General features: G+C 39.0%; 3 protein-coding genes across 7 annotated transcripts; 2 read left to right on the top strand and 1 right to left on the bottom strand.

Annotated features, from left to right (window-relative positions):
* Positions 1-3528: 3528 nt before the first annotated feature.
* Positions 3529-17412, top strand: NFE2 (nuclear factor, erythroid 2). Of its 2 annotated transcripts, XM_072406301.1 has the most exons (3): positions 3529-4087; positions 14525-14699; positions 15928-17412. In XM_072406301.1, exons 1-3 carry the CDS (start codon positions 4026-4028, stop codon positions 16966-16968), a joined length of 1278 nt encoding a protein of 425 aa, XP_072262402.1. In that variant the 5' UTR covers positions 3529-4025; the 3' UTR covers positions 16969-17412. The 2 variants fall into 2 exon arrangements, with proteins under 2 accessions (XP_072262402.1, XP_072262412.1); XM_072406311.1 differs by lacking the exon at positions 14525-14699.
* Positions 17413-21281: 3869 nt separating this feature from the next.
* On the bottom strand, positions 21282-28997 carry HNRNPA1 (heterogeneous nuclear ribonucleoprotein A1). Of its 2 annotated transcripts, XM_072406251.1 has the most exons (12): positions 28840-28997; positions 27681-27797; positions 26917-27063; positions 26616-26826; positions 26437-26529; positions 26233-26325; positions 25913-26146; positions 25696-25833; positions 24809-24880; positions 23119-24688; positions 22013-22078; positions 21282-21451 (listed from the first exon to the last, which is right to left on the bottom strand). In XM_072406251.1, the coding sequence occupies exons 1-9, from the start codon at positions 28852-28854 to the stop codon at positions 24819-24821; spliced, it is 1110 nt and encodes a 369-aa protein (XP_072262352.1). In that variant the 5' UTR covers positions 28855-28997; the 3' UTR covers positions 21282-21451; positions 22013-22078; positions 23119-24688; positions 24809-24818. The 2 variants fall into 2 exon arrangements, with proteins under 2 accessions (XP_072262352.1, XP_072262358.1); XM_072406257.1 differs by lacking the exon at positions 23119-24688.
* A 180-nt stretch (positions 28998-29177) lies between these two features.
* On the top strand, positions 29178-54170 carry CBX5 (chromobox 5). 3 transcript variants are annotated; one of them, XM_072406269.1, is made up of 7 exons: positions 29303-29439; positions 38984-39032; positions 42826-42939; positions 46186-46348; positions 47653-47818; positions 49411-49508; positions 50386-54170. In XM_072406269.1, the coding sequence occupies exons 3-7, from the start codon at positions 42867-42869 to the stop codon at positions 50534-50536; spliced, it is 651 nt and encodes a 216-aa protein (XP_072262370.1). In that variant the 5' UTR covers positions 29303-29439; positions 38984-39032; positions 42826-42866; the 3' UTR covers positions 50537-54170. The 3 variants fall into 3 exon arrangements, with proteins under 3 accessions (XP_072262388.1, XP_072262378.1, XP_072262370.1); XM_072406287.1 differs by lacking the exons at positions 29303-29439; positions 42826-42939 and adding an exon at positions 29178-29214; XM_072406277.1 differs by lacking the exon at positions 42826-42939 and having other exon boundaries at positions 29286-29439.
* Positions 54171-63774: the final 9604 nt, after the last annotated feature.

The raw sequence follows: 63774 nt of genomic DNA, 5'->3' as shown, positions 1-63774 counted from the left end.
CCGCGGTAATCCGCGATCGATGGCCGCGCGTACGTTCGCGCTTCCAGCGAGCGCGGATTTCATTGATGAATCAGGGGCACTGTCTCTTCCAAGATCTTCATCTCAGAAAAACACAGTGCTGAGCAAGGTATAGTAAGTCAGTAATTAAGAAAAGATTAGCTGCAGGGAGACCATCGGCAACAATGGCTGTAAGCCTTTTGTCCTATGCCAGCCTTTTAGGGCACTGCTTCCGGAGATAATTTTTTTTTTATAGCTGAACTAAACTGAAAAAAAAAAATCAAACCTTTAAATTCTCAGATCCCTTGATCTAGAGATGTCCGCAAGTGGGTCCTGCGTCGTCCTGGAAACCTCCTTTTTCCCAGTGCGGCAGAAACGGCAGGCAATGCCATCATCGTCCATCTTCTTCTTGTTCTTGCTACATCACCTGATCTCATCACCTGTGAGATTGGCATTTCCTCCTCTAAATATAGGAACATGCCCCTTCTGCACATGTTGAAATGTTGGGCATTTGCAGAAGAGGCAGCCAGGAGCCCAGGAGCTGATGTAAGTATCACTTACTTTTTTTTTTTTTTTTAAAGGTGTTGAAGGAAAAAAAAAAAAAGTAAAAGGGTTGTCTAAATTTTGGTGATAGGTAAGCTTTAATGAGCACGCCCCCTTTTTTTAATTTACTTTCATATTTGCAAATCTTGGTTTCTTGGACCAGACACATTATAGGCCAATATAAGATTTATGTTTTCCTACTCCTTAAACTTAAACTGCATACACACATGCAATAATAGTCGTTGGAAATAGTCTTTCATGATCCTTTCCAATGACTAGCACTGCACGATGCATGAACGAGTGCTGTACATACAGCACCCTTCTGCTCTATGCAGAGAGGAGGGGGAGAACGGCGGAGCGGCACCCTATTGTGCTCTCTCTCCCTTCACTTTTATTAGGATCGTTAGTCATCCATCGTCCTTGGATCCGGCAGGACGGTTGTTCGGAGGATGGACGACTGGCACTGCACACATGCTAGATTCTTGCCCGATATCGGCCCTGAGCTGACTATCAGGCGAGAACTGTTGGACCTGTATACGTAGCTTTTGGTGAGCTGCTAGGCAGCAAGGCACAAAATCATTTTTGCAGCTTTAGAGGAAATTTAACTTTAATCCTTTGATGCAAACACTTGTAAACAATGGCAATAACAACGACCAGCAGATGACTAAGAACTTGGCCATACAAAGCACAAGCACATCAAGCTACTGTCAGATGTACGGTAAACCCTAGTTTGCTATGCACCCGGAAGCGGCCAACATTTTCAGCCAATGACATGTGAATTAATATATTAAAGTAGCTCATAGGTAATCCTAACAGAAGTATAAAATTGGTAGTGACAATGACAGACTACCAACATTACAATTCATGGAAAACATAAATGTATATGCTGTAATTGTAACATAACAAATTCAAAGAGGAGTAAAGACCTGCAAATTCTCAGCCTGGTCCAGATAGTTTTACTCAGAGCAAGTCCTTACTATGCTGATAACAGAGCTTTATCTCTGACACACAGGGAGACATTTCGCTCTACAGCTAGCTGTTAATTTGTGAACATGGCTACAGCCTTATACACTGATACTCTATTACTACTAAGTAGCATTAAGAATTTTCTAGAAAGTTAGTCTTGAATTGCATTATATAGCACAACGCTGGTTTGTTGAACATCGGTTAACAAGCTGGATGTCTTTGTAGACCTTCATTTGTACTAAGTTCTACATATGCCAATGTGGCATTGATATCATAGTTGTTTTTTACAATAGCAAATTGGTGTCCTAGTGGTATAGTATAGCTGCTCAGCTCAGATGGATTTCTTTGGCTGGCTATTATTGTTTCCCCGAGGTGTGAGATGCCTACTAAAACCACACAGAATTCACATAGTTGCTCTTTGGCTGGTTGGTCAGCATCTTATTGCTAAGCTACCAGTTTCCCTAGTAAGCTCTCTACCATTCCTGTAGCCCGTTCTTCTTGTGTTCAGGTGTAAAGCTACTAAAGCTGTAAAGATATTCATCCTGCAGAAATATACATATGTGTATATGTATTGCTCAGAGGAAAGCTGTCCATGTCACCACTACTTTGGGTGCATGGATCCCTCTCCACACAAGGACATGATTTGATGAATCTGAGGTTCTAGTGAACCTATACTCAAAAACAATATATAGCAAAGTTAATTTTGCCTATAAAAATTTACATTGTGCCGTTGCTTCCACCTATAAAAAGGCATTTCCGCCGGGGCACTCATATCCTGTAGCCTGATAGCTGTATATCTGCAGTTTGAGACCGTCTATGATTTTGTGATGCCATTACTATTTTGCTCACTGTTCTGCTTGGAGAGCTTTACCAGAAATGAATCTGTAGCTTAAGGCCTGCCATGCAACCATCTCCACTCAATTTATTTTGTATATTTGCTCTGTCGTTGCCTTCTCTTTTTTTCATCCATATCCCACTAGTTATTTGGGGGTGGATCTTACATCAAGAAGCAAAAGCTTTCCAAAATGGCTAAATCTATACAGAGGGACAGCACCAAACAAGGCACGTTAAACTAGTAATGGGGAGAAGATCAGCTGTTAGGAGCCCACTGACAATGCTGATAACTAGGCCTTTTCCCTCGTCTTCCCTTGTTTGGGCATCACTGCCAGAGCAAAGTGCCCACTAAATTGCCAACTTTTCTTTTTCTGATATCTGGGAGAAATACACTTGTTCTGATATTGCAACCAATTTTTTTTCCTTTTTTGTGCCTAACTGTCTGACCACTAATCTAACTTTTTTAATACAACATTTGCCTAACTATTACTCCCTTGGCTCTACCTGACAATGCGCTACTTTCCACAATGATACTGCACAAGCTATTCTGGACAGTTCAGCTAACAGTCACATTGTTCAAATATACCCGGGGGCACCAGAGTAGGACACAAGCAAATAACCCTTCCCTAAAAGATGACTGGTGCTAAAAAGTGAATGAAAATGAAGTGGCAGCCATCATAAAGTATAAACAGACACCAACCCTCAACAAAAGTATATCTGGGGCAAAAGTCATTCTGGAATCAGTATCAGTGTGATTGTCAAACTGACATTTGATGACTCTGGATGTCTTTACAGTAACAATTTTGGTAAAACTGCAGAGTGAAAACTTGACAAATACACTTTGAGCATTTATAAATTAGATCTGTCCACTATAATAATTTTTTTATTGACTCTTTAAATTTTCTGTTTAAACCTTAGAATAAAACTAAAGAAATAATTGGTTAGTAGACTTTTCCTCAAAATACTATAGCAGTATGAGTGACTAGCAAATACAGTATCTACTGCATTAAAACTTTCCTGTACTGACACCAAAACCAACGCTAATATGTAAAGAAATGTGTTCAGTTTTATCTCTCCTAAACAACTGTCCCTAATCTTTACTTATGGACCTCAGTGCCTACAGAGGAGGGAGCTGCAATCAAGAGGGTGGGGAGAACTGAGGGTGGGGAGAGGATGCTCCTGTCTTAAGTTTGTGGTTTTACATCCTAATACAACCAGCAAGAACTGATATAGAACTTTGTGCTGGCAACACTTGATCTAATATGTCCGTAACTCCAAAATGATGGGCACAGAAAGGTAAGGAGAGCAAAGACCTTTACAGGTCAATGGAGGGTCATACTACAGACTGAACTATAAAAGTAACATTTCTGAAAGAAACGACAGAAAAGCTGATTGCAGTCAGAAAGTCCAATTATTTTAATAAGACAAGAAAAAGAAGAATGTAACAGGGACCAAAGTAGAGCAACCCAGTGGAGTTTGGTGAAGGGTAACAGTGGATGGCAAAAGATGGTAAAAATTAAGTAATACAGATAGTTACACAAAAGGAGCTGCGGACACTGAACTTTGCAGGTGGCATTAACATGATAACAAATATACATGGCAATTTTACAGAGGAAACCCAGTACAGTCTGTAAGCAGATTTCAACCAGGACAGAAGACCAACATGCAAAGAAGGATACATTTCAATGTGCATAATTCTGGATTCCTTATCTTTGGAAAAACTACAATTGACCATTGAAGCACTTAGGTAAGATTATTCTTTAAAGCCACATAATGTGTACCTTTAAGATGGAGGTTTGGATGTGTTGATAATAATTTTTTATATGTTGTATTGACATGCTGAAGTCAGCCTAGCATTGGAATCCCGCACAGGCAGGCACCATTTTTATAAATATTGTGCTAGGATAAACTTGTGCTGTGAAAGTTACATTTTATACATGTTTAACAGGATAATGTCAGTTCTGTGCACTTTCCATTGGGAATGGGTTGGACAGCATCAGAGACAACAGTACATATCTAAAGATGGTCATAGACTAATGTTTTGACATGAATGATATGCCCATCCCTGAATGGGCACACTTTGCTAGGGCTTGCTTTTAACTTATTTCAATTCAACCAATAAATGAATGCAGTAAATGAGTGACAATCTGTACCCAGAAATCACTACAATAAAAAATGCTTCATAAGGTTTTTGTTTCATTTCAGCTAGCCTAGTCCTTATCATTTCATCCAAAGTCATCTTGATTTGGGTGCACCATTTACAAAAATTAGGCAATGTGTGTCATCAGTCATTTACTCAATGTTTGTGTTTGCATACACTGTCCATCCCACACTGATTAGAAACTGTATTAGTTGTATATTTATTGTATTACTTTACTATTGTATTATTATGGTATATATTTAAGCTGTTCTGAAATTGGTTTGGTAGGCAGCTTACTACCCTATACGCATCATCAATTTCTTTTTCTAGACTGAAAGAAATGTACTTGAAACTACAGACTGAAATCACCTAAAAAGTGCATAAGAACTATTGAAAAACTTTATTGGACTGTACTTGCTAAGAATTATCAAGAAAATATGTTAAGATGAAATTTATTGATACATTGAAGCATCTACGAATCCAAAGCTCCAAAGCTGCTTTGACAGTGCTGAAGTCAGAAATAACCAAACAATTGACATATTTGGAAGATACCTCCATGTTTCTTTCAGTACAAATGTCCAATAATTCTAGGATTTTTATTATAATAATAATAAAATCCTAGAAATATTGGAAATTGTACGTCATTGATTCTATTTACTATCTAAAAAAAGTGAAGTGAAGCTTTCAATAAAGTTCACCTTTAGTATAATCCATTGGACATGTCTACAGTGCCAAATCAAACTATTACAGTCCAAAAGAAGAGTTTTTCATAGCTTCCAGATTTGGCTACCAATCTTTATTGAATATATTGAAGAATGAATACATCGCATCAGCTACAAAAGTGTTAGGAAGGCTTATTTTTCTTTGAATACAATTATAATAGTGTACTAAGGTAGCTACAACTCCCCAGCACTACCAAGCTCGTACGTTTCTCTATCATTTCATTTTTTTAGGACAGTGTACAAATATGTTACCATATGCCAAGTTCTCTGTGTCACAACTTTCTTTGCCAGTTATGCAATAACTGAAAAACCTGCATTGCCACTACCGAACACATCTGTTAATAATGTAATGAATCGAGCAGTGTTGTGCAGTAACTCAAAAGAGTGAAAGAAAAATTAATTCTTACCATCATAAAATACTAGACTGCTGATAACTGGTTGATTCATATTACTGCACGTGAATAAACCAATGCACATGGTCTATGCAAGTAATAAACAACATTAAACATTTATACATACATTACACATATAAAGTTTATCATGCCCCCCAATAAAATGTATTATTTTGTAAACTATTAGTGCTTAGATATAGTGGTTACATTAGTTTTCTTCTTTTTCAGGCATTTTACTAATAATTTTACATGGTAATCCTGGCAAGATCCTGACCTGTGCTTTTCCACCCACTGTCTTTGGAGGAGCAGAATTGTTACTCTAGACCAGGGGTCAGCAACCTTTACTATCAAAAGAGCCATTTTGCCTTCATTAGAACACCGAATAGGGAATCCCCCTCCTCCGCAGTGTCTTGGGAGGAAGGGGATCCCCCATCAGAGATCTCCCCGCGGCAGCCGAAGGGAGCCACAACAAGGAGGCTGAAGAGCCGCATGCAGCTCCGGAGCCACAGGTTGCAGACCCCTGCTCTAGACTGTTTGCTCCTGATTTTAACTACATAGCATCCATTCCCACCCTACCCTCGGCCACCTTCATCTTCATTACTAGTGTTGCTGTTAGGATTCAGATGAAGTCAATTTTGACCAGAATAGTGGATATTTGGTTAGGTTTACCAAGAACAGAAAAAAAACCTTAATATTCTATTATGTTGCAGCTGAGATTTAAGATTTTAGGGGATAAAAAAAGCTTTTTTCTACTGTTGTGGGAACTTTAGGATCTAAGGATTGTTGTACATGTAGGACATTTTGAATTTATTGCAGGCAGGCTCTGTGTCACACAAATAAAACTCCGCAGACTGTAAAGTATAAGTATGTAGAGATGCATTGTCATTATCACCATTTGTTTTTGTTGTCACTGGGATGCTTTGTGCAATAATATTTGCAGCATATATTGCAATGCAGCATATATTATAACAAGCATTGACTGCTGCTGATGGTTTGTACATTATACAGCCAACTATAATTTTAGCTATACTGCTGTCAATAGGAAGCTTTCAAATGGCAAAAATTAACATAATGTTCCGCAGATTTTAGGTGGTCTGTGCCATTTTGCTGAATTTGACTGCTGTAGTCACTCTCAAGAGACTAGAATAAACCTTTTTACTATTGACCTAATTGGTGTTTAGATTTGTGACATGGAGAATCCAGAACTTTTGGACCAGATGACTAATCTAAAGCAATTTTGAGCAACACAATCAAAACTTGGGGAAGTTTCAGTAGTCCAAAAGGAGAATTGGGCAGTTCTGATTATATTGAACATAATAAATGGGAGCAAATTGTTAATGCTTGCATATACTTGAAGATATTGCTTGTTGAGAATGATTTTCAGGCCAGCATACATCTTACTAACATGTGTTCCTATCACTTTTTAGCCATCGGTATGAGATCTAGCATGATCCAGGCTGCACTTTAAGTAGGGTTCACTTTATTGCACTTCTCTATTTTCTTTCAGATGTTATATATTTCAGATCTGGTGAAATTTTTGAAAGAACAGTAAGTTTTAATATTTCCACATGCTTCTTTGTGGTAAACGGACAACTCAGAAGCACATGGGATTGACAATACATGCAGTGATGTGGTAACTTGGCCTCACTAACAGCTTACAGGCTTAAAGCCAAAAAAGCTTGAAGCCAAGAAGTCTACATATTATACTAGCCAGATAAATATATATATATATATATATATATATATGTATATGTATATATATATGTAGCTTGACTTCATCTCATATGGAAATGATTATGTTGTTGGAGTAGTTCAACTATCCAGCTAATATTGTGTCATAGCTATCAAAAGATTGCTGGAGGAGACTGGAATAGTTGGAAACATTTGGCTTAAGAAACACTTGGGTAAGCCTGAGAAATATTATTGCCATAATCATACTCAGAAACCTACAAGGGAAGCTATGTAGATGGCCAAATCCAAGAGAAGCATATCAGCTCCGCTGAAGTAGAAAGAGAGTTCAACGGGCTGCTGCCTGCGGCTCTGGCAGGTGTCCCGCCGAGCAGGGTTAGAAGGACCCCACAGGGGGGCCCCATCGGCCATGTCCCCTATACAAATCAACAACTAAGGCTCAGATCTGTGATGGGACAGTGGGCAGGTTATGCCATCATGACGTCACGTTCAGTGGCGTCATTATGGCATAACCTCGCCCACTCTCCCATCGGCCCGGCCCAATGTCAAATTTTATATCAGATTGTGGCCCCTGATTGAAAAAGTTTGCCCACCCCTGCCCTAGGACCTCTATGGTGCACAAATAGAGGTTGAAGGATTACACAAATAAAGGTTGTGACACCAGAGGATGCCAATGTGAATGTCTGGTCCTTGCCAGAGCTCTTGGTGGTCGAAATGTATAGCTAACACTTCCACATTATGGACCCTATAACTGAACTGGGCCAAGCCATGAAAAACAACACCAGCAAACTAGGACTGGTATGAAGCACTGTATGACACAAAATAAAATGAAACATTTATGATGAAGAACCTGAGGAAGAGACACTAAAGGGTATATTTATAAAGCAATGATTCTGATATTCACTAAAACATTCCCTAGTGGAGAATCAATTACTGCCATTGAAACACAAGGACCTGGAAGATTCTCCACGAAAGAATATTTCAGTGAATGTTAGATTCACCACTTTGTAAATAGAGCTAAGCGTTAATACCAAATATTGGAAAACAGCTGATGTTCTAAAGCACCGACTTTAGAGAGCAAATTCAGTAAACTGAGGATAGGAGAGGGTAAAACGATAAGAGCAGACACCACAGCCGGCCAGACTGGGAACAAGATAAAGACAGAAGCCAAAAGCTTCTGTAGTATGAACCAGGAAGACGCAAGGCAGTACCTATACTCAGCACACAAGATTAAAAGTGTCAAGTGTCATGATTTTTTATAGAAAATACCGTACATTCCATCCTATAACTACATAATGACTTAAGACAACTATATTGTATAAAAGGATATTGGAAAAATATTATCTGTATGACATTCTGTAGATTAAAAGTCTCAGGTACAAAAATGACAAGCCATTTTCATCTTTATTTTAAACCCACAGACATCATCACAGTATAATCATGGCTGTGGGATGGCCAAGGGTGCTATACCTAACTTTCCTAAAACTGGAAGCTGTAATAATGCCAACATATAATGTTTAGCCAGTAAGTAAAAAATACATGGCAAAGGCATCAAGCCTGGGGAGCAGAGGGCTAGATGATGCTGGATGTCCATCAGTCAGAAATGAGGCAGACCCCATCAAACTTTCTGTTGTTTCCAGTGAATATCATGAAAAGCTGACAGTGTGCAGTAAAATTAGTAAATTATTTCAGCACAGGAGAGAAACTTTTATAACTGCGCATGACTGAATCATAAGAAACGGGAGGTAAGAGAATAAGGAAAGTAAAAATGGCAGAGGACCAGGACCCCTATCCTTTTCTAACCTTTTATTAATATAAACTGCTTATACATTATTGTTTTAACTTTCATATAGCACAGACATGTTATGCAGCACTTTACAAAGTCCATAGTCATGTCACTAGCTGTCCCTCAAAGGGGCTCACAATCTAATGGCCCTACCAAAGTCTTATCTCATTAATAAAGTCTAAAGCCTGTTTTTAGGGGAAGCCAATTACCTAACTGCATGTTTTTGGAATGTGGGAAAAAACAGAATGCCCACGCAAACACAGAGAGAACTTGCAAACTCCTTTTAGATAGTGTCCTGGCTGAGGTTCGAACCTGGAACCTAGCGCTGCAAAAGCCAGAGTGTTAACCACTGAACCTCCGTGCTGCCCACCTACATAAAAACATTATGTGTGTTTTTGTTTTGCCTGCCTCCATGCTGACCATAAACCTGGCACATTTAAAGCCCATTTGTTTTACAAGTGTTGCACAAGATGTTCATAATAACTAGCTAGTACAAAAAAACTATAAACTATATGAACTATAAAATTATGCATGATCAGTTGGAGAAACAATATGATAACTTATTTCTGTTGATTAAGAGTACAATAATTTCTCCTGACAGAAATTCTAATTTCTAATAATTCCTATTATACAAATAGAAATGTATAATTCCTTTTGGAAAATTGATAAAAAAGTAGTATGTTTCATTGCTGTTTTGGATGGTATATAATCAGATAAACACATCATAATATATTACATTTACCATGTTGCTGCTGAGGGCTTGGTGGTACCACAGGAACCTTACCGTCCTAACATCTAAAGGTAAAAGCTAGTTGTTCTCCCTTTTGATATATGGTAAAAGGGACATACACAGGTATACAAGCATGCATGCAGTAACCACGACACATTTCACGTGAAGTGCTTAATTCTAAAGACACAATAAAGTCTTTTTTATGAAAAATGTGTAAAGATGTACAGTAAGATGAGCAAGATTGGCTTTGAGGGTTCTTCTTTTTCCATGTATACTTTACACACTTAGTAATTACTATCACTTTAGATCAGTTTTCTTCGTGGTGGATCATATGACTTCTTATATTCTCTTTAGCAAGAATTCTCATGTTTCTGCGGAAGTTTCTAATGCATGCCACTGCTTGTATTTTATATCATTTCAAATATTACTGTATATGCCTTGGTATTTATTGAACTGGTCAGTCTGAAACTAAAATAGGAAATGTGGCAATTAACCACAAAATTGTAGTGTCTATTGCAAAACAGTAGTAAAATGAAGTACAAACAATTCAAAAACACAAGAAAGGTCATTTTTGAAACCGCAGACATTCAGATTTGTTCAAAAAGGCAGAGCCAAGTACAATTACATTGTTTAAAGTGCCATAACATGCACTATCCACCAATCTAATTTGCTTTATAATCAGTGATCAGGAACAAGCAAGTAGCCAGTAGAGTCTAAAAGCTTTTATCCTGCATATATGTGTCAGGCCAGTGACTCTCTAGACCAGAGGTAGACAAACTCCGGCCTTTAGACCGCAAAGCACGTGCACATGTACAGAGACTACACCGTGGATTAACGGAAGACTGAGGCCTTGGACGAGAGCTGTGATATGAAACACACTGCACAGCTGGCCATCTTTATGCGTGGCGTCACACAGGATCTGGAGGTAGTTGAGGAGTTTCTCAGCCTCATCCTGATGAATGGACTGACAACTGGCCAAGATATCCTCAAGGCCCTCCTACTTGCTTTGAGTGGTTTCGACCTGTCGAAGCTCGTCTCGGTATCTACTGACGGTGCACCTGCCAAGGTTGGATCTACCAAGGGACTTTGCAGCTGCTTATCGACCACTGCTGCTCTTTGGGCTGTGCACAGGAGATACGTAAGGTGCACTGCATCTTCCACCATTGGACAATGGACCATTGGACCATTGGAGTCGTTGTGTGCCAAAGCAGTTGGCATGAAGGACATTATGTTTGTTGTGGTGAAGTTAGTGAACGCAGTGCTTGCTTGTCCTCTCAACCACCGCTTCTTCAAGCACATGTGCGAAGCTGCAGAAGCTGATTACGGCGATCTGCTTTACCACACTGAAGTATGCTGGCTCAGTCATTACAGTCATTTCATTCGTCAGTGAGGAGGGCCTCAAGGGCTTTCAAAAGTTCTCTGATGAGGTTTGGCTCTGTCAATTCGGCTTCCTCACTGATATCAGCTTTCACCTTAACGAACTTAACCTGAAGCTTCAAGGACGTGACGTGCTCATCAGGAACATGGAAGCCCACTTTCGAAGCAAAGCTGATTATATGGGAGAAAAAGCTGTATAAGGGCGAATATGTGTATGTCCATTTCCCACACCTCGCCCAGTGTGATGCAGCCCTCATTGACACCGAAGAATGCATCAGTGTGCTGTCTACCCTGTGACATAAATTCTCTTCACGCTTCACTGATGTGGGTTCTTAGTCGCAGGAGACGCCCCGTGATGTGCAATTGGAGTTCATTGAGCTGCAGGCTTCGGATGTTCCCTTGTCCAAGTTTACTTCTTGCACTACTCTCAATGACTTCTATCGTCAGCTGCCACATGCTCAGTTTCCAATGTTAGCCCGTGCCGAGCGTGTGATCGCAAAGTTTGGCAGCACTTATTCGTGCGAGCAGCTGTTCTCCAAGATGAAGTTTTGGAAGAACAAGCTGCGCTTTCAGTTTACTGACAACCACCTCAATGACATTCTGTTGCTGAACTCAAAGTTAGAACCTATCTGTCTCTAAGAACATGCAACATCATGTTTCCTATTGATCATACTGTATTTTTAAATAAAAAACCATTCCTTGGACACCTTGTTACTGTGTGCCTTCTTGGCCTCCTGAAATGGCCTAGTAGTCCAAAAAGTTTACCGACCCCTGCTCTAGACGTTGAAGACAGGATGGGGATAACATTTCCTCAGATTGCACCATAACCCCTTCCTGCGCCCCATTGTAAATTCACTTTCTACTGTCAAGTTCTTATGCTAGAAGGATGTTAATAAAGTCTCTTTATGCAGCATTTTGTAGAGGTTTTATTAATTCTAGGATTTATATAGCATGGACTTCTTTCTCATGGTCATTTCACTGTCTCATACACAACGTCCCAATCTAATATCACTACCATAGATATATGTCATTTACATAGAATAAAGTCAACTTTGGGGGAAACCATCAGAGTTTTTTGGGGGATTTGAGAGAAAAAGAGAGTCCCCAATAGAAACACACACCAACACTGGGAGAACATACAAACTCCATGAAAAGAGTGTCCTGGCCAAAATCCTACAATGACGTGTCACTACACTAACCTCTAGAAGTTCTCAGCTCTAAACACCTTTGAGGTTTTACTGAGGGGCTCCTATAACTCAGGGATATAATAGGGGCATTGGGGGATATATTAGATTTTTGATACCATCGTAAAAAGGCTTGTCACTATTGTCACATAGGCATAGGGAGGCTTATTTGTGAGAGTAATGTCCTGTCTTTTAAAAAGGTTGTACATAGGACAGGAAGTGAGGAGAAATCTAATATCAAATGAAGACCTTAAAGTGGTACAAAACCCAAAACGACAAAAAAAATACACTTACCTTCAATCCCACAGGGAAGTCCAATCGCTCCGGGGGTGTCTTGCGTTCGCTCCGGAGCCGGCGCTCCGGGCGCCGCCATCTTCCCTTCTTGTTCCTGTTCTTCATCCTACGTCACCCGACCCAGGAGCAAGATCGGGTGACATAGGATAAAAAATAAAATTTGCTGATCCCACTGCACATGCGTGAGATTGGCAAATTTTTCTTTTTGTGCAAAAAGGCAATCGAGAAAAGGGTTGTCTACCCTTTTATGTAAATTAAAAATTGTGAGTTTAGGTACGCTTTAAGTAGCAGAAACACCAGATGGGTTGTACGCTTTCCCCAATGTTTGCAAAAGAAACAAAAACAAAGAAAGTATAGATACATTTAAACAAACAGCATTTTATCCATTATCAAATTATACAAATATATATTCAGGATGTATTAACAAAAAAACAAACTATTAAATAAAGGCTTTGTATGTGTAAAACCCAACATAGTATCTGTCAGTGTTTTGTTGATTTTTGTCCATTGTTATATGTTGTTTCATATTTCAGTAACATAGAAATACTCCTGTCACTTCTTATGATCTTGCTCACGATAATTATATAAAGATATATAGATGTATGGTAAATTCTCTGTAAAAAAAAGCACTTTAAACAATAGTACATAAAAGTACATAAACACAACAACTAGAGAAGTGAATGTCTTCTGATAATTTGTTATCTACTTAGTGCAGCACATACAAAGGAAGGGAGGGAAACAGCTATGGCTGTAGAAGGAAAACTATGGACAGTAATGGTATTTCCGAATATAATACAACAGTAAAGAAGCTCAGAGTATATTACAACAGTAAATATATATTTTTTTGCTATTCCCCCAACATCTAAGTTTTAATATGGGATTTACAGATATTTAATATGTATTTACTGTATCCTCAACTGCTACCTGTAACATTTGGTAATTGTCCAGCTTTGCGACAATCTGTCTTCTATACACTCTTCTTGTTGCCTGTGTCACTGATCTCTGTTGCAACAGACCACTGACCAGGGACCTTCAGAATCTAACATTTGCAGGACTGGCAATTATCTGCTCTTTTGCTGAACTCAGAGGTTCATTTTGTAAGTTCTTTTGTAAGTTACCACTGCGTCTTGTAATGGCATGAATAGGGGTGGATTAAAGAAACCAGAGTACAGCTTTTCTGAGAAGGCTTTCCACAAAATTTTGTTAGTGTTTCTGTAGACATTCATGTCTGTTCACCCAATGTGAATAGCCAGTGGGTTGTGATGTTCTTTGTGAAGGCTTGGTCCACAGTTGACATTTCAGTTAATCCCAGAGGTGTTGTAGGTTTAAAGTCAAGGCTCTCTGCAGGTAACTAAAGATCCTCCATATTAAACTGGTACAACCATGTCTTTGTGGAGCTACCTGCATATTATCAAACGTTATACTTTTTTTCCTGTACTAATTCTCATCTTTGTTTGTTTTTGATGATGTAACATTTTAGAGCAGCCTTTCTTGACCTTTTCAGCATGGAGGAACCTTTGAGGAAACTTTCAGGTCTTATGGAACTCCTACTATAACAACTATATCCACAACACACAGTACATTAGCTAGTGTTCAGTAGGAAGAATGCCTCTTACATTGCTGGCCAGTGGGAAGAATGTTACCATTACAGATTCACCAATAATCATTTTGGCTAAGTGAAACTGACCTGGGTGGCACAAACTGATCAAAAGTCAAGGGGCTCTGGTTAAAAAACACTGTTTTAAAGAGTAAGTAAAAAGTTAGGATTTTTTGGCACATGCACAGTCTATAGAAAAAATATATATTGTGCCTTTTATTGTATTTTTAGCACAAAAAATATTAATTTTATATTAATTTCTTTCCTTTAAAGGCACAGGAGACTGAAAAAATATTGTAAGCGTTCCTGGTTGGATGATTTTACTATGCTCAGTGCCCTCTACAGAAGATCCCAATCTGGAACAGTTTTGCCATATATGGGAGAACAGTGCACTCAAGGAGAGATGGATCTTACCTGGCAGGAGATCATGTCTATTACAGAACTACAGGTATGTGGAAAGGATTAGTCTAATAAAAAAGGATATTTAAGTTTTGGGTAGAAAATTGCAGACTGGAAAAAGAATCTTCTTGGTACCCTCTTTGACTACATCACAAAAGATTCATGAAGGCTCAAAACAAAATAGACGGTACAAACCATTAGTGTTCCACCGGAGGTAAACCAAGCCCTTCAATAAAAAAATGTTGTACATTGACCATGCTAAATAACTGCCTTTTTGTAATTATTTAACTAAACTTCTCACTCCATCGATCAATAAGTAACGTATTTACTATATTTTTTTCAATTTTGAGATTTAATTCTACTTTGCATTTTTTATATCCACAGTTTATTTCTTTTTAAAGGATTTTTTGCTTTATTCTGGGTCAACCATTATTATTTATTTCTCAACAGAAGATACAAGTTTTACATACATATATACCTTTTGGTTGAACTTCATGGACTATATAACTGTTAACTTTTAAAACAGGCTTTTACTATGCTGCTTCAGCAAGCAGTGTCCTGAGGTGGTACTGAGCTTTTAAATGAGTTTTTAAGCATTTAAAAGACAATCTAAACCAAGATATATGTACATACACCATCAAGAAAACATTTTAGTGTTGATTGGTCCATTGGAATAAATTACATTTCAAACCTGGGAGTTTAAACATTCAGTTTAAATGCTGGGGAAACAGTCCATGTAGAATTGGACTAAAACATCTTATATAACATAAGTAATCCTGTCTTCTATGATATTGATAGATTAGGGATCATTTGGTTTCTTTTAAATTCACAATACGGTCAAAAACCTCTAGGCAGTAAGAAAATAGAAAATCAAATATTTAATGATTATTGTGTTTAGCCAAAACCAAATTGTGGAAAAGTTTTGAAACTCAGGATCAGGTTTTTTTTTAATGTTGTGTCCCTTTGATTGTTAGACCCCTTTGATTCCCATTTTGGTAATAACTTAACTCGTGACAATGACATACAGAATAATCAGAGATGTAGAAGATAGCAATTAAAGGATTGCACTCTATCCATGACTGCATAAAAACTGTGTTGTCTCTAGCTTTATTTTTATTTATAGTTATTTATTTATAGTTATTGAGTTATTTAGGTCTTCAATTTATGTTAACATTTTGAGAATAGTCCAGTTGATCTTGACTTCATACAACATATTGATTGGCGTTACTCAAGTGCTTCATAGACAAATAATCATTATTCTTTCTTGTTTCATTTAGGGGCTGGATATGGACCAAGATTCTGCTTATAATACTGAATATGGATGTCATCCACCCACAGTGCCATATTTTGGATGCAGTCTTGGCAATAACCCAAGAGATAGTTTAGTACCAAATGTAAACCAGGGCATGCCAAACTTTGATCGACATTATGTGGACCCCATTTCTCCTCAGGCTCAGCAAGTGCCCACTTTTTCTTTGGCTTCTGAATATTGCCCAACATCCTACACAGGAATGTTGATGTCAAATGTCTCTCAGATGGGTGCCATAAATCACTATACTTCAAAACAGGCGCATACGAATGGGATGAGTGCCCCAGACCACATTGCTATGCAAGAGGCTTGTCTGAATGATGTCAATAACCTACACCAGCCCTGTAAAAGCCAAGATGATTTTGAATCAGATTCTGGCTTATCTTTGAACTTCAGTGATGGTGAATCCATTGAAATAGAGAACATTGATACACAGAGGCTGCAGTCAGACTTTATGGAAATAATTCCTCCACATGTTTATCAAAACCAGTATATAGCTACAAACCTCACACAGTCTTTTATGGAACACAACCCATGTGAAACCCAATCCTACATTACATCGCAAACTCAAGAACTGGTCTGCAGTAGGGATGAGCGAAGGGCAGTCGCTATGCAAATTCCATTTGCTATAGAAAGAATCATCAATCTACCAGTGGAAGACTTTAATGAACTTCTGTCACGCTACTCATTAACAGAGACACAGCTGGCATTGGTCAGGGACATTCGCAGACGGGGGAAGAATAAAGTAGCTGCTCAAAATTGCCGTAAGCGCAAGATGGAGAACATTGCCATCTTGGAAAAGGAAATAGAGCAGTTGAGGACAGAGAGGGAAGGACTGCACAAGGAACGAAAAGAGGTGAAAAGGATTATGGAGGAACTGAAGAGCAATTTAAAAGTGCTTCAGCAGGACTTATACAGCATTTTAAAAAATAAGGGCAGTGAGTTCTATCAAGAGGATCCCTTGTTTAAACAGACAACAGAAGCCAGCATTCCCTTTCCTGCAAATTAGAAATTGTTCTGAATATAATGCATATTGATGTAAATCAAATGATGGAGTGGTGCTGAAAACAAGCTCTCTTTAAGATGCTGCGTTAACACTCTTGCAGATAATCTATGTTAGCAAAAAAAAAAAAACACTTGTTCTCCTTTTGTATTGTGAATTTTAAATAACATAACCTGTAGCTTTTAAATCATTTGCAATATGAGTTAAACTAATGAGCAATTGTTTCATTCTTGTCCCATAATTGCCTTAAAAGGGTTTATTTTTATTTTGTTTGTGTGTAAGAATGTAACATTAGCACAATTTTATAGAAGACTGATCACAAAAAATATACTTATATTAAGGAATCATCATGGGTCTGTCAATTGACTTCTTAAAGTATTAAATAAATTTCTAAATCACTGAAGTTTAAGGGGTATAAGTCCTATCAATAAATTTCTTATTTGGTTTCTATACCCTTGTCCTAACCTTTTTGTCCTTGTCTGACAAATTTGTAAAAAAAAAAAAAAAATGTATAAGTATGCTTCTGTTTGTCTGTTACCCAAAAATTAAACTTGTGTAAATAGCTTCTTCTTTTGCTTTAAAAATGTAGTTGTCCATATACAAGATAGCTTGTATTATATTCAATAAGAAATGTCAACATGCATGGCCATCTTTACAGTCCTAATACAAAGTCTCAACTCACACCACCTGGTGATTGCAGGGACTCTGCTGTTCTCACCCTGTAGGTTAAGCCTGCTTAAACTACAATTGCAGGGGTGTCAAACGCAGTGGGACAAAATTTAAAACTTAGACCAAGTCGCGACCAACCTTAAAATGTATTTAAAAAATTAAGGATTTTTTTTCCTTCTCATTAGATATTAAACCTTTTCATATGGAAACAAAGACGTTTTGCTTCACATTCAATCTGGAACAAGCCTATAATAGAGAAAAATGTATGCCTCTTTCTCTATTTGTTGCCTTTTGAGTTAAATTTTAATGGTAACCTTTTTGCACATGCTAACAATAACAACAACAATTTTCTTCTATGAAAATCCAACCATTCAAGTCTATGCCTTGGAGTAGCAAGGAAAAGTACAGCTGAGGGGAGCTGGAAATGCCAGACACAGCCAATAAGAGTCTAAATCTTATGAGTGGCCCACCGCTGGAAATCCCTCTTCATTGAAATAGCGCCACTACTACAGTTCCCGTTATTGCTTGGGTCTTTAAAGCAGTCCAATACGGGGCCATGCATGGGCAGGGCGCCCGCTGGTCTATAGATGTGAGTGATGCCAGAAATTGTAGTAGCAGCGCTATTTCAATGCAGCGGTGGGCCAGCTGCAGTTCATATTTAGGATTCCTTTGGGGCCAGATTTGCCTGGGACAGAGTTTGCCACCCCTGTACAATTGGATGAGGTGGTGTAATAGACCGTCAGTTATGTTACTGAAAAATCACAAGCTTATACGTGACCATACTAGCGAGGGTTTTCCCTCACTAAACTGCCTCAGAATTCACAGTTGGTGTAAATTTATGGTACAAGAGGATCATTTCTTACATGCATACTTCTTCTGCTTAGATCATCTTTTCTGTTTTTACTGTAGGTTATGATCATTAAACAGACCCAGATTCAACCAAATAGCTGGATAGAAGCAGACTGCTGGTTAAGCACCTTCCAGGCTGACCACAAAGGAAAACCCCTATGCTCATATACCCACTATTTCCCATTAAGAGAGGTATTAAAGCTCTGCTATTCTCACACTCCTGTGGGTTAAGCCTGCTTAAACTACACTTGCATTGGAAGTTATAGTAGACCATCAGTTGTTACTGCCAAATCACAAGCCTATACCTGACCACACCATCTGCTTTTTGAATTACCAGCATTCCTTCTAAACTTAGATAGATTTTAGCTATCTATGGAGAATGCTCACACCACCCAGGCAATGAATTGTTCATTTGCCATTCCTTTTAATACCCATTTCATAGGATAAGGGGAAATGTATGATAACTTTTACTAGTTTCCACAACTCATACATGACAGCCAACCAAGGGACTGCTTCTCTTTCATGAAACGAACAGGAAACACACTGATCGGGTTTATAAAGTCCCACCCACTGCTACATAGAACCTACTTATATACTCTTTAAGGATCATGAAGGATTCAATAAATGCAAATTACTGGAGAAAGTACTTTGGAAATTCATCCTCCATGACAGCCAACCAACATGTGAATAGAAACTCTTCAGCGTTGGAGAATTGCAGACAAAACGCTCAAAGGCCAAAATCGTGATTTGCCAATACATCCATTTAAAAATACTTAAAATATGGCAGCTAGACCAGACCATTGCCCTAGAAAAAAAAATGATATACCCGATTCCTGACCTGTTTATCTGTTAGTGCTCTTTAACCACCCGACCGTTAAACCCAACCTTGGTTCAGGTTAAAAAAAATTGCAATTATTGATAAACCTGAATTTTTCTCACTGTATGAAAATACAGTGAGAAGAGTTCGGGTTTATCGAGCACTTACCTGGTCCCGCTGTGATCATCCAGCGTGGAGTTCGTGTTCCAGCGTCGGGTGCCTTCTCCGAGAAGCCGGCCGGCTTCTTCTCCGTCCGTAGCGTGTACGTGTCACCCGGCAATGACGTCAGCGCGTGTGCGGGAAATTCAAACACATTTTGTATTGGATTGAATACAAACTCCTGTATACAATCCAATCCAATACAAAATAATTCAAAATAAATACAAAGTATGTAATTGGTAAATTCAAACGCTCATTTTGTATTGAATACAAAGTCCTGTATCCATTCCAATACAAAATATATTTATGTGGTTTTGTCTATAGTTATGTGACGTTGGACTCTTAAAATTTACCACACTAGGGAGGTGTTTTAGAAAAATATATTACTAAACAGTATACTGAAATTATCGCATTTTCAGTATTTTTCATTTATTTATGTATTCTTCTTTAAGCTGATTTTTGTGTCTAACTATAGGCCGTAACTAGAGGCCGTAACTATACATATAGGAATTCTAAGTTATTATATTTATCCTCCATGCCATTTGATAAGTTCTGACAAAATGATTATGTCCTGCTCCTGCAGAAATTTAAAGAACTATGCTTTGGGGCCTGGGTACTGAAGCCTGAAACCGTTTTAAGATTGAAGTTTAGTCAGTAACCTGTTTTAGAGGGATAAATCCAAAATCTGAATAAAATTGGTATATGATAAATCTAAACATAACAAGAAATCTTTGTGGTATAAAATTTGTTGCAGAAGCCACAGACTGCATATGAAGTTATTTTACAAAAAGGATCGTATATTTCTCAAGTTTAGGATTATTCTTTATGACGCTTTGATTTTTCAAAAACATAAAAGTAAAGCCCCCCCATCTTCAGTTTATTGGATATGACCAAGTCAGCGGACCTCCGCACCCCTTGCACCTCCAAGGGGGGGGGTCAGAAGGAGCCCACTGGCAGGGTGAACCGGCCAGAGCCACGGGACCAAGTCCCCTGTACAAATACCAGGCTCAGGGAAGTGGGTGGGCTGTGTTCCTGGACACAAACCACCCACTCCCATCATAGGCTCAGATCCTGTGATGTGAGTGGGCAGGTTTATGTCACAATGACCAGTTTCAGTGGTCAGGAGTCGATAATTTAAGTGGTCCATGGGACTGAAAAGGTTGGCGACCACTGGACTAGATGCAGCACCTGTGGGGATGCCATCTAGTTAAGGGGCATCCATGATTTCTCAAACCATTCTCTCGAAGAGAGACCTTGGTGGCCATTCTGGTTCAAATGGTCTTAAAGTTCCCCCTTTATTTGTGTCCTCTAGATTATTACCTCACAGGTTGCACCAAGACTGGCAAAAACCATCCAAGTTACATTTAGAGAGATCTACCTTTTCAACCATAAGATTACCTGTGACCCAAATGATTTGCTAGCTTGCCCGATTAGCCAGAATGACCCTGTAAAGCATAATATAAAAAGATTCCAAGGTTTTGTGCTGTATACATGAGAAGTTTTGCCATTATAAGCTCTTATAAAAGTAATCTCCCCCTCAGGGTTACCTATTTCAGATGCATGTTAAAGTAAAATTTTTGCAAAACAGTACAACTGCTTTACTATGCTATTTTCCTACAAAATAGGCAGTTCTGTCGGGACTGCAGAGTTCTCTATATCTTACATTTGCAGGTTATAAACTTATCTACAAAACACATTTCATGACCAACACCACTGATATGCAAATTACATTTAAAAATGCCTGGTGCGAGTCAATTTTCTAAAATCTGAAAGCTTGAGAATGGGAACCATTTCTCATTTTTGACCAACAGTAAAGAGACAAAAGTTGAAATTGATTGTTTATTAAAAAAAATGTAAAAAAAAATACTGCACAGCAGCAGAGTTTCTAAAACAGATACCAAATCCCATCAACACCAATCTTGCTGCACATATCTTGAAGCACAAGTTTTTGTTTTTTTTTAAAAAATTCTTGATGGCAGATCATAACCAGATAACCTGCAAAAAAGATCAGACATGATTTATATTCCAAGTACACCAATATAGCACAAGTTATGTATAACAAAAGCATGATGTGTGGCCATTTAAGCTAATACATACAATGTGCCAATATCAAAGCTGAAAATTTAGTTATGTCATAAACATAGAAAATATGCTCCAGCAAGGCATTTTGGGAGTCAATTAACCTAACCGCAAGTTTTTAGATTAAGATGAAACCTGGGTACCTGGATACCCACAGAAACATGGTGGGAACCTGCAGACACCATGCAGCTAGTGCCCTGGCAGAGATTTGAACCTGGGAACCAGGGCTGCAAAGGCCAGAGTGCAAACCACTGAGCCACTCTGCAGCCCACTATGCATCACTTAGATTTGCCTTGACTTCAGCTTGATGAGGCTTCCCCATACCCCTTCCTATAAGGCTGGAAAACCCAGAAAGTTACATGCTGCCCCAGCAAGCTCATTTCCAAACAGACTAGGGCAAAGGCACTGTGCTTTGCAGGCATAATCTGTCCCATCTATGAAGGAGCTCATGATAGCAGCAACATTAAATATTCTTACCTTACATCAGAATGTGAGGACATTCATTTGTTTACCAGTCAAGCCGGGGGATAAAACCACCACCACCTGTTAAGTACAACAAAAAGTAAACTTAAACTTTGGTCTAAGTCACACATTTTAAAAAGCCCTAAGCTGTGCAGAAGTAACATTTGTCTGAGTTGTACAAACACCTTCCTACAATACAAATTGGAGTGGAAGAGAAGCTGCACAATTTAATCCATTGTACTCCTGTCTGCACCACACACACGACCATAAGCCTTTGGGCCACACATTGCCCGATTCTATGTGAACAGTGTTACATTTACTATAGTGGGAACTCAAATGACAAAGACAAGTTCTCTGAACTTGTATTAAAAAAGCCTAATTTTATGAAGTAAAAAACTTGTACCAGTCCACACTTTAGTGAGGCTTGTGTTACAAAGGGCAAGAACTGCTTAATAAATACAGCCTACATTGAAGGGTATACCTAGCCAAGTGGACTTAAGTTACACTTACCCCTGTCCTAACTCAATATTACACAGGAATGCAATTTGTAGAAGTTGGATGCATTGGTGCCAGCTTCACAACTGGAAATGCTTTAAAGTGCTATGGAGGGCATCAGCTTCACAAGGAAACAGAGTAAGTGCCAGGAAGAAAGTTAAACTGAATAATGTGCATGCTACCTATATTACTAGACCTTTCATAAACCCTTACCAATACAAGCTGATCAACTAGTTACTAAAGTGCAAGTATAGACAATTTTTGGATGGAGTAGGAAGTGGTTGGAACATTAAGACTAACTGGTCCTACAAGATTCACTTATATTGATTGCCAAAGACAAGTGGTGGAAGAACCAAGGAAACCTTTACAAGAGAAAGCCGTCTGGCATACTTGATTTGGTGACGAGAAAATTTTATCACGTTTCATCCTGTTGAATTAGCAGACTAGTAAGTAAAACTCCAATGAGAAATCAGGTGCAAAAAAAAAAAAAAAAAAAAAATCCACATCCAGAAACCTGACTGGATTAATCCTTCCTAACTCCATTGGAAAGCAACCCTGGCTGTACATACAATTTTAAAAGATCAAAAATCACAGGTTATGACAAAGTAAAATCTGTTCTTACCTACCAGCACATAACTGCCCCTTCTGGCTCGCACTGCCTGCTAGGCTTAACATGAAGGTTCTGTATCCTGGACTGACTCCTTCCGATGAGCTGATGATTCCCTTTATCTTGCTAGTTGCTTAAATGTCAGCTTATCTGAATTAAATGGATCAGCTACTCTGTTGTAGCAAGACTGGTCTGAGCTGCTGAATTGTTATCTTCCTTGCTAGCAGTCACTGGAGATTTTATATGTAATATGGCTTAGTTCCTGTCTGTCTTCATCCACAGACGACCATGCTAGCTGAATATTTTAGACCAATCATATTTGGAAGTTAAGCCTTTCAACATACACCGAAAACCATTTCTGCCAGTTTATACCCTTTACATTTTTGTCCAATTCAGAGATTAGAAATTGAAGATTTGGGCCAGCTAAAGTCAACAGTAGCACAGTAACAGCATTTGATACTTTCTACAGTATGGTTTGTTTTTCTTTAGATACCAAGACTAAACCTTCCAACCCCCCTCTGAAGTTACACACTTATTTGTTCCAGCTGCAAAAGGTAAAGATATTTCTCCAACATTAAACCCTACCAAGCATTTGGACTTTTCAAAATCCAGTGCAAAAATGCAGTCTCCAACCAATTGGTACAATCCCTACAAGGCCTGGTCTGATGTAGTCCGGCATGAGCCTGTCTTTACCTAACCTGAAACCTAATCTGTTAACATCTGTCATGAGTTATTCAAGACAAGTTTATAGTGGCCATTTATATTTTAAATCTTATACAAGTAGCGGCTGCTTAGATGCCACAAAAGCTCCCTGAATGTTACCCCTTAGGTTCTGCTAAACACCAGTCTGCTGTATTGCGTATGACAGCTTTGCAGTTGCGGGACCAAGCGTTCAGTTCCTGTACTGTAACTGGCAAGAGTTTAATGTAAAAAACTCACTAAAGATCATAGACCAGCACTGCAGACTGGGCTGGGATTCTCCTAAAAGGGCAATTTTAGGACTTTCTAAGCCATATCTTACATTACTGCCAACTGAAAAAGCAAAAATGAATGTATATCTGGCCCTTGAGGTGGACCGCTGACAAAGTGCAGATCAGCCTTTGTAACCTTAATATTTTACTATCCTGGATAGATACATAATTAAAAACCCTTTCCTAGCTACCATATGACCAGGGCTGGGTGGCATAAATACTTAAGACTTACTAGGCACAAGGGAAAGCTGCTGCTGCTGCTAATACCACCAAGTATATTAAAGCCACAGGCTTTGGCTTAATCAGCCTTCAGAACACCACAAGAAAGTAACACAGATTTAAAAAAAGAAAGGGACACATTTATTTTAAGAGTCATGTCTTTACAATAAAAAAATGAAATTAATGTCCTATACAGTAAAACCCAGTCCTAGGAATGCTTGACACTTCCACAATACATAATAAAGTCTTCATAATTCTTCCTGTGTTTTTCCTCACACATAAAGATTTGCTAACATTTCTTCATGTTGCAGCTATACCCTGCCACAACTGTGCTTGGCTGAATTCAACTTGTGTAGTAACCTGTCGCTTGCCTGGCTGTCCTCTCCTGCTAAGATATTCCTGTTGAATAATATGGAATAATTGTGTTAATCTACACATCAAAGGCCAAAGTAATGGCAGTTACCTATTCTGCCTGATTGGTTCCATTAGAAGCAATGCAATTATAACAGCAAAAATTACCTAGAGCAGTTTAAAATCTTCTTCCTCCACCATAACCACCACTGCCTCCACTGGACCCACCTCCATAACCACCTAAAAAAGAAAAAAAAAGTAAGATTTAATTTAAGAGCAGAGATGGCAGTGAGAACCTTTCCTTAACAGTATTGACCCTTCTAAAAAGGAGCAAAAGGGTTAAGTTTACAGCCAAATTCTGGTCTGTGCCATTGTTTACGCCATGTTTGACTTACAGAAGCACATGCCTTCATCACAAAACATGTTACTAACCATGATTCAACATGAGCAGGTGGGTACCCAGACCATGAAAGATGTGCTGGAATCAACCGACTGATTGCTTCAACTTAAAGCGTAGCTATACTCAAAACCAACTTTGGCCTATGGATAACATAAGCCAAAGTTATATTCTGAATACTTTTTTCAGCTTGCTTTGACCTTTAACATTAAAAAAGGAGTTCTGGCCACAGCCCCAGGTCTCTCCCATCACCTAGGTGGTGAACTACAATCTGGAAAATGCCATTCTTGGTGAGTATTTCTAATCCACTCCCCCTGCCCTAATTACGCAGATTTTTCTTTGCTCCTGGGACTCATCTCACTGGAGTGCAACTGCTCCATCTGTAGTCACTTTCTGCTTCTCAGTGTGAGCTCTGCGTGCAGCAAGGGAGGGTGAGACGATCAGGAGAGGAGAACGTAAACTTGCCAGTCAAAAACTGGCCACTTCTAAACACGTCAGTTCATTATATTTTTCAGAGATACAAGCTGACCCAGCCAGTGCCACCAGGGAAGACTAACCTTTTAGTGCAAGTAAGGGAGAATAGATTAATAATTAGACTAGTTTTTGAGTTTAGTTCCTCTTTAAATTTACTCCACAAATGTCTGACAATGTTTCTTACCACCATAAGGTCCAGAAGTCCTTCCACTGTAATTTCCACCTTTCATTGGGCCAAAGCTGGATGAAGACTGGCTGTTGTAGCTGCCAAAGTCATTGTAGTTGCCGCCGCCACCACCACCACCATTACCTCCGAAGTTGCCTTTAAGAAGGAAAGGTATTTAGGAAAAAGTACAATATACAAGAAACAGAAATAGAAACACTGCAACAGTGTTACTTACCATTTCCATTACCACCACCGAATCCACTGCCTCCTCCACTGTAGCCATCATATCCAGCACCACCACCACCACCACCACCATTGCCGCCATAACCACCTTGGCCTCCTCCATAGCCTTGTCCTCCACCATATCCACGGTTGCCAGAGTATGGTGGGTTGTTTCCATAGCTATCATTGCCAAAACCATTGTATCCATCACCACCACCTCCATATCCACCACGTCCACCAAATCCACCTAGGAGAAAAGCAAGGCCCATGAATACAACATACAAAATGGAAACCAGTTTTGTGTCTTATCTACTTTCAGAGACCATAACTTACCACCTCGGCTTCCACCAAAGTTTCCTCCACGGCCACCATAGCCCTCATTACCACCAAAACCACCACGACTAAAGTTTCCTCCACCGCCACGTCCTAATAAACAAAAAACATCGACATAAGATCAATCATGCATTTAAAATGTAAACTCAAGACTAAGTTAAGGCACTTAAAATTAGAAACCCATCATCAAAAACAAAGCCTCACCTCTTTGGCTGGCAGATGCTGTGGCCATCTCCTGTTTTGAGAGAGCTTTTCTTACTTCACAGTTGTGGTCATTGATGGTGTGGTATTTCTGAACTGTGAGGATAAGTTAAATGTCATTAAATAAAAGATTTCACAATGAGATCAGCTTCACAGAAACCCCACAAGGCTGCTCTACTTACTGACAATCTTGTCAACTGAATCATGGTCTTCAAATGTAATAAATGCAAATCCCCTTTTCTTGCCATTAGCTCTGTCTGTCATGATCTCAACAGCCTCAATCTTGCCATACTTTTCAAAATAATCTCTTAAATGATGTTCTTCTGTGTCCTCTTTAATACCGCCAACAAAGATTTTCTTGACTGTTAAATGGGCTCCTGGTTTTGTAGAGTCCTAAAATGATAGAATTATTAACACCACAGCAGTTCAATGTGATGAAAGTCCAGGAAAAAAATACAATTATATTTGGGCCTTTAGACATACCTCTCTGGAAACTGCTCTCTTGGGTTCCACCAGTCGGCCATCCACCCTGTGTGGTCTTGCTTCCATAGCAGCATCAACTTCCTCGGTTGAAGAATATGTGACAAAGCCGAAGCCACGGGAACGCTTTGAGTTTGGATCCCTCATAACCTAAAAATCAAAGCCAGCCTGTTAGTCAAAACCAAAAAAATGCAGCATTCTAGCGTGACACTATTATGCATCCCAGTACGTCCTTCTGTTAAGGCTGCCAATCCCCCTTACACACTAGATTACAATGTGTGCTCTGTATAGGAGACTACTAAACTTAATTAGGAAACCCTATTACACCAAGACTAGCTTGCTGTAATAGAGAGCTTCCTCTAGCATCTAAAGATTGGACCAGTCACACTTTAAGAGGAACTGAAACCCCTTTACAAAACAAGGATCAGGCAGATGGGTATTGGAGGAGGACAGGTGATGTCCCTTCTGCAATAGCCACACTTACAGGTCTGACTGTGCCGGTGACATTTGAGAAAGTCAAGCTGAGAATTTGCAACATTAACTTTGCTTGCCAGGACTTTCCTAGAGTGCCAGGGATGAACCCCACACTGGAGTTAGGTCACCATGGCATGGCCAATAAAGATGGCTGAATAAAGGAAGATGGTGATGCCCTGCGTGCAACTTTAGGTGCAGAAACTGAAAGATTTTGTAGCACTTGCTTTATCACCTGAATACCTATTTACAAGTTTCAAATCAAATTACGGCTTACAATTGTCAGAGAATCTTACCACACAGTCTGTTAAGGCTCCCCATTGTTCAAAATGGTTGCGGAGGCTCTCGTCTGTGGTCTCGAAGCTCAAACCGCCAATGAAGAGCTTGCGGAGTTGTTCAGGTTCCTTAGGTGCCTAACGAAAGAAAAGTCATATTTGAGAAATCAAAATTATAACACACGCAGGCTTCCCAAATTTAACACCGGATACGGAAACTAAAGCTGCATACACACCTGCAATTTTTCTCGTTGGAAAGGATCTTTCACGATCCTTTCCAACGAGAAAAGACTGCACGATGCATGAACGATGCTGACACGGCAGATTTTCGCCCGATAATTGGCCGATACCGATTACCGGGCGAGAAAAATTTGCCGTGTGTACGCAGCTTAAGGCCAAAGACAAAAGAAAACAAAGACCAATGGACATTCAGGTTTTATCTTTATAGATTGCAATCACATCTCATCAAATGATTAGAGGTCAGAGGCAAGGGGCCCCTGTGGTTTCCATTGCAAATATTGGAGCTTTATAAATATTATCTATGTCAATGAACCCAATTCAGGAAAAGGCTTGTGGTTATCCTTTGTTGGGGCAGTAACGGATCAGGACAATGGGGGGGGGGGGCCCCATTTCCTGATCACGGACGGAGGCAATATTTGTCAGAAAACAGCAGTAAAAGGTGCGGATTGATATTTTATGGGGTGTTAGAACAATGATGATGCGCTATTAGAATTCAGGCACAAACATTTTATTATCTGGCATTACAGCCTTTATCCTCAGTAGTGGGATATTAAATTAACTTTAGGTCTTATAGCAGTTCATATTTTACAATTGTCGCATGAATGAAGTATTTGGTGCGATTAGGAGATAGGACAACCCACCACCACATGATGCCGAGGCACAATGGCGCAGCACACGTGGAGAAGGCCGCAGCCTGACAAGATGGCGGCAGACAAAGAAAGCTGCCCCACCCCCACACCGGCTGATAAACAGGCACCGCTTCATCCACGAACAACAAAACCCAAAACACAACCGGGCAGATACTATTATCCCAAACCGGAGAACCGAACAAGAGACTAACAGAGGCCGCAGGAAGCCATTCCCTAACACTATCCCCTGCATATATACGAATACCCCGGCCTGCCCTCCCGGACCCCACGCAGATATATCTCTGACTCACCTCAGACTTATGCATGATGGAGATGTAGTGATGTTGTTTTCTACACAATAACCCCACCGAGCTCGCCTCGCCGTGCCGCTGTAAGGATTTGGCTATAGCACAGCAGCTATTTAGCCCCACAAGACCCGCCCAAGATCCCGCTTATTCGCCTGAATTCACTTCCGGTCTCCCTGATTGGGCGGGATCTATGACGAAACTTTCTATTAATTGGATCTGCAAAAGTGACCACTTGTGTCACGCCTATTTCCCCGCCCATTGTTTTTTTTCGTCTTGTGATTGGTAGATGAAGCTGTCAATTCATGTTTCAAACGGAAGGCGTCCCCGGTGTGTAGGGGGAACAGAACCGGGCTGGGGGCAGGGATTGCGGGAATTGTGGTCAGTAAATCAGTGTATATTCACCCGCTTATTAGCAGGTTACAGTGGCGGACATTATAGGGAATAGGAAGCCCTCATAGACCAGACTTTGTGGGTGCCGGGGGCGGAGCTGCGCAGGCGCACTTGGCCTTGTTTTTGGCGGGGTTTGGTCTGTGCGCAGAGTGCTCCCCGGTAGTGGCGCTCAGCTGTGTCTGGCCGGCTTTCTTGGCTGTCTCGTGCGGGAAGGTGAGTGGCTCACACGGGCACCTCCGCTCCATCTATCACTGCTGCATGCATCCAATACCCGCTACACCCGGGGACATTGTCCGGTCCCGGGGATCATTGTAAGGAGACAGAACCGGGCATCAGCGAGGAGGAGGACGATGTGCCGGAGGCCAGCGGCCAATGACTGCCCTGGAATTACTAGACCGGCCAATGGCGAGGAGGAGGGGGGCGGGATATAGCAGGGCTGGCAGAGAGCAGGTACCGGGTAGACACGAGGGCTGCTGCCCATTATTAGAGGGACCGGGACCTACACCGGGAGAACCCAGGACAATGTCTGACCCCCGATACAATGTCCGCACCCATACCCGGGGATATATACCATTACAATGTCTGCACCTATACCGGGGATATATTACATTACAATGTCTGCACCCATACCCAGGGTTATAAAACATTACAATGTCTGCACCCATACCCTACAATGTCTGCACCCATACCCGGGGATATATCACATTACAATGTCTGCACCCATACCCGGGGATATAAAGCATCATATTACAATGTTTGCACCCATATTAAGGTTCTGTAACCTCAGTACATTCTCTGCGCACACAGTAGGATTCTAGATGCAATGTCTATGCCATGGATCTTTAATCTCATGGTACAGCATTTGAGTCCGTATCGTAGTTACGTAATCTGGTGCAATGTGTGCAACTCTTACCCCACACTGGGGCTCTGAATTTAATATCAGCACCCTTTATTAGGACTCTGCTACCTTTCTCTCTTGTAATAGAGACTTTTCAGCCTCTTTTACACCCATACTCATCAGATGGTTGCAATAGGCTGCTTAGTTCCATATTAATGCTGAAAGGATGGTAAATGGCTCCAACACTTACGTTGCGCATTAGTTTACATTTGGCTCTGGTTTAGATTTCTTAAAGTAAAATCCATCAGACATCCCAGTACTGGTCAGTGCATGTCATGTGAGCTTTTCATGAATGTTACCTGTAGCTGGCTTAGTATTGCATATGCACTGTTTTTTTTAACCTGTTTGGTCTGATACACTAACAGAAACCAAAATAATTTGTATGTTTTGTGTATTACTTTGTAACGCCAGCAACTTTATGGATTGCATGGTGTGTTAGTGGGAAGTGTTATTAAAGCTACTGTAGAAAATTTTGTCATTTTCAGATTCGACGTGTCCTGTGTCTTTCAAGCTTTTTGTGGAATTGCTTATTTCACTCCTGTTAAGAATTTACCTGCATATTAACAGTGCCTTTGTGTACATCACATAAATAAATGTGCTTCAATTGAGGTGTTCCATGTGATTTTTTTTTTTATTTTTTGCAACAAATAAATATCTGATGCAGTCCTAGCCTAAATGTCACATTTCCTTTAGAAAATTCCATGTTCTTGATATTTGGGTAATTTTTATTTGCAAAGAGGGATCATTCAGACTGACCTACCCTCCGCATTATCTGAGCTCATGTGAACACATACCCTGAAATTTAGTCATGTGACTCTGGAAGTAGCCTGGAGCAGCATTCTATCAAGGAGAGGCAGTTAATTCCACTATTCTATTACTACATATTTATTCAATCAAACAAGAGTTGCCATTGACTAAGGCTTGGTTACACACGTGCAGTGGTTCTCGACCGATAATTGGCTGAGGGCCAATATCGGACGAGAATTGAGAGTGTGTAAAGCGCTTGTCGTCCATCGTCCGAATGACCGTCCTGGCAGAGCCACAGATGATGGACGACGAACAATCGTAATGAAAGTAAAGAAGGGAGAGAGCGCAGCAGGGTGCCACTCCATTGTTCTCCCCTCTCCATAGAGCAGAATGGTGCTGTAAGTACAATGCATGCATTGTGTAGTCGTTAGTAGTTGGAAAAGATTGTCAAAGATCTTTTCCAACGACAATTAACACAGGTCAACAAAAAATTCATTTTGATAATCATCCGAAATCATACCAAACTTTTCTAAATCAATTTTTTGAGCAGATTTCAGACGTACAGTAACACGTAACACATTCTTAGGTATTATTACTATTACTATTATACTATTATAGTTAACTTTGTACATTTGTGTATTTTGTACTAAAACGTAAGCACTATTGAAGTGAATGTTAATACATTTTCAGTGTGAAGTAACATAAGGCATACTGTGGTATAGATCTACAGTGTCAGTCAGGTACCATTGTTTCTTCAGAAATGCTTAGAGTATGATTTTCTTGTGTACTCTTTGTCTGGATTTTCGCATTACAGCATCCAGCAGTAGTCAGCCATCATACTTTCATTCCAGAAACCTTGGTAGCGGTGCTCCAGTAACTGAATGTCCTGGTAAAAGCGTTCACCTTGTTCACTCACCATATCAAGATTTTCCGGCATGAATTTCAGTTGGAGTGCAAGAAATTTTTAATGACATGCGACAACCCAGTTTCTGGTATGAATCAAGCAGATTCTGAACTCCTTCCTTGTATGCACAAGACTTAAGCTGCGTACACACGTGCAATTTTTGTCATTGGAAAGGATCTTTCACGATCCTTTCCAACGACAAAGGACTACACGATGCATGAACGATGCTGTACATACAGCACCGTTCTGCTCCATGGAGAGGGGAGGGGGAGAGCGACGGAGCGGCACCCTACTGCGCGCTTCCCTTGCATTAGGATCAGTCGTCGTTCATCGTCCGTGGATCCGCCAGGACAGTTGTTCAGATGATGGACGCCGCCGACTACACATGCCAGATTTTCGCCCGATATCTGGCCGATGCCGATTATCGGGCGAGAAAAATCTGACGTGTGTACGCAGCTTAAGGGTTGCCCAGGAAATTTTCACACAGCCACCTCAATGCATCCCAAGCTTCTAGCTCAGCTGCTGAGAGAGATTGTTTGAAAACATCATCCTGCAAAACAGACTTGATCTGTGGCCCTATAAATATCCCTTCCTTCATATTTGCAGTGCTTATGTTTGGAAACTTATTAANAAGGTACTGAAAACCCATGGAGTTTGATTTACCCATGGCCTTTACAAGGTTCTTTGTAAAGCCTAACTTGATATGCAGAGTTGGCAAAAATATTTTATGCGGATCAATCAGAGGCAGCAACTTGACACTGCTTGTTCGGGGCTTATAGGTATTTCTTGGTAGCCAATCACACTTGACATATTGGTCTACCGTAGATCGGCTGTCCTACAGGCAAAGGAAACAGCAGTATTTTGTGAATCCTCCTTGCATTCCCATCAGCAAGCCAATGACCGTTAGATCCCCACAGATTATCAACTGGTATGTTTTATACTGGATTGCTTCAAGTAGTAACTTCATGTTGTCATAGGACTCCTTTAGGTCAACGGAATGGGCAATCAGTAAACTTGGTTTGGAATTACTACTATGCTAAGACTATATACTAAGACTGCTTTCAAGCTTCTTTTAGAGGAATCAATGAAGATACCCCATTCAGATGGAACATGCTCTTGTGACAAACTGGTAAAGAGTGCATTTATATCATGACAGTAGCACAGTGAGCCATCACTAGTGAAGAACATTATCAAGTTATGATTTTGTTTTCTGTCGTAAGTTACAGTTACAGCCTTTGCAAGCAAGTGCTTCTGTTTAAGCCTTGAAGCAAGAAGTTCTGCTTTGTAGATCACAAACAAGATCACTCAGCTCTGCTTGTGTAAAGATCTCTGGTTCTGAATCTTTATCGGCCAAGAAGTCCGTATCATGATTCGGGGTTGTAGCTGGCTGCAACTCCAGCGCACTCCCCATCACCTTCTACAGAAGCAAGTCCATCATGTGGCCGTACCGGAACTGGCAATAAATCATCATGGGGAACATGCTTAATTGCAGAATTGAGGCTGGGATATACAATTGTGTGCTTAGTTTTACCTGAGAATCCACTTTTGTTGACGTGGCAAAAATAGTCGATTAGACGGTCTCGCTGTTCTCGCCACACAATTGGGATTGCAAAATGGCATTGCTGCTTTATGCCAATTTAGCCAGTCATGCATCTGTACCGTTGGAACAACTGGTACAGATGACATGTGGAGCCCAAGATTTATCCTGGTCACCAAGTGGACAGCCGAAATATAATTTGTATATCTTTTTAGGTTCTGTGGTAATTTGGCGACGTTGTGCTTTCGTCATGAATGAACCTTGCACGTAACAGAAACTGTCTGGATCATTAAGGCAATTTCTAGGCATGATGACAAATGAAATCAATTGCAGTTAATGTGGTCTCCTTAAAAAAGAAAACTGTCATTAAATGTTGTAATATTTTAATGCTATTTATAACAAATTTCACACAAAATAAAATTAGCCACATCACAAAAACTAGGCATGTTAAAGAAGAACTGAACACAGATTTAAAATCTGCATCAAAAATGCTACAAAGCCCACACAAAATTATATCTGATGAAAATGACACGTTGACCTGTGTTATTGCACGTGTGTACATAGCCTTACAGCTGGTAAGCTGTGGCTGGTGTTTCAGAAATATTTAAAATGCCAGCTTCAACCCTTTAAGTACATCAGCAAAGGCAGTTCTCCAATATTTTGGCCTTTTTAATTAATTTCTGTAATTAAAGCTAAACTCCAGGAAAAAAGTACATTCTGCTAGAGATAAATGGTTGTCTTAGAATACCAGATCCAGGAGAATTATTTGCTTAATATATTGCTAAAATAGGTTAAATTAGAGAAATAGGAGAGGGTTTTTATTAGTGTAAACACATAGATGAAGTGCAATCTGTAACTGATTTTATTTACAAGTGCGTCAATATTATGGTACAACAAGAGCAACTATAGTATAAGGTAGTGTGCGGAGTTCCTGTAAGGGTGGAACCCTATTATACCAGCAGGCATGCTTCTTCAGGGGATGTCAGCCAGAAAAGGTGAGCCCCTTTCGCCTCTTCTGTGGAATTAGAATGACGTATCCCGTAGGTATGAGGTGCAGTAAAAGGTTTAGATACTCCCTGGTTTGAGGAGTGGATACAGATGCCAAGGTTGTTGAGGAGTCCCAGCTTCATGGCTGTGCATTATTAAATACAATACTCAAATACAAAAAAGTTTGTTAGCAACAGATGGCTGGTGGTCACCACAACAAATAGAAGGGATGAACCTCTATGGAAACACAAACACTGTTACAAACCTTACATAGGGTCTACTCCTAGTACTCCTACTGGGTAAAACAAGACAGAAAAAGTTTTGCCTAAAGAAACACTTTACATTTTGGTGTTCAACATACGTTATCTTTTCTTGTTATAGAATATCAATATGTAATGTTAGAAAAAAAATATGTGCAGAAAAAGCCCAAAAGGAGGAGAGCACACCGAAAAACAAATCCGCACATTACAGTAAAGGAGAAGTCCAACAGTAATTTATGAGCAAGTGCTGTTACATGAAATACGTCAAGGTGTTTCTTCTGCTTAACATTCAGATCTCCATATAACCTCCTGGTGCTCCATCCTGCTTCTGGACTCTGCATATATTTCACATACGTCCTGACAAATCCAGGAAGATCGGTGAGCAGGAATGTCACTTCTGGTTACTACGCTAGTGGCAAAGGCAATGTACTATAATTTTGAAATAAATATAAAAAGTTTAGGCCTTCCAAAATAGTTTGTAGTTCTAACAGGTTAAGCTCTTCAGTAACAACTGTATTCCTTGTATTTAATGTGTCTAATTTCTTGTGGTGAATTTAAATAATATATTACATAGCTGTTTTGTTTTCAGGCAAAAAGGAGAAATAATTTTACTGCAAAAATGTTCATATTCTAATAAAAGAGCATTATTGTGAGATAGGCATTCCTTCATTCCAATATACCTTTGTATTATTTCTGAGATAAAGCTACACCTATTGTTTTATGGTTATTTCTCTGACTGTGCTGACCGAGTCTAGATTGGTTGTAAGTGATTCACCTCTGCTCGTGATCAGACTCCTCAAAATTAAAAATTGCACCTTGGTTTCAGGAAAGGAAGTTGACTTGGAAGTTGCTTGATCAGAGAAGAATAATACTAAGGCTAGGTACATACGTCGAGTCCGCTGATATCGGACGAAAATCAGACGTGTGTACAGCACTCGTCGTTTATGGATCTGTCCTTGCGGATCCACAAAGGTCAAATGATTGTAATGAAAGTGAGTAGGGTCTGCCTCCCCTCTCCATAGAGCAGAATGGTGTACAGTGCTCGTTCATGCATCTTTCAGTCTTTTGTCGTTGGAAAGGATCCTGAAAGATCCTTTTCAATGACAGTTATTGCACATGTTTATGTAGCCTAAGGCAGCGCTCGCCAACCGGTGGTCAGCAGCTCTGGCCGGTGACCCCTGAGTGGGGTCAGGGGAGGGCCCTGCTGGCGGGTGGACCACGTCCTCTGTACAAATAGCAGGCTCAGGGAAGTGACCTGGCTGTGTCCCTGGACACAACCTGCCCACTTTCCCATCGCTGGCTCAGATCTGCGATAGGATAATGGGCGGTGTTATGTCATAATGACATCACTACGGGGCAGGTCCCTCCCCCTTTGATTGACAAACGGGTTCCCACGCATGCGCGGTCAGGAGCCAGTAATTTTAGTGGTCCGCAGGACTGAAAAGGTTGGCTTACACTGGCCTAAGGAATTCATCATGAATGCAGAAAAAAAAAATCAAGCAGACATTGCTGTAAAAGTGTAACAAACTGTAAAAATGGTAAATATACTCACCTTTTCCTTGGATTATACCTGCACTGCCCAGAGGTAGTTGACCTGACACAGCAAGGTCCTGGGGAATACTGAGTAGCCAAAAGAGGCTTCCTGTATTGTGTTTGCAATACCCTGTTTCCCTGAAAATAGGACAGTGCCATATATTAATTGTTGCTCTAGGGCTTATTTTCGGGGGATGTCTTATTTTTTCATGAACAGCAATCTACATTTATTCTTGAACAAAAAATCAACATTTATTCAAATATAGTTATGTCATTCTGGAACATCATCATAACTCTCCAAACCCTGAATCCCATCTTGATGTTCTTGTGATTTCAATTTCCTTTAGTACCATTGGCCCCAATTTCTCATGTCTAGCAATAGCACTTTCCTTAAATGAGCACCTCTTGTCCATGTATTTGTATATATTGTAGTTTATTTTCGGGGTAGGGCTTATTTTTCGAGCATCCTCAAAAAATTTGGAAAAATCATGCTAGGGCTTATTTTCGGGAAAATAGGTTATTTGGGTTACCTTGCTTTCCCTGGGATCTTGCCACAAAGAATGTGATGCCCTCCCCTACAGTATGGAAGGACTTACAATACAACATTTTTCATTTTTTTCCCCCATCGTGGCACCATTTTGTTTTTTGGGTGAAAGGGGCTGTCATATGTTTTAAGCTGAACTTTCTAACGGTGCAAGTCTGCATTTTGTACAGAAAACTTGGAGAGGAGCCGATTATAGTATCATATAAATGGTATATACTATTTACTTATTTACTTTACTGTTTTTTGCAGACTTTGAATTATATTGATCGTAAAACTCTTACCCAATACATAATATCCATGATACCATTTGGTTGTAGAGAGGGTAATATAGGGCTAACTTAGCCACATTAGGTCTTTAAGGTATAAAAAAGTGTTTTCTAAGATTTTGTTTAACTTGGTTGAAAATCTGTGTGACTGAATAGAATCATCCTTGCTCCCAATGAAAAAAAGGCACAAGAAACAGTGATGGGTCCTGGCTATACAATGGTCATACATATGTCCCCTTTTGTCCATTGTTTTAGCAAGACATTTGCCCATCTGTTTGTCTAAATCTAGAATCGTCTTACAATCCACTAAAAGAAAACAAGGTTCATAGCGTGTTTTTTCCCCTTCTTACCCTTCTGATAGGATTTGCATGTATTCTGGGTCTTGGTTAAAAAGTCACAGTTGACAACCTATTTTTTTTGTGTTGTGGAAGAGCCATTTACCCGCATATAAATATGTGATATTGGTTAGTGTATAGATTTGTTTATACATAGATACACACACATAGATCTTTATCTATCTATCTATCTATCGTAATCGCATCTACCTGTTTTTGTATCACAATTGGTCTGGTTTTGCTTTATTGTTGATGCTGGGTGGTTTTGTCTTACTGGTTATTAAATGGTTATTTATTTGCAAACACCTTTTGGCTGAAGCTAAAGAGATGCTCTGTTTCTTCCCCAATTTCAAAACAATGATAAGCTATTTAGCAAATACTGTTTGCAAATATAGACTTATTTTTTCTATCTCTCTATCTCTCTATCTCTCTATCTCTCTATCTCTCTATCTATCTATCTATCTATCCCTGTTTTTGTATCACAATTGGTCTGGTTTTGCTTTATTGTTGATGCTGGGTGGTTTTGTCTTACCATAATGGTTATTTATTTGCAAACACCTTGTGGCTGAAGCTAAAGAGATGCTCTGTTTCTTCCCCAATTTCAAAACAATGATAAGCTATTTAGCAAATACTGTTTGCAAATATAGACTTATTTTTAAACAGAAGTTATGGTAACTATAAACATTTGTGTTTAAATAAGTTTTAATGGTTTCTTGAAGAGGAAGTACACTCCCAACTACCCAAAGCAAAAAAATTACACTTACCTTCAATCCCGCAGAGCAGTCGATCCGTCCTGAGGTTTTATCGGTCCTGTGTCCTCCCACTATCTGTCTTCGAGCCGGCACACCAGGCCCATCATCTTTTCTTCTTCCAGGTTCTTTTTCCTACATCACCCAATCTCGCGCCTCAGTTTGGGAAAAAAACTGTGCATGCGTGAAATCGGCAATTATTTTCCCTTTCTTGAAAGGGCTGCTTCTTTGCATGCCTGAAATGCTCGGGCATGCACAGAAGGAGCACCCAAGAGCCTCCCAGAATGCGTGATGTAGGTATCCCGGGAGGCTCTGCGCTCCTATTTATTCTGGATTGCCTAATAAAAATGGCGTTGCACTTTAAAAAAAAAAATGAATTTTTACCTGTCTACCCTTTTATGTAAAGTGAAAAATCTGAGTTTAGGTATGCTTTAAATATACGTGCTATATAGAGTATCTCCAAACACATAACAAACCGTATACAGGCATATCTGAGCTTGGTATACAATGTTAGTATGTTGGTTATGTCCAAACAGTTTTAGTGGCTGATTTGCTCCTTCCAGGCTGCTAAATAGAGTTTATAAAGCTGTAGAAAAAGTTTTGCTAATGTCGCATGAACACGCTATAAACATTTGTCACATGAACGCGATGTAAAAGCTGCCAATAGCTTTAGAATGGCTGGACGAAGTTTAAATTGGTAAAACCAGAATAAATGAGGTCTAGCTGTGGTAACTGGGTTTTCATTTGTTTTACGGCAGTATGGCTTGGGAAGTGTGATTGGTCTTGTTCAGTTACATGTTGTTGAATGTCTCCCGCAATACCACATGTTTTTATGCTTATCAAAAGCTTGAATGTCTGAAGTTGTTGTCTTGCAGTGTGTTAATGGCAGACATGTCTTCATTTACCTACATTATATAATCAGTGAAATGATTGTTCTGGTATAACCTGCACATGTATCAGTGAAAACTCTTTTTTTTTTTTCCAAAATGTTTTCCAGCTCCACCCAATTCAGACGTAGATAATGGACACCACTGAGGCACCTACAGGTACAAGAAACCTCTACACAATGTCATTGTTCTGTAAATTATTGTTCTCTTTTAGATTTTCACAAGATTTATTGTGTTTAAATTCTCTAAATATTTCTTGTTTTCTTCCCAACACACTCCTGAAACAAAAAAGATTCAGGAGAAAATAATACGTTGTAATACTGTGCTTGGCAAAGTGAATTGTACTTTAGTATCTAAGTACATGGTTGTCACCCAGATTGGACATATATCCTACCTGCCTTTGCTAATCTGCAGTACATGGAGAAGATTAAAAGTTTATATAAAGAAAAACTTTAGTAAAACTCACAGGTCACAAACTGACCAGGGCACTGGAATTTTGGCAGCAACAACAGCGACTTTCTGTACTTGCAGAAAATGTTTTTGTTCTGAAAAAATTCTAACTAATGCTTCCACTACATCTAAAGACCAGTAACCCATAACACATTACATTTTATTTGTTGAATGTCTTTAGAATGACAATGGAACTTTCATATTTTCATATGGAAAGTGGCTTTCTACGTATCATTTGCCAAAGCTTCACTTGATTAGCAGAGCTTCCAGTGCAGCATTGATTCTTCAGGCTTGGTGTGCTGCTGTGAAAACCCAGTCACTGCAGGGCGCAATACTGACGTACATGGTATTGGGGGGGGGTGGGACATCATCCATAGTAAGGTACATTATTACTCTTACCTTGAAATGTAAAATAGGGTCAGTGCTGGCACAGTGTGGTTTGAAGCGACTTGTGTACCTTTGATAATCGCCATGTTTGCTCTGTCTACACCCATTCAAAGACCCAAGTAATCAGGCCTTCAATCAGAATTACAACCATTTTGCATTTGAATTCACATGCTAGAATGTTCATTCTAATGAAATTTAGATTTAAATATCTTAAAAACCTTTAAACGTACCAATTTTCAGTGCATAAAGTTACAATGCATTTCCTATTCTTTTATTAACATTTAAACATTTGAAGAGACACTTTGGGTGGAATCCCATTTTTTGGAGTGTAGCACAATGAAATACGTTTGTGTGCAAAAATGTGCTGGCCAGGGGCTGTAACACCCTCCCCCCCTAAGCACTTATTGGGTTTGCATAACAGTAGAGTCTGTACAGTTCAACTGACGCAAACTATAGATGGCTGGGATCTGTTTTACAGTTATAGTTTAGGTGACTTCTTAAATTTCCATTTACACATAATGTTGCAATGCATGTACATGTTGCAATGCATTCAGTTGAATCTAAATAGGAGCAACACAAGTGTCCTTATAAGTAACTTTTATAAAAGATACTTTGTTACTAGAAACAAAGTTGCCCAACTGGCTCCATTTTTCTGTAGTACCTTTACTCAGATTAGGGGGAGGTAAAATTTGCCACATGGCTTTGTGTTTTGGAATACATTGTGTGTACAGCTTGTTTGTGATGTGGAAATGTGCACAGATTGAGTTTTTATTCAAATACAAATTTCAGCCACACCTGCTGTGTGAACATAAACACCTCCAGTCTGCTGAACAATTGCTGGTAGACCAACATTTGCATATTAGATTAGATGTAAACCCAATAGGTAAAATATCACAGGTTTCGTCTGTCTGTTAAAGTAATTTGAAAAGTTCCTTTTTTTTAATAGGAAACACCGGTAACCTGGCAATAGAAATCCAAATTTAGACATGTTCTTTTAGGGCATATTTATGTGTTTACTAAACGGCCAAACATTGTCATTCATGTTGCAATGAGCTGCATTCGCCAGCCCTTTTTTTTTGTGCAGATGACACATGCAAGTTTTTTTTTTTAAATGCAGAGGGGTGCGGTGTGTTTTCAAGGTACATTTGGGTGCCAGAAAAAGGAAAGGAATTTCCAGTAAACCAGCACATGAGCTGTTCCTTGCTGTCTGTGTTTCAGCAGTGCACTAACATGAAGGAGACATTTTTGGGTTACATTTGTCTTCCAGTTTCCATGTATTATTAACATATCTCTTTCAATTTAGATGAAAGCCAAAGTGGTGTTACCATTGTCTACACACTTCTTTGTATGCATGGGTATCTATCATTGCCATCAGCAATATGACCTTCAACATGCATCCCCCACTGGAGTGGCTGCAATGGTCATTTTAGCAACATTGCAAAACAAATGTCACCCGCTTGGAGTTACAATTTTTTATTACTAGATTTTTTTAATTGCTTCATTACTCCCTGGTAGGAGTAGCTGTGTACCTTAGGACAGAACATTGCTAAACAAAGGTAGTTTGACCCACACTTTCTCTTGTGTGCGTTATAGATACTTGGTTCTGGAAAATGGTAAAATGTATTTTTTCTGTTGCATAGATTATTTTCAGTTCTTGTTGCTGATCACCATTGTAATCCTCATCATTATGAATTAACATATGCTGGGTAATGTATAAAATGTACATTTGATCAGTCATTCCAGCCAGTGGCTCTCCAGCTGCTGTGAAAATAAGTCACAATATATTCCGCTACAATTTATCTAGGAATATGTTACTTTTAATTTAATAACCACTAGAGTATCTCCTTCTCTGTGGTCAATCCAGGAACTTGTATACAAGCTAAAACTAATAGGGCCAAAAGAAGAGACAATGGAGATCTGTAGCAAAGGTACTACACGTGTATTTCCCCACATTTGTTCATGTTTATTAACAATCCCTTTGCTCACTTGCTTTATTTCTGACGGAGTGTTCACCTTATCAGCCTGTACAGAACATTTTATGCACAGTTCTATCCTTTGCTAAGAAATCAATCAAGAGCTGTAATAAATGTAATAAACTAAGCTCCCTGTTGTATTGTAGTCACCTTAGGAATCCAAATGCTAGAATTTCTGTTACATTACACATCCTCATAGCCATGCAAATGTCCCCAAATATTCCAGCTTTAGGTTAAGAGAAGGTAAGTACCCCTATCCTACAATTCTGTTTTGGGTGCCTGAGCAAGGTGGGTGGAGCTTGTTGTACTTAAACCTTTGCACAAAGATTGGTATTAAGTATATAGGCTCTGATGATGCTTGTATATGTTGTACAAGAGATGTACAGACTGATAGCTCATGGATTTTCTTTTCCACAGGGACATTGGGTTATTATAGTCTCCCCTACAAATATAGGAGCATAGCATCACCTTGTGCCTAGTATCCCAATATAATAAAGTAACAATCTACGGTTAATTCCTAGATTGTACGCTCTTTGGGGCAGGGTCCTCCCTTCCTCCTGTGTCACTGTCTGTCATTTGCAACCCCTATAGCGTTCTGTAATATGTTGGCGCTATATCGATCCTGTTTAATAATAAATAATTCATCCAATGACTTTTTGAATGTATTGTTTATTATTAGTGAAAAGTATGAAAAAAGTATACAAATCCAATCGAGAGCTCCCATTTGTCCAGTTATTTCCTCCACCCTACCCAACGATCAGAAGGGTAGAATATCCTACATGTGTGTACTGTATTCTGACCTTTCATCGATCATTCACCATTAGGAAAAACAGTTGGTGTAGTACAAAAATGGTAGCGTTTTTTCTTGTGTGTACCAGGCCTGAACTTCTTTGTTGAACAAATTCTTCTATTGTTCATTATTGTGTCTGCCAGGCAGTGAAGGCCATGCATGTTTTAAATAATGGTTTTGTTCCTACTGCACCAGATTCCAGAATATATTTTTATTTAGAAATAGAAAAAAGGAGCTGCATGTGGCCATAAATATCTGGCTTCTTTTTAAAATGGTACATTTGTCTTGCATTATACAGAGATGTTTGCTTTTCCTTATATCTAATTTGGTTGAAAGATTTAACTTGTCACAGACTAGGAACAACATGGACTATTGCCTGGCCTGTGGCTGTTTATGCAACACATGGACCACCTTCCTTTCTACAACTTGCAGCTCCAGTGCATGCTGCCCAGCACCTTACAACAAGGTATTCAAAGTCTATAGCAAATGATGATTAGTGACATGACCATGTACAGCGCTGCATAATATGGTGGTGCTATATAAATACAAGTGAAAATAATAAGGATTAGTTTAGTATTTAGCACCAATGTAGTAAATCATTATTTATTTAATTGTAGTGAACCAACACAACTGTTTGCTGGTAATATTATGATTACTGTGTGGTCCTCCTGCCCTAGGTTTGATATGCCCCTATATCTTTTTTTTTTTTTTTTGCTCATCCACCCAAAAGGTCAGCATGATAATCATGCAGTATGCTGTATGTATCTTCGGCTAAGGTGCATAGATTGTAGCATATTCTGGAAGAATGATAACCGGGTAACAATGAGCCAATAATTTACATTCTTGGTGCAACATTTACATGCACCCTGAGATTTAATACAACACATGGCAGAATAGTAGTCACCAAAGCGCCAACTTTTCCGTATGCATGTCAGAAACCCAGAGCCAGACTACAGCTCTGTAGCTCCACTGTGCACAACAGAGGCTGTATGTGATTTCCTCTCCCCTCCCCCAGTCTGTGGGGGGAGGGGGCACTAGACTCTCTATTTCCAATCCATTTTCCAGGCTCTTTTCTAGCCACATGGAGGTAGCACAGAATTAACCCTCTCCATTGCAAATACACTTTTAGTTAAAAAGATTAAAAAAAAAAAAAAAAAAAAAGCTATAGGTTCTCAATTTTAATGTGAAAAAGGTTTAAAAGGTTTTAGAAAAATAATTAAACTAAAAATGTGAGAAATGTTATTGCAATGATGATAATGAATAGTCGTAATTTTAAAATCTTCTACAGAAAATACGTAAAAATGGCGTGTAATAGATTTGCATGTTTATTTAATTTGTTAAACCTCAGAATTTGTCATATATTACATAAGCTTAGAAGACAGACAGGTAAGACATAAGACAGGTTACAGATACAAATCTCTATCTATGATTATAGGTAAAGATATCGTAGCGTTACTTGTGTCTGCATCATTCCAGCCTCAATAACGCAGCACGATGGAGCTTGAAACAGCAGGAGGATTGTAGTGATGGCAGCATATCTGTAAGATGGTTGCTTATAACTTTAATAAAGGAGAAGTCCAGGTAGGATAAACCCAAAAATAAACAAAGAAAATTGGTCTGTTGGCATTTTTCCAGATTAAAATCCCTAGTGAAAAAAAAAATAGCCCATATGACAGTGGGTGCTGTACATAGCTTCTGTAGGACAGAAAGTCATAATAAAAGGTAGGGTAGGATAGTGACAGTAGTTTTCCCCCCAGATAATTTGATATGCTGGATGGAGGGGTGGCAGCCAGTGTATTGTCACTCCACTTAAAAAACGAAAAACAGCTGGGGGGTTACTGAAAAGTGGCTGGTGCGCCCAGCTAAAGGGGGCTGGGAAGAACACTGGATAGTATGGCTGAACATTGCAAGACCAATTTATTATTATTATTAGTATTATTATTAAACACGATTTTTATAGCGCCAACATATTACGCAGCACTGTACATTAAATAGGGTCAATAAGACAGGCCTTATTTGTCTTCTGTTGCAGCTTTAATACCCTGGAATGAAGATTGGGAGTAAAACATTGAAAGACTGACTCTAGTTCTGCATTTTTCTATTTCCGGTGCAGGACTACCGCAATGATGGACAAATGCTTTTATCATGGCTTTAAGTTGTTTTTATAAATGGCTAATAATTTCACAATAAGGACACCGGCTTTCCAAGCATGTGTTCGCATTTGGTACAGGCTGCATGCTTTCTTGATACAGTGATATTTGTATTCCTTTTTCAAGCAGCTTATTTAAAAATCAGACAGGTAATACTCTCCCTGTAAGTGTGAATTTGGTGCTTTCATTGGAGTTTACTGGGTGTTTTTGATTCTGGAGCTAATAAAGCCAGACAGTTGGATCTTTTCCTATTTTTTTCACCTGTGTGACCAGATTTTTTATTTCATTCATTTATTTTATTTATAGATGAATCTTGAGTCGCTGTGATCAGAAAAGCTCAGCCATCTACCCCCCCCCCCCCAATAGTGCCAACACCCCCTCCCATATTCCTATTTCCCCTTATCACTGTAATTGGCTGCCATAGTGTTCAATTGGAAAGTGCAGGAAGAACAGACGTTTGCCTAGGCATAGTTGGCACTGGTTTTAGCAATAATAATAGGGTCAGCGAATTTGTGGCTTTCTTGGGTATGTGCAGTAACCTCTAGGTGCTCGTGTTTAAATAATATCATGGGAGTTATGGGAGTGGACGTTTGGGAATTAACAAGGTTTGCCAACTTGTCAGTTAGTAGCACTTTGCTACCCCAAAACTAGTCAATCAGGCAGCATCCAACTTGAGTTTAAAGACCATTTTTAATTGTCAGAGCGTATATTAGCCATGGCAGTAGATATTCCTTCACAGCTAATCTTTTCAAGGTCCCACTATTGTTAATGACATATAAGTAAAGAAATATTTGATATTTACATGTTTTTATATTTTACAAAATGTAAATCTACAGGCTTGGAAAATCCCGGAGCCTAAATTTCACCCGACACCCAACTTCAACTTTGTCTAGATATTATTATTAATAATATTACAAAGTGTTTATAACGCCATCATATTACGCAGCGCTGAACATAGTCATGTCACTAGCTGTCCCTCAAAGGGGCTGACAATTTATTGTCCCTACGTTGGTCAGAATATATATAATTTTGCACTGCATTATTGTATTTCCTATTAAATGACCCTTGGGAGTAGAGAAAGAAACCCCCTATTATTGCTTTGTATATAGAACTACTAGACAACATTCTACTTAACTTTCACAATTTGGAGTTTTCCCAGCTGTTTTTTTAGGGGATTGTAGGAGAGCTTTGACAAAAGGACCATAAAGAGCTTACAATACTGCACAGGATCTGTTATATGGGATGGCGAAAGTTGTATAAGCATCATTGGGTACATTGAAGGACCTTCAGTCTCTAAAAAGCCAAACACAAATATTTAACTTTATGTTGGAGATCTCATTTGCTTTTCAAGTAACAATAAGTAATGATGAACAGTTGGGCTGAAGCTGGAAAATGCACAACAATCAGACCGTTCCTCACTTTTTTCCTTGAGTTTTGTAAAAGATTTCCATTGATTTTTTTCCTTTCTGGAATTGATTATAAATGTAAATGAGTGTATTATCGGTAACATCCGAAATATCAGTCAGTTCAATCTTTTCACTAACATGGTTTATTTTCTGCAGGGGTGAGGCCGAATAGAGGCACTGTGATGGGAAAGAAGACCAAGAAGGTATCTGACGAATCCTCTTCTTCAGAGGAAGAAGAATACGTGGTAGAGAAAGTCCTTGATCGCAGAGTGATGAAAGGACAAGTGGAATACCTACTTAAATGGAAAGGCTTTTCTGAGTAAGCAAGTTTTATTTATCCCTTCAGTGTAATTTATTATTTGCAGTAGGCCCTATGTCATTTAATTACAAGATTGGCGGTACTGGACTTCTGAGCTAGCCAGCATTTTGGAATATGATAATACTTTATACATCTCATTACAGTTCATTTATACAGTATTGGATAGTAAATGACAGATCTTGTTGATTTATCTATTCATGGTAATTTGCATTGGATTGGATATTTTGGAATGATGGTTAATATTGGAAACTTAACAAAGCAGGCAGTTGATCATACAATCCCCAAACCTGCATAGTTTAAACAAAAAAGGTAAGTCATATTCATTTATTTATAAATAAATTGCCAATATATTGGACCAAATATCTCAAGTACTGGTGCCTAATTTAAATTAAAGCTGGGGATTCAAAATATTTATAAGGGAACACTAAAGTGGAGGTCTAGACTTTTTTTGGGTCATGGGGGGTGATAGAATCTTCACACATTTATGTTGTTTGCTGTGTCACCTTTTGGGGGTTATTCTCTCACATCCACACACAACGGAACAAGAAGTAAAGTGAAACACCAATAATGGGGACACAGCAGTTGAGCATAACATGGTTATCGTAAGTCGCTAAATCAGTGGTCACTGATTAGCCAGGATTTCAACCCCCTTTTCTCTCCACATTTGTACAAATAAATGCTGAACCCTGGGATGAGCAAACATTGTGTAAGTAGAACAGGAATGTTGATTCTTAAATCTTGGTGTGTATCGAGGATTTCTTCCAGATCTATGCGGCAATCTAGTGTAAAACCTTACATCTTTGCAGGAGCTTCTTGCATCCCCATCACTGCTGTGCTTTGTCCTCCTGCAGTGGTTTTGTATTTGCTTACCCTCCTTTAGTTTTCTACAGACAGCCAGTGGTCAGTGGACCTGTTGTGTCCCTATCACTGCTATTTTTTCTGTGCAGCACTCTATATGTTACTACTGAATTTGCAAAAATACATCAAGTGCCCACACGGTTTCTGACGAAAATAGTTCATGTTTCATCCATAATTGTTCCCATATGTGTAGAAAAGATAAGACACTTAAACATTTATTTTATCTTTCGACACGTCGAAGTTAAGTTTTGGTTGGATGAGTCTTGGTTGTTTTGATTCACACAGTGCTTTACACTGTTGGTCAGTGGTAACAAACGTACAAAGCTGCGTTATCGGGCAGGTGGCACTAGAAGATTTACTAATACAAGCTGGTCCCTAATGATATTTTTTACCTTCTAAATTGCAGTTACTATATAAATATTTAACATTTCTGTACTCTGTTGAAGAGAACACAATACATGGGAGCCAGAAGGGAATCTGGACTGTCCTGAATTGATTGCAGAGTTTATGAAAAAGTACAAGAAACCCAAAGAAGGTGAACCCAAACCCAAGACAGAAAGCACCAAAAGAAAAGCTGGAAATGAAGAAATTAAGGCAAAAAAAAGGAGAGAGGTAAGATCATCAGCTCTGAGTAACTGTATATTCTATTGTCATGCCAGAGAATCCTTCCCCAAGGATTTGTCTAATACCTGTACCCTCTGCCATTTTCACTAGAAGCATTCCAGCTGTTTTGGTGGCTGAGTTGTTGCTTAATAAAAGATTAGTTCACCTAAAGCTGTCATATTTACAATATGAATAAAGTATCTATACCTCAGCTGAACAATAGGAAACAGTAGGTTGCCATATCCCACCACCCGTCTCCACCCTTCCCTGGACGTCTCAAGACAGCGCAGGCACACAACACCCGGGCTGGATTCTGCCCCAGGTACTTGTGCGCAGTGTCTTCCAACTTGGAGACAGCCATATGGGGGAAAGAAGATTACCAAGTGCACACACTCGGCATCATGCACCTGTCAAAACAAAGCGGTACTGGTTACCTCATATGCTGAATAAGAGAAGGAGTGGGAAAGAAAAGGAGAAAGGATGCCTCAAAGGGGGAGAAAAGAAGGAAAACAAACATGCATAAGTACCAGTATCATGCATATACAAAAAAAAGAACTCGGTGTCAATATTCAAAAGAAACAGTGTCAATCATTTTAGTGGCTTCAAAACAGTGTATCCAAAACAAAAGTAATGTAATACATTGTAACAAACAGAATTAAACATGGTATACCAATCACGTGTCGATATAGCAACTTGATTAAAAAAAAAAACAGTAGAAATTCGTAACATAATAAGCTACATGAAATAGAGCAGAATATTAATCCAAGGCATGTTTAAACAACGTGAACAATACTGATAAGGAAAAAAACACAACCTCAATATAATAATCACAAAAATAGTGGTACTTACTGTGTTTAGAAACACAATTGTTTTTTAAACACAGTAATTACCCCTCTCTTTGTGAATTGCCAGAAATTCCAAATTTATAACATAGTTGGGGACTTGCAAAATAAAACGAACCCATTGGAATAGACACTGGAACTGCCATTGATAACTTTTTAGGGTTCAAATTGAAGAGGCGTCATGGTGATCATCCTTTTATTTTTGATTCACTGATCTTTAACATCCACAGTCCTATAACGTGTGGGGACAGTTAAACATTTATGTTCTGGGTAAGTGGCTTATTAAGTAGTAAAGCTATGGCCAGGACAGCAATCCCAGATTGTACACCTTCAGAAATGTCAGCTTCTATATTTTTTATCTTAGTAAATTCTGACCCTCCTAGTTGTGTATACCTTTTCTTTATTTTCCCAGCAGAGTGCCTAAGGCCTTTATATGTTACATGTAGTCCAGGCAGAGCTTACACAGGTTAGTGGACAGCTTTGGGCTAATCACTAAGCAGGTCCTGCATGGCAAAAGCACCAGTTTGATTTTCTTTTTTTAACTGCTGCTTTATATAGTGTATTTTTTTTTTTTTGTTTTGGCCTTTATTGTTTAGTGGTTTCCTTCTTACTAAATTGTGCAGACACATTGGTGCATAATTTACATGAACTGATACGGTGATCGTGCACCTTATTCCAATCATAAAAACATCTGTTTTCATTTAAGATACAAAGTATGATACAAAGTTTGATTTTTTTTCCTTTTTTTTTTATACACAGAGCAATGATATTGCCAGGGGTTTTGAAAGGGGTCTTGAGCCTGAGAAGATCATTGGCGCTACAGATTCTTGTGGAGAGCTTATGTTCCTCATGAAATGGTAGGTACCAATTTTTTTTTATTTTAGTTGGTGCTAGTTTATGGTGCTTGGGATAAATTAACATTAGAAAGTAGTACAATTGATATTACAAGTAAGTATTCTGGTCTGAGTGGTACAAGTTTTAGCAAAAATAATTCTTTATCTATTTACTCTTCACCCCACCACCCTGAAGTAGTATTCCACCAGGCGGCATGGTGGCCAGCACTTAAGCCTTGCAGCACTCCAGGGTTCCAAGGTTGAATCTTGGATCAGCACTCTCTCTGTGTTCACGTTTTGTTCTGGACCCTGGAGTTTCCTCCTACATACCGAAACAAAGTACAGTAAAATCCTGGTTATCCAGAACTGGGATTACCACAAAAGCTCCGCTTTCTTGATTGCTCCTGCAGCCCTAGTGGAGCTGTGGCATGTGTTCTGCATCCAAGAACACATACCACAGCTCCACTGGGGCTGCATTATCAATTAGAAAAGCAGAGCGGTCCACTAATTGCTCCGCTCCGTGATTGGATGAGAAAAGGGAAACACTGATGACAGCTCAAGCGTCATCAGGGTTTCATTTTTCTCAGCCATTCAGAACTACAGCCATACACTGAGGTGTATAGAGACAAGTCTCCCCATTCAAGTCTAGTGCTGAATGGCTGAGTAACCTCAGTTCACTGGAAAATACACTTATCTGGAATCGGCCATTCCCCGTGCCAGATAACTAAGGTTCTACTGTAGTAGGTTTATTGGTATCCCTCACATTGTCATTAGACTATTGACTTTGCTAAAAGGGGACTGTGGGTAACATGGCTTTGCATATTGCTGTCTAAAGGACCTCACGATTTGATAAATGCCGTTTGTGTATTTCTAGTGTGACGCACATCATTTTTTCTTTTAGGAAAGATTCTGATGAAGCTGATTTGGTGCTAGCGAAAGAAGCCAATGTGAAATGTCCACAAATAGTTATTGCATTTTATGAAGAGAGATTGACCTGGCACGCCTATCCAGAGGATACAGAAAGCAAAGAAAAGGAGGCCGTGAAAAGCTAAACTTTCTTTTTTTATAAATATATCTGTGTAAAATATACCTCCCTTCATATACATACATACCATCACCCTACACATCTTCCTTGTCTTGATCCAAGCATTCTCAAGATGGGGAGGATTTTTTTTTTCTATTTTCTTCCTTTCCATATAACCCTTTTACCCTGAATCACTCCAGTGGTGGCATTTGCACAAATTCTGACTGCCATGAATACCAAGAGATAACAGCCATGGCATTATACCACTCTGGGAAGGATGCATTGTAGACATTGCCAGCTGCTACACTTTCTCCAGTTTTTAAACGAACATGAGAAATATCTTCAAGGGTGGGTAAGGAGGTAATAGTGAATGGTTAAATGTGCTCAGTGTTTGGTCAGTTCCTCCAGGATGAAATGTGAAAGAGCCTCCCTCTCTTACCACTGATCAGTCATGTACTGTGAAGGGAACCTTGCTGCTTGCTTGCATTTCCGAATGCTTGTTCTCTGAGGGAGAAGACTGTTTTTATTAAATGTCTGAATTATTTTTAAATATCTCTGTACTATGATGTAGGGTCCTTGCATTTTCGTATTTTATAACTGAAGATGTTTGCTTAATACAGTGGCCAATAACCGCTTCCCTCAGTGGAAAACTTTTTGTATATACATATCCAAAGTGACAGCGACAAGCACTTTGAGAAAAAAATGCAGCGTGTATGCAGGTCCTTCAACCTGCATCACGAAGAAGACCTCAAATGTGGAGTGACCATGTGGCTTTAGTATGTGTGCTTCATTCAGTGTGCCATATATTGTGACTGGATATCATGCCTTTAAAAGTCTTGTGTTTGGGGGGAACAAAATGCCACAAAGTATTGACTTCAATGTAGATGTAATGATATTTATTAGGCTTTTTATGGATATAGTTTCATCTATCATAACCTGCTACTCCTTGTGTTTTGTTTTTTTTAAATACGGTTTTAAAGTATTCATGGAAATATGAAGTATGTTTCCATTATGTTTCAAAACAAGAATAAGGATTCATATGTAACAAGTACAATTTTTAAATGTTTAAAACAAGTGTCATAAATGCTTCATTATCTGTTTCAGCTGCTGTGGATGCCAGGGAAGTTCATGATCCAGGTATTTATGTAGTATAGGAACATGAATACATGTTTTAGCTATATCAGGAAACAAATCATGTGAAACAGGGTATTCCCGAAATGAAAATAAGTAGGGCCCTGCAAAAATCATTGTCAATGTCAAGTTACCCATATCTTTGATATAGCACTCCAAGCAGAAATTAACCCAACGTTACTCACCAGTCCCCGTTCTCTCGCAGGCACCGCCATCTCTCTTCACTTGCGATCTTCTGGTAACCAAAGCTGAGGCTGCACATGAACGGCTTTTTTTGCCAGAAACCTTGAGCAGTCAGGCAGGTTTGGAGAGATAATTGCAGAAGGGACATTGCCTGTCTGTTTCTGCAATAATGACCACATTCACACATTTGTATAAGTGGAACTTTAGTTCTGCTTGAAAAACAATTATCTGATGCAGGTCACTGAACATTGCCCTGAATGTCTGAAAAAGAATCTATAATCAGGAAACTTTGCCTGATAATTGTAGCATACAGCCAAAACCATAAAACCACCCAGCTAATATTGTGTAAATCTCCCCTCCCCTTTTGACACCAAAGCTGTGATTCACTGAGGCATGGATTCCACAAGACATCAAAAGATGTCCTGTTATACCTGGTACCGTGACCTTGGCAGCAGATCCTGTAAGTCACGCTGTCTATGTCGGCCTGTTTTCCTACCACAGTGCATTCTGCTGCCACCTCTTCCCTTGATAAACTATGCACCCACCCATTCTAATGATCTAAAAGTAAGATTTATTAGATCAGGCAACCTTCTTCCATTAGTTCATGGTCCAGTTCTGACTCACATGCCCATTGTAGGCCCTTAGACAGATGAATGAATGGGACCGGTCTGTGGCTGCAAGGCCCCTGGGGCTATTATAGAAAGAATATTATTAAAATTTTTATGCTCCCCTAAAATGTACCTGCTCCTGAATTCATCATTTGTGTCTACTCTGCTGAAACAGTATGTTGATTACATAACATCCTAAAAGAATAAAAACAAAAACCTAAGTCAGAAAGGTTTTAAATGAATTAGATCACTTTCTTGCATTTATTCTGCTTCATTGTATTTTATACAATAGTGTACTTTGTTCTAATTTACTTACTTTTATGTATTCTTAGAGTAAAACATACATCATATTAAATTACAGACTTTATTTTAATGATGGTAAAGTGACAGCAAGCATGAATTGCACTCTTAGGGATCTGCATTTGTTCAGAAGAGCTGAAACTCCAGATATACATATATGTATGTATATATACATGTAAGTAGGCAGACGTCCAATTGGCTTAGCAGAGCTAAACTTTGGTTTCTTTCTTCCTGTTGCCTATTAAACAATTATGGACAGTAGGTGTGCTTCTTCAATGAAATATGAATGGCATCTGTAGTACACACTGTCTCTTTTACACCCACCATCACCTTACCTCTGCAGCAATTCCCAGTTAATATGACAGGCTGGATTTTATATTCTAAATACAGCAGCTGTAGAAGTTGCTCCTCACAAAAATGTATTTACTGGCTATCATAAGTAATGCCAAAGCTGTTACAAAAAAATTGTTCCATAACAGAAATTGCTCTGATCCATAGAGATAAGAGTTTACAGGAGCCAGAGCTTATAGGAGCCAGAGTTGAACCAGGAATGATGTTCATTCAGCACCTTTGGTAGACCAGAAGTTGAAAACAGAGCCTGGACCAGGGATTTAATTCTGGAGCTGAACACTGGCATGTAAAACAAATCACCTAAGAAACCACCATACTTAAAAGTTTGGCAAAATATGGAGCACTTGGGAGAAAACCCAATGGTGAAGCCATTGTGTACAAGAACAAAGGTGAAGCCATTGTGTACACAAATGTTATGCAATATAATAAAAAAGGTCAAGGCATTGTTTTTTTCAAATGTAATGTTTTTATTAAAGCGGTTAAATATTAAAAACCAAAAAAGGAAAACGCCAACGGTTTCAGGGTGCAGAAAAATAAAGGTATACAGAGGTATATTATGTTTGCTGTCACGTTACTCTTTTTAAGTTTATTGAAAGTTTGCTAAAGTTTTTATATACTGTCACTTAATGTATAGCATTGTTTTAGCCTGTATTTACATAACTTAACAGCACAGCAAAAATGTAAAAATCTAACCTATTTGGTGATAAATTTGCAGCAGACATCATTAAGTGTACTTTTGCAAAATATACTTTTCTGTTTTTCCATTTTACAGTATGGATGTTTGTGTAATGTATAGAGCCAATCTGCTTTTCATGGCTGGTGTATCTGCTAGCCTTGGTTTCCTACTGGCATCACTACATTTCAGCTCACTACAACTCATGGCTGCTTGCACAACTTAGTTTTATGCTGATGCTTTTTGTAAACTGATTTAGGATATATTTAAAAAAGAAAGTTTATAAATGTTCTTTTTTTGATGCGTATTCATCTTAATAAAATACAGGTTTATTGTCTGTTACTTTTTTTTTTAAATGATGTACTTTTCTCAGTTATGTATCATTCATTAAATAAAGTTGATCCATAAGCAGGCAATTTATACATATATGTTACCTTTTACAAATTGTATTTTTTTTTTTGGAATGGGCACAGTTCTGTTGCCCCTCTATGCAAAAATGTAAGACTTTGTTAATTGCCCTTATTCACATTAGCGGTGCTGACTTTTCTATGACGGGTGGAGGTTCCTACAGAATATGCCAGTATTGGTCTTTTTATTAGCAGGTGCAGAATTTGAAGCAGTGTCCCAAAGTTTGGTTCTGAAGCTGAGCATTGTAACCAGTAAGAAATTTACCCAGAACATCCTGCTTGTGAAGCCCTAGTAATGTAAAACTAACTTTCATGACTACATCCCAAGTAACCAGCTCCCTTTATGATCCTAAATACTTTCCTGTACATCTAAAAATTAGGATATGGATTTATGTAGCAGCAGACCCCATGACTGTACAGCCAGACAATTTGATCACATGATCTGTGCTATGGACAGAATCTTTTTCCAAAGTAAACTTCAATTAATATAGAAAAAAAATATTTTCCTACCACAGTGCATTCTGCTGCCACCTCTTCCCTAGATAAACTATGCACCCACCCATTCTAATGATCTGAAAGTAAGATTTATTAGATCAGGCAACCTTCTTCCATTAGTTCATGGTCCAGTTCTGACTCACATGCCCATTGTAGGCCCTTAGACAGATGAATGAATGGGACCGGTCCGTGGCTGCAAGGCCCCTGGTGCTATTATAGGAAGAATATTATTAAAATTTTTATGCTCCCCTAAAATGTACCTGCTCCTGAATTCATCATTTGTGTCTACTCTGCTGAAACAGTATGTTGATTACATAACATCCTAAAAGAATAAAAACAAAAACCTAAGTCAGAAAGGTTTTAAATGAATTAGATCAATTTCTTGCATTTATTCTGCTTCATTGTATTTTATACAATAGTGTACTTTGTTCTAATTAACTTACTTTTATGTATTCTTAGAGTAAAACATACATCATATTAAATTACAGACTTTATTTTAATGATGGTAAAGTGACAGCAAGCATGAATTGCACTCTTAGGGATCTGCATTTGTTCAGAAGAGCTGAAACTCCAGATATACATATATGTATGTATATATACATGTAAGTAGGCAGATGTCCAATTGGCTTAGCTGAGCTAAACTTTGGTTTCTTTCTTCCTGTTGCCTATTAAACAATTATGGACAGTAGGTGTGCTTCTTCAATGAAATACGAATGGCATCTGTAGTACACACTGTCTCTTTTACACCCACCATCACCTTACCTCTGCAGCATTTCCCAGTATGCCAGTATTGGTCTTTTTATTAGCAGGCGCTAATGGACAGAATCTTTTTCCAAAGTAAACTTCAATTAATATAGAAAAAAAATAAAAAACTAATTCTGAGTATTATCTAAGCTTTGTACATAAGGGGTTGAACTTCTGCAACAGCAACGTGTATAGCAAGACTTTGCAAAACGATAACCAGCAGCTCTAGTATGAATAGTTTAATACAGACTATAATGGATTGCAGACTTTAATATTAATATTATTAATAATAAACAGGATTTATATAGTGCCAACATATTATGCAGCGCTGTACATTAAATAGACTTTCAACTCCGCTTGAAACATGCTGAAAGCCTACCAGTTTATTTATTTTAACAGTTTTCATTATCTGGTTTTGACATCCACAATCTGGTGCTGAATTTTGCTTTACAAGCTTTAACAAAACTGCAGTATGTTGATTATTACCTTTTCATAGTAGTTTTTTAAAAGTTTGCTGTACACGTTGCTCCTACCACCAAACATTCATGAGCTCCATTGGTATCAGTGACACCATTCTCTCTTGGTTTGCTTCCTATCTGTCTGACCGCTCCTTTCAAGTTTCTTTCAATGGTAATTCCTCCTCTCCTACTTTCCTCCTTGTTAGTGTTCCCCAAGGGTCAGTCCTTGGACCGGTTCTCTTTTCTCTGTACACCTCCTCTATCGGTAGTCTCATATCCTCCTTTGGCATACAGTACCATCTGTATGCTGATGACACTCAAATCTATCTGTCCACTCCTGACCTGTCTCCCTCAGTCCTGGATAAGGTCTCATGCTGCCTGTCAGCCATCTCCTCATGGATGTCTGACCGATTCCTGAACTCAACCTGGATAAAACAGAACTCATCATCATCCCCCCCTTAAACTCCAAATCTCCCCCCGACATATATCTAACTGTTAACAACACTTATTCGGCCCTCCCCTCAGGCACGCTGTCTTGGCATCACCTTCAAATCTGCCCTCCCATTTACTCCCCCTCCCATTTACAGAACATTTCCAGGTCCTGTCACTTTCACCTGTGCAACATCTCCAAAATCTGCCCCTACCTGTCCCCAGAGGCCCCCAAACTCCTCTCTTATCTCTCGTCTGGACTACTGTAACCTCCACCTCTCTGGTATTCCACTAACCCGACTCTCCCCCCTACAAACTATTATGAATGCTGCAGCCAGACTCATCCATCCTTCCCTCCGCTCCTCTTCCGCTGCATCTCTTTGTAGTTCTGAACTTAATTGGCTTCCATTTCAGAATGAAATTCAAGCTCCTGTGCTTTGCCTTCAAATTCCTCCACAGTTATTGTCCCACATACCTTTCTGACATGGTAAAAAAAAATACTCCCCCAGCTGCTCTTTGCTCCTCCAGTGACCTACTAAAGACTTCCTCACTCATAACCTCATCACACGCACAGCTTCAAGACTTTTCTAGAGCTTCCCCAACTCTGTCTTCCACATCCTATTTGGCTTGCTCCTAATTTTTGCTCATTTAAAGGAGCACTCAAAACCTATTTTTTTTCAAACTTGCCTACTCATCTTCTGTTTTTTGAAACTGTCACTACTTCCCACCACTACATATCCCCCTCCTATTGTGTGTTACTTCCCCCACCTCCTAGATAGTAAGCTCATCGTGGCAGGGTCCTCTCCTCCTGTGTGACTGTCTGTAAAAGTCTGTCATTTGCAACCCCTCTTAAATGTACAGCGCTGCGTAATATGTTGGTGCTATATATATCCTGTTTAATAATAATAATGTACAAAGCCTTAATGGTTTATAGGTGTCCTGGCCTTAATACATGGCCATGTTATAATACTGCAGGTAAAAGACAAATTTTCCTGGTCTTAAATGCATCAGACCGAAGGAAAAGCTCCAGTACAGAAGGTGGTGCACAGCCATAATATTTCCCAAACGCAATACAGTCTACAAACAAAATATCTGCGACTTTCATTTCAGATCCACTTTATTTGTACAGTAATAAGGTAAAAGCCATCCTCCTAGCTGAGGTGTCTCGGTCAATCCTGACAATCCTCAACCTTGTATAAAATGCTTGAATAGAATACCTTGTGTATGATTTAGGTTGTTCTCCAGTTCAGTGTTTTGCAGGAAACCCCCCATTTCCAATTTATTTTTAAAAAGCTGCTTTATGTGCATATAACACAATAAAGGCCTTAAATTTATAAAACAGAATCTAACATTTCCTGGTCATCAATTGCCATTAAAATACATGGACCTGGAAGATTCTCTGTTTTATAAGTAGAGACCTAAGTGTTGATGGGATTTAATGACTTTACTTCTCTAATATATATGTACTTGTCACCTGGGTAGTTTTTGGCTGATTACATTGTTCTGAATGTTGAGGAGTTTTTGACATTCATCCAGATAGCTCATTTCAAATAAATGTCATGTTTTTGTTTTGAATGTAACTAATACCAACCCAACTGTGCCAGGGATGTCCAACATGCGTCCATCTTCCATTCATTGCCTGCTATTTCTGATGCTCGATGTGTTGACTGATCATGGGGTGGAGAGTGATGGAGCTGCGCTCAGAGGTGCTGGTGGCTTGGAGCTGTGGTAAGATACTGAAAAATGAACAGGAGCGCTGGGGATAAGAAGCTCGAGAAGACAGCACAAGGGAACGACTATGTACCTGTGACCTGCACATCTAAGAATTTATACTCTGCAATACAATTTGGGGTTTAGATAAAATGTTGAATATTACCACTTCTTGAAGCTTGTTGTATTCAGTTCAGAGCATCAACATAAGCAGCACATATTGGGCCTGATTTATTAAAGCTCTCCAAGGCTGTGTGATCCAGCAAACATGGAATGGATTTCTACAAAGTACGTTGCTAGCAAATGTTTTGAATCCTGGACCAGATCTATTCCAGGTTTGCTAAATCACCCAGCTTCACTGATGAAAGTGTATCCTCTCCAGCTTTTGGAGAGCTTTAATAAATCAGGCCCAATTCAATGACTTATTCATAATGGATCTTCTTAGTAGTAGATTCAGGCTCATTCAATTACCAAGGATCCTGCTGTATTTTTCAATGCAAGCTTTTATCTTAAACTAAGAGTTCTTTCTTCATATTATGGGTCACATGTTGATAAAAGTCAATTGGCCTGTCCAACCTGATGCCTGTTCAAAAGGTAGCTGACCTTTATAACCAACAATATACACACACAAATACCACACTATCCAACTTTTACATACTGGTCTTTCAGAAGAACCTTTTCTAGCCTCTGTGACTTAAGTTCTTTCAGTTTTTAAGCAGAGCAGATTGTATAGTGGTCCCCAACACCCAGGCCACAGACCGGTGGTTTGGGGGCCGTAAGTGATGGGAGGCGGATGCCCTCCTTACACTGCTCTGGAGATGGTGGCAAAAGGCGGCTCTCTCTGCACTGCTTGCATGGCTGTGAGTGGCTGAGCGGTGTATGTGAGGCTTGCACTTCTCTGCCATTCCCAGGGCCTCTGCCACTTGATGGCATGCCGGCTTTCTTATCCGGCTCTGCTGTTCACAACTGGTGTGCTGGCAGGAGGCGAAGCTGCTGGGGGTGGCAGAGTGGTGTAGGCTGTACATGTACCGGGCTGTGGCAAAATTTTGTGGTGTGTTGCCGGGCCCCACTGTTGGAAAGGTTGGTATAGAGTATAAGGTTTAGGAACACTTATGGAAATAACAGTTTAGGTATTGCACATAAATGTAAGTGTTCAAATAGTGTGAAAATACCACAGGCTTTAAGATGTGCCAGTGAAGATTCGTATATCATGAATCACTTTAATGGTATTTATTCTGTTGGGCAAAGTATAACTGAAACAGATGTCTAACCCCGAAGTACAATGACTTATAATGTCACTATCAAATTAAGGTTGCTGTTACACGTACTTCTACTACTGGTAATGTGAAACTGTTTGCAATTTCTTTTCAGTGTTTGACACATTGAGAAGGGATCTTTAGGTGCCCTGGTCTGTCACTTGGCACCCAGAGTTACACACAAGAAACAGGATGTGGCTTAACTTCAACAGGATTTTTTTTCTTTTTTGTTGATCTTTCCATAACTTGAAGTGAAGTTACTGTTTTTTTTTATCAATTGATTCGAGCAATCAAAGCATTAAAAACATAAACTGGAAGTGACACCATTAACAAATCATATACTGTTTCAGTATTCAGAGAATCTCTGCTAAAACAAATTCATTGGGGAAAAGGAGCTCCTTCATTGGTGGTCAGCAGAATCCACAGCCCTCCTTACAATGACCGTGCCATCCTTACAGACAGCTAAAACAATCACAGATTTATATGTAGGCATCATCAAATGGAAGGCTAATCAACCACAGATCAAGAAACCCAATAAAGGAATGCTGGTTGATAATGGCTGCTATAAATTAATGCAATGCCCTCTTGAATTTCTTGAAACCACAGAACACAGTTTTTTTTGTATATTTACTACAGTTGAGTATTTCTGAGTATTTGCATTATTTCAGCTTGCGAATGGGAGTGTGAAGCAGTGCAGCTCCAATAACAATGTTCTCTTGCTGCTATCGGCTTAGGCTATGGAGCAGTTGTTGTTAACTAACAAGGCAGCTGGGGTCTTACCTGTGACCTCTAACCAAAAGAGCTGCACATAATGTTCAGTATATGTGCTGCTGGAGAAGACGATCAAATACTGCAGACATGCTAGAATAAAATATGGTCAGAAAGTGGAAAAGCTACAGGTTTGGTTGGAGACTGGAGGCATGTTGGAGAGGAGAGCGAAAGACAAGGAAGATGAAGCTGGTAGAGAATACAATTATTACCCATGTACAGGTTGGGAAAATGACTAAGGAGTGCTTTATACGTTCCTCTGTTGATTTCTCTTGGGTTATCAGAATAAAATGGTTGTCTATAGCATTTCTGAGCAATTGAATGAAAGTAAGCAACTAATCCGTGCACATAACAACATGTTAGAAATAAAATGTGCACAGTGCATCAAATTAATTATAACAGGATAGCCCATAACCCAATGTGCAATGAATAATTGTGAGTGAATATTTAAATCTATTGATGTGTATCACTTACTACTGCAGGTTTCTACTGGACCAGAATTCACAATCCTTCATCAGCACTTCATAATCTCTTTTTTAATCAGAAATCACATTTGCTTCTTGAACTATGTGTAACTTATTTCTACCAGGAAGTGTAAATGCTTTAGGAAGAGAAAAGAGACATCTCATATTGTAATCGATTTGTTACAAAATCCTTTGTCTCTCATATGCCCTGAGTTCTATGACCACTGTGCTGCTCATTGTTCTCCTTCCTGGAAAGGAAGCTATATCTGAGGACCTGCAAAGCAAGGGTCCCCTTGCTTCTGCTTAATTTTTAGATTTGTGCTCTCTCCTGCTGCTGCATATTCCTTTATCAGTCTTCAGACTACAAGTTATTTTTGGGGGTGAGTGCTGCTCTAACATGGAAGCAAAGCCCTGCTCCTGTACTATGATGGCTGCCTCTACAGTGCCAAACAAAGCATGGTATTCCAGTAATTAGGAAAGGAAGACCACAGGCAATGCTGGTGACCAGTCCTCTGTCCTGTCTGCCTTTTCAGTTTCACTTTTTAGCTGCACTGCTTCACCCCGCTATGTGTCCCTACAAAGCCAAATGACACCACTACAGGTACCAGACAGACAGGTATAGGAATCAATCAATGCAATCATGGAGAAACGGGCATATTTACTGTCATCGTTGGCACCTGTCATTGCTGCTGCTGGTTCTGCCATCTTCTGCCACCCCCCAAAAAATATATACTGATCATTTCTCAATGGAAATTGTCTTTAAGACTTTTGGCTAACCATTTTCAAAGCATATTTGTGAACCTCAAACATCTAAAGAATGTTGGAACAACAAAAAAAAAATCTTTATCCAGTACCAATATTTTTGTCATATTTCTGACAGGCCAATCAAAAGGGTGAAAATAAGAAATGTTTATTGTTGGGTACTTACCCTTTAGGATACACCTATGGTCTATTACTTGGAACTAAATCCTTAGAATCACAAAAAAACAAACACATACCATACTAATAGGGAATAGAATAATAGAATATATAGTAATAATATATAGAATAATAGATTTCAGACCCCAAATCCCAGTGTGACTACAGTGCTACAGGGCATCCGTGTCTGGCAGATAAGAATGCAGAATTATATAAATCAATCAATCAATCAAAATGAGAAATCACTGATCAAATCAATTATTTCACAACTGTAAGTGGTAAATATAAAAAAACACTCCCCATATTATTAAAACCTGAATTACTAGAAAACCAAGATGTGTGCCAAACAGCAGTATAGGCCACCCAGGGAATGTACAAAATGTTCCTTTTATAACTATAGTGACATATCTGAATAGCATTTGGCTGGACAGAAAGTAAATCAAGAAAATTCTTTAATATAAAGCAATTATAGATGTAATTTAGATTTTGTAATAATAAAAGAGGTTACAGCACTGCAATATTACTAAAAAATCTTCCAGGTTATTGAATAAGCTTCAGGGAATCTGTGCAAGAAGAATATTCTATTTAATGCTGGTTCATTCCAAACCGGTGTTCTTAACCAGGGTTCTATGTAACCCCAGGGTTCCTTCAGAGGTTTCTGGGGGTTCCTTGAGCAATGAGCAGTTTGTGCCTCTCAGGTTAGTTTACATGTCACCAATGATCTTTTTGGCTTTCTTTAAGGGAGACGTTCTTCCCACTGGCCAGCACAATAATGTACTGTGAGCTGTGGACATAGTAATTATAGCAGGAGTTCCCTGAAAACACAAAAGTTTTATTTCAGGGATTGAAGGTTGAGAAAGGCTGCTCTTAACACACATAGCCATATGGATTTGCATTAGTGTACAACTGGAAGGCATGCTCATATACATTACCAGATAGCTATATATCATATACCATTACCAGATACTAACTGTTCTTCAGATATAACCCAATACATGATAGAAGTATAAAAATTATTTCTTTGATTGGTTTAGCAGTGAATAAATGACAAAATCCCAGAATAAAAGAAAAATGAGATTTTACCTATTTTGTCATTTTTTACCACCTGCTAGTAATTCGTAGCTTGTGTCATAGCGCCACCTAGTGATACAATAGTATATCTCAGCCATAAACCAGACGAGTCACATTCTGATGGTATTAGCGCAGATTCTAGAACTGAATTTCCTTCTATTTTGGACCCAGCAATCTCTTTTCCCGGTCTCATGGATAAAAAAATATCTTTAGGCTTTGCCTTGTTGGCCTATTTGTTATGATCACATTTATACCAAATATCACTGTCAACAAGAACAGACCGTGTTTTATTACAAAGTCCATGGCAATGAGGAAATCTCGCATTTCTATTTTATGGATAGCAATGCATGGCTGCCATTATCTCCAAATTCTAAAGCTTTAGTATTGGAAAATAATATTTAAAATAATACTGACATCCTGTGCCAAATATTTACCTTCTTTCCTGGTGGATTTTGTTATCTAATAATATTTTCCTGGCTGATGATGTAGATCATTGTTGCAGCTCATCATTTACAAAACAAGGAAAATCCATATCCAAAAAATCCAACCTACCATTGGTATATATTACCAATGTACCAGCCCTGCATTGTGTGCCTGGAAAATGATAGCAAATTCCTGCTATAGTGAAAAATAAATACTGATAAAGAATAGACAAATTCATTGTTAAATAAATGGGCTTGAAAAGATCCCTAATTCTTTTACAAAAGTTCTGGACCAAAAATCTGGGGATTGTTATTGTAAAAAACTATGTGCATTCAATTGATCAAAATATTGTTCTGTGGATTGCTCTGTGTTCCTTACCTTCTGCTAGTTATATTATGTATTTAGTTGTGTGTATATATATTTTATTATTAATATTTTCATAACCCCACATTGCAGTCATTACAAGTCATTTCACCTATTTATAAATCAGTAACATTTTGACTTTTTCATTATTTTTTTATTTCATTTTCAATGTTGTTATTATTATTGAAGCAAATTCCTAATAACAAAAATATGATTATATTAGCCATATAAAATGTATTTATGATATAGAATGATGGCAGTCTGCTACTTGATTACTGTCAGACTTTATAGCCAAAATAGAACAAAATCACTGATAAACAAGTTCACTTTTGTGTAAAATATTTTCATTCTGAATATCTCCAATTCTGTGTGCTGTTCACAAACAAATATTACCTTATTTACTTAGCAGACAATTTCTCAGCTTTATACAATCCTTCCAATTATGATGGTGGACGTTCATTAATGGCTCCAACTTCTGGCTCTGTAAGAAAGATAATTATTTCTTTTTGTTATG

The sequence above is a fragment of the Pyxicephalus adspersus genome, chromosome 1 (assembly GCF_032062135.1).
Source record: "Pyxicephalus adspersus chromosome 1, UCB_Pads_2.0, whole genome shotgun sequence".
Classification (NCBI taxonomy): domain Eukaryota; kingdom Metazoa; phylum Chordata; class Amphibia; order Anura; family Pyxicephalidae; genus Pyxicephalus; species Pyxicephalus adspersus.
Note: the sequence above shows the minus strand (reverse complement) of the source record. Positions and strands in the feature narration are given on the sequence as shown.

What these genes read in the sequence shown, in the direction of transcription:
- NFE2 (XM_072406301.1), top strand. Translation starts at nt 4,026, where the DNA reads ATGTGCATAATTCTGGATTCCTTATCTTTGGAAAAACTACAATTGACC. An exon ending in TTGACCATTGAAGCACTTAG is followed by an intron (nt 4,088 to 14,524) that starts GTAAGATTATTC and finishes TTTCCTTTAAAG; the next exon opens with GCACAGGAGACTGAAAAAAT. An exon ending in TGTCTATTACAGAACTACAG is followed by an intron (nt 14,700 to 15,927) that starts GTATGTGGAAAG and finishes TGTTTCATTTAG; the next exon opens with GGGCTGGATATGGACCAAGA.
- HNRNPA1 (XM_072406251.1), bottom strand. An exon ending in CGGTGGTGGTAATGGAAATG is followed by an intron (nt 25,834 to 25,912) that starts GTAAGTAACACT and finishes TCCTTCTTAAAG; the next exon opens with GCAACTTCGGAGGTAATGGT. An exon ending in GACTTCTGGACCTTATGGTG is followed by an intron (nt 24,881 to 25,695) that starts GTAAGAAACATT and finishes TTTCTTTTTTAG; the next exon opens with GTGGTTATGGAGGTGGGTCC.
- CBX5 (XM_072406269.1), top strand. Translation starts at nt 42,867, where the DNA reads ATGCAACACATGGACCACCTTCCTTTCTACAACTTGCAGCTCCAGTGC. An exon ending in AGGCAAAAAAAAGGAGAGAG is followed by an intron (nt 47,819 to 49,410) that starts GTAAGATCATCA and finishes TTTTATACACAG; the next exon opens with AGCAATGATATTGCCAGGGG. An exon ending in CTTATGTTCCTCATGAAATG is followed by an intron (nt 49,509 to 50,385) that starts GTAGGTACCAAT and finishes TTTTTCTTTTAG; the next exon opens with GAAAGATTCTGATGAAGCTG.